At 38.6% G+C, this 72,089-nt stretch overlaps 3 protein-coding genes across 9 annotated transcripts; 2 read left to right on the top strand and 1 right to left on the bottom strand.

Annotated features, from left to right (window-relative positions):
- The first annotated feature begins 24,179 nt into the window (after positions 1 to 24,179).
- Positions 24,180 to 25,763, top strand: LOC136230437 (11-beta-hydroxysteroid dehydrogenase A-like). Its single transcript, XM_066019531.1, has 5 exons — positions 24,180 to 24,649; positions 24,823 to 24,908; positions 25,009 to 25,140; positions 25,240 to 25,368; positions 25,485 to 25,763. The coding sequence occupies exons 1-5, from the start codon at positions 24,274 to 24,276 to the stop codon at positions 25,692 to 25,694; spliced, it is 933 nt and encodes a 310-aa protein (XP_065875603.1). The 5' UTR covers positions 24,180 to 24,273; the 3' UTR covers positions 25,695 to 25,763.
- Positions 25,764 to 29,095: 3,332 nt separating this feature from the next.
- Positions 29,096 to 30,680, bottom strand: LOC136230514 (11-beta-hydroxysteroid dehydrogenase A-like). The gene is made up of 6 exons (XM_066019626.1): positions 30,418 to 30,680; positions 30,147 to 30,339; positions 29,981 to 30,066; positions 29,779 to 29,904; positions 29,534 to 29,698; positions 29,096 to 29,450 (listed from the first exon to the last, which is right to left on the bottom strand). Exons 1-6 carry the CDS (start codon positions 30,598 to 30,600, stop codon positions 29,205 to 29,207), a joined length of 999 nt encoding a protein of 332 aa, XP_065875698.1. The 5' UTR covers positions 30,601 to 30,680; the 3' UTR covers positions 29,096 to 29,204.
- Positions 30,681 to 36,470: 5,790 nt separating this feature from the next.
- Positions 36,471 to 41,673, top strand: LOC136228057 (uncharacterized). Of its 7 annotated transcripts, XM_066016887.1 has the most exons (6): positions 36,471 to 36,835; positions 38,913 to 39,100; positions 39,822 to 40,182; positions 40,412 to 40,530; positions 40,735 to 40,849; positions 40,941 to 41,673. In XM_066016887.1, the coding sequence occupies exons 3-6, from the start codon at positions 40,071 to 40,073 to the stop codon at positions 40,982 to 40,984; spliced, it is 390 nt and encodes a 129-aa protein (XP_065872959.1). In that variant the 5' UTR covers positions 36,471 to 36,835; positions 38,913 to 39,100; positions 39,822 to 40,070; the 3' UTR covers positions 40,985 to 41,673. The 7 variants fall into 7 exon arrangements, 1 of the variants encoding a protein (XP_065872959.1); XR_010688405.1 differs by having other exon boundaries at positions 39,822 to 39,920; positions 40,735 to 41,673; XR_010688402.1 differs by having other exon boundaries at positions 36,471 to 36,605; positions 36,688 to 36,835; positions 39,822 to 40,530; positions 40,735 to 41,673.
- The last annotated feature ends 30,416 nt before the right edge of the window (positions 41,674 to 72,089 follow it).

Consider the following 72,089-nt stretch of genomic DNA (forward strand, 5'->3'; position numbering starts at 1 on the left):
CCAATCGTAGGAAGGCGCTGCATCCAAATCGCTGAGCGCCTGAATGAGGCCCGCATGTACCTTCCCGCCCTTCGTGCGGAAAATCATCTCACTCAGATCATATACCAAGAAGCTACGAACCGCCAAGTCAGTATCGTCAATCTCGCAAAAATCTCGTCTACTCAAGAGGCTCGCAGTGGAAACAAACTTCGCCGAAGTAGACTTGGCGCATAGACGAACTCCCGGTCCAATCAAGGCAGCAAGCCTAGCAGGGTCGACCCGCGGTCGCATCATACCAAAATGGAAAGGGACGGGAGTGTTGCTCCCTCGCAATCCGGTCAATAGCGAAAAATCTCGAGGCGAGATAGTCATCTCCCCAAAGAAAAGGTGGAAGGTGTGGGTCGAATCAACCCACCGCTCACACAAGGCCCGTAGGCCAAAAGGATCGCATACCCCGTTGGTGCGGGGCAGCGCTGCAATAAAGGGCTCGAAGCCCAACTCACGCACGCGGGCTCTCGCCGCGGCACCTAGCCTATCATACCACGAGTGAACCTCGGCGGTGGTCCCCGAAATCTCAATGAACTAAAAAGGAACAAGATAAGAAAATTTAAATACAGCTCCTAAAGCATGCAATTGATAAGAACGCGTTAAGACTAGATATTCTTTCATTTTCTAACCTAGAGACATCCGGTCAGTTAGGACCAATTTTCTGTAAAAATCTCTCATGTAGGGTCATTCACGTAAGGTTTAGTCAATTCTTTAATCCACCCTCGTCTGCGGTGACGAGGAGCATAGATTAGGCTTTACTATTCACGTGCATTAGTTAAGTTCTTACTATTCACGTTTTCACTATTCACGTGCACTATTCACGTGCATTAGCTAATTTTTTACTATTCACGTTTTCACTATTCACGTGCACTATTCACGTGCATTAGCTAAGTCTTTACTATTCACGTTTTTACTATTCATTGCGCTATTCACGTTTTCACTATTCACGTCTTCACTATTCACGTCGTTTTTACTGTTAGCATGCATAAATTCGTAGTGTCACTATTCACATGCATATAGCGCGCATTCTTACAAAAATAAACAGGTGTTACTTGTAAATAAAGGAATTCACGTTTTCTAGCTAAAGTCCTCTAAGGCAGTCTAAGGGTTAGCATGCAAATCATGTTCGTATAGGAATGCTAAAGCCTAGAGTTCGAATCGAATAAAAGTGAGAAATTACTTACCTCGTTGCAGCGTGTCCTGCTCAAATGCGTCGTAGGGTCGTGAAAGGTATCCACTCTATCCAGGTTTACGTAAACCTCGTCTATGCCTCTAGTGCCATCCCATTCATCTAAATCCATCCCGAGAATAATCCAAATTGAAGTCTAGTGAGAGAAAGAGGAGAGAGAAGGTGTGGGGTTGAAATGAAACCCCACCACCTTATATAGGAAAAGGGAATGGCATTCCCGTAAATAGTGAAAAAAGTACGATTTGACATAAAGGTAAAAAGTAAATAATTAATTACTAGGTGCACAGACCTCCGATTTGCAGTCCGTTTCAGCCTGCATTTCTCCCAGACAGCGACCAACGTTGTCAAGATATGAACTCCAGACCACAGTCATTTTTTACAGAACAGCGACACCAGTCAAAATACAGACGACAGTCAACAGAAGAACAACCATTAGTCTATATCATTTCAGACTAAAACACGTTCCCATTGAACCTCCGAGATGAAAGCTCTAGTGAGAAAATACAGACAACAGTGTTGTAAGAAAATCCAGAAACAATCCCTGCTTTTGAGCCATCTGACTCACGGTCGCAGACCGGAGTTGCTTTTGAGCCATCTGACTCGCGGTCGCAGACCGGAGTTGCTTTTGAGCCATCTGACTCACGGTCGCAGACCGAAGTTGCTTTTGAGCCATCTGACTCGCGGTCGTTGACCGGAGTTGCTTTTGAGCCATCTAACTCGCGGTCGCAGACCGGAGTTGCTTTTGAGCCATCTGACTCGCGGTCGCAGACCGAAGTTGCTTTTGAGCCATCTGACTCGCGGTCGCAGACCGGAGTTGCTTTTGAGCCATCTAACTCGCGGTCGCAGACCGGAGTTGCTTTTGAGCCATCTGACTCGCGGTCGCAGACCGGAGTTGCTTTTGAGCCATCTGACTCGCGGTCGCAGACCGGAGTTGCTTTTGAGCCATCTGACTCACGGTCGCAGACCGGAGTTGCTTTTGAGCCATCTGACTCGCGGTCGCAGACCGAAGTTGCTGTTGAGCCATCTGACTCGCGGTCACAGACCGGAGTTGCTTTTGAGCCATCTGACTCGCGGTCGCAGACCGGAGTTGCTTTTGAGCCATCTGACTCGCGGTCGCAGACCGGAGTTGCTTTTGAGCCATCTGACTCGCGGTCGCAGATCGGAGTTGCTTTTGAGCCATCTGACTCGCGGTCGCAGACCGGAGTTGCTTTTGAGCCATCTGACTCGCGGTCGTAGACCAGAGTTGCTTTTGAGCCATCTGACTCGCGGTCGCAGACCGGAGTTGCTTTTGAGCCATCTGACTCGCGGTCGCAGACCGGAGTTGCTTTTGAGCCATCTGACTCACGGTCGCAGACCAGAGTTGCTTTTGGGCCATCTGACTCATGGTCGCAGACCGGAGTTGCTTTTCAGCCATATTTATCTAAGATCGTAGACTAGGGTAGCTATTGAGCCATCATCCTCGCAGTCGCAGACTAGGGTAGCTTTTGAGCCATTTTTACCGAAGATTGTAGACTAAGGTAGCTATTGCGCCATCATCCTCATAGTCACAGACTAGGGTAGCTTTTGAGCCGTTTTTACCGAAGATTGTAGACTAAGGTAGCTATTGAGCCATCATCCTCGCAGTCGCATATTAGGGTAGCTTTTGAGCCGTTTTTACCGAAGATTGTAGACTAGGGTAGCTATTGAGCCATCATCCCCACCGCCGTAGACCAAATCGCTTTAGAGCCGTTCTCATCGCAGTCAGCCAACGTAGGCCGGAGTCGAAAAGGGGGGACATTCACCAGCAGCCGATTCAGAGGCAGCACGGTGCAACCCAAAGCAGAGTCTGAAGAAATCAGAGAACAACGCCGGAGCGCGCAGCGCAAAGGTCAGGCATGCTCCCTCCTACTCTTTACGTGTCTTTTACTTTTATATGTTTTACATTGCATGTGTTGCGTTAGCAAAAAAACGTTTTCGAAACACACACATCACTGTTAAAATAGAAAAGTAGGGGCAACTGTAGACACCGAGTCGGAGGACCTGTGACGAAAACCTGAAAACAAGACGGTTGAAGCGATTGATTCCGGAAGTTTTGAAAAATATATAAAGAATAATAAGCGAAGGAAAATTAGCGGCACGACGCGGGTGCTTAGCGGCATCCGACACGCGGACGACAATGGTCGAACGCCCGCTCGGCGGTACGGGACGTGCGCTCGGCGTCCGTCGGACGCACCGCAAGTGGCACGCTCTCCACGTCCGAGCAATGCCCGGGTCCGGTGGCACGGGGCACGCTCTCGTGGGCCGCTGAGCGCACGTGCCCGGTAGCGCGAAGCGCGCGTTCGGCGGCCGCGATGTGTGAGCGTCCGGCGGTGCGGGACGCGCGCTCGGCGGCCGCGGGGTGCGCACGCCCGATGGCTCGAGGCACGCCTCGAGGGTCGTCGGGCGGGCGCCCAACCTAGCGTTGGGCGATCGCCCAACCTAGCGTTGGGCGATCGCCCAACTCTTGTTGGGCGGCCGCCCAACAAGGTTGGGCGGTAGCCCAACACTAGGTTGGGCGGCCGCCCAACCCCAATGGGCGACGCCCAATTTCTTTTGGGCGTCGCCCATTGGTTTGGGGACCCGTTTGCCTATAAAAGGCACGGATCCCCATGCAAAAAAAAGGGGGGAGAGAGGAGGAATCCTTAGAGAGCTTCTCACACTAGATATTTTTCTAGAGAGAGGAAGTTGATTTTTTTTAGGAAAAAACATTTTTTTTCCTAAAAATTGAAAATCTCTAAATTTCCTAAGTTCAATTTTTACTAAATTTTTTATAAAAAACGGGAGCTCGTGGTTCGTGGAATCAATCGGCTTCAACTGTCAGATACCGAATTCAAGGTATTATCCGAGGACTAGACTCTTTATTTTATTTAATTTATTCTCTTCTTCTATTTTTATGCTATAGTTTTTATTCATTTAGTCATTTATTTATTTTGTCACATTTTATTTAATTAGCGTATTTATTTAATTTTCGTTTTGTGTTAAATAAAATTCGGTTTTGTTTTAAAATAAGAAACCTCGTTTTGATGTCCCAATACGAATCGTGATCCGATAAAAGGTAGTTCGGGTATCGAAAACGTTGTAATTACAAGTTTTTAATTTAAAAGGAATTTCCAAATAATGTTTTGAAATAAAAAACGTCGTTTAGGAATTTCCGTTTTCGACTATGATCCATCTTTGGTAGTTCGGAAACCCAAAACGATTGAATTAGATTTAATTTAAAGCTTTTGAATAAATCTGGAAACATTTAGGAGTGCTGCTGTAATTTACCTATTCTGTCACTAAATGCTGTTTACCGACGGATTTTCCGTCGGTAAATCTGCAAAAATGTAAAAAATGCCATTTCAGTCCCTTTTTCTTAACTTTTAAACTTTTAATCCTTAGTACATATATATAAATATGTAATATATGTTTTTCAAATTATTTTAGAACTTTTGCATATATAATCATTTTAGAATATTTGTATATTATTATTTATTCCATTTTACAATATAAGTATAAGTATATATATGTATTCCTTTTTATTAATTTGGATTATGTTTTAAATGTTAGTTATTTGGTATTTTGAGAAATAATTAATATATATTAGCATATGGTATTTTTGGTATTTAAAATTACATATATAGTAGTTATGTATATGTATAGTTTTTGGAACATTTAGGTTATTTTAGTGATTATTGAATAAAATTATCTTTGGATAAGAATTATTTTCTTAGTTATAGGATTTACTTATTATTTTCACATTTTCAAAGTATAGATATATTGTACCTATTATTTATATATATACATATAGCTTCTTTTGTATTAACTCTTATTTTATATTCTATTTTTGATTTAAATGTATATACGTATGTACAAATTATTTTCTTTACCCTTTGAGCCCATTCATGGGTCCATATTTCAAATGGACTTTATTTGAGTGTAAATATTAGTTAAAATAAGTTTATTGTTATAATTATAACAATTAGAGAGTCCATTAAATAAGTGGGGAAAATAAATCACAAAAAGAGAGTTTTCAATTGAATTATTTAAACTAATGAGTTTTTTTTTCTAATGTAAATAAATAGAGTCATTCTTGTTAATATTCCAAATCGTCTTCAAAACACCACGTTTTAAAACCTTAATCCGTTCCAAAGGCGGATTAAAGGATCATTGTAATTAAAATCGTTTTCTTTGCAAATAATAGATTTTTGAATCATTTTCTTAAAGGATTTGTACAAAATGAAATTGACTTGTATGTTTAACCACGTTTTCTTATTAAAAGGTTCTTTATCTCAAACGTTTTCAAATACTCGAGTCGTTCCAACGGCGATTCGGGTAAGCTTCATCAAACGAGGTTTTAAAACGCTCCTAAATCGTTCCAACGGCGATTAAGGTGCGAACCATGTAAATAAAACTCGTTTTGGGGAAATAAGTTAGTGTAGAATAGACACACAACATAACATTTAAATACGGTTGTAAATAAATCATTTCTTTCTTCCCTCTCTGTGTATGTATAAACATATATGGGTGATTCTTTACTGAGGTGGCTTTTCAATATCATATGCTCAAAATGGTTTCTAAAAAGAGAAAGAAAAGGGTTTCAAATGAATTTTAAACTTAAAGAAGTATACGATTAGTCCGTTATCGCCTAACATGCTGAGTAGGAGGCCGGTGGTTCATAACCGGGCGATGTCGGGGTGCCTAGTAGCCTTTCTCCGGAAAGGAGCTAGCCTTCTCGGCTCGTACCTAAGTTTCCCGAACCCACACCGGTCTCCCGCAAGGGATCGGTGTTCATTTTCCCATTCGTGGGTGGCGACTCTTCCATATCTCCGAGCTCCGGTCCTGCCGAGCAGCTTGATTCCACGATTGGTTGCTTTCGGCGCCAATCACTGCTTACGTCGCCATGAGGTGTCCACCCCCCGGTACGCCCGGGAGATTAGGCCGCGGCACCTCGTCTAACACCAGTCCAAATTCTAAAGCATGGCTCGAGGCTATGGATTTTGAGATGGATTCCATGTACACCAACCAAGTGTGGACTTTGGTTGATCCTCTCGAAGGGATAAAACCCATTGGGTGCAGGTGGATCTTCAAAAAGAAGACTGACATGGATGGAAAGGTTAGCACCTACAAAGCTAGGTTAGTAGCGAAAGGATATCGTCACAAACAAGGAATTGATTATGACGAAACTTTCTCTCCTGTGGCTATGTCCAAATCAATCAGAATAATGGTCGCTATTGCCGCTCACTACGATTACGAGATTTGGCAAATGGATGTGAAAACAGCTTTCCTAAACGAAAACCTGCTTGAGGATGTATATATGATTCAACCTGAAGGTTTCATATCAAAGGATGCAAACAAGGTTTGCAAACTTCAGAGATCCATTTATGGACTCAAGCAAGCATCAAGAAGCTGGAACAAACGTTTTGACGAAACCATAAAACAATTTGGTTTCGAACAAAATTGCGAAGAAGCTTGCATTTACAAGAAAGTAAGTGGGAGCTCAGTTGCATTTCTGATATTATATGTGGATGATATATTATTAATGGGAAATGACATAGCTCTACTACAGTCGGTAAAAGTATGGTTATCTGGTAACTTCTCCATGAAAGACCTTGGTGAAGCAGCTTATATACTTGGTATAAAGATCTATAGAGATAAATCAAGAAGACTGCTTGGTCTTTCACAGGATACATACATCGAAAAGGTGCTAAAGCGGTTTAGCATGCTTGAATCGAAACGAGGTAACTTACCCATGATACATGGAGTAAAATTAAACAATCATCAATGTCCTAAAACCGAAGATGATAAGAAGCGCATGGCTATAATCTCGTACGCCAGCGCAATCGGTTCGATTATGTATGCTATGCTTTGCACTAGACCTGACGTATCGTTCGCGTTAAGTATAACGAGTCGTTACCAAGGTAATCCGGGAGACGAGCACTGGAATGCCGTCAAGAACATTCTTAAGTACTTGAGAAGGACTAAAGACATGTTCCTAGTGTACGGAGAAGGGGATCTGAAAATAGAAGGATTTTCAGATGCCAGTCATCTCACAGATGAGAACGATTTTAAATCCCAATCAGGATACCTGTTTATCTTGAATGGGGGCGCGGTCAGCTGGAAGAGTTCCAAGCAAGGAAGCGTAGCTTTCTCTACGACCGAGTCAGAGTATATCGCTGCTGCGGAAGCAGCAAAGGAAGCGGTTTGGATTAAGAAGTTCATTACTGAACTTGGTATGGTGCCTGACATTGTAAATCCCATTACACTGTACTGTGATAACAATGGAGCCATTGCGCAAGCAAAGGAACCACGGTCTCATAATGCATCCAAGCATTACCTGAAGCGATACCACATTGTAAGAGAAATTGTGGCAAGAGGAGATGTGAGAATAGAAAGAGTACCTACTGAGGACAACGTTGCAGATCCGTTGACAAAGCCCTTAACCCAGAAAGTACATGATCGTCATCTAACTTCTACTGGGATAAGTTGTAGAAACAATTGGCTTTAGTCCAAGTGGGAGTATGTTGGGGTTTAGTGTCCTATAGACAATTGTTCTAGGATACAAACTTAATGTAAATGAAGTGTTCTTTATATCGTTTGTTTTAATAAGATATGGTTTCATAACTATATAAAGGCAACCCCTTTTTAAGAACTAAATAAAGTCTAATAAAAGGAAATCCATAAGTTTGTTTAAAGTGATTATAAAGTGTTCATACAAGCATGAAGTGAGACGAAACTTTATAATAAACTAATAAACTTAAAATCACCCCAAGTCAAGTAATATGTTTAGGATTGACATATCACTGCTGAGACTTGCATGTAACAATGTCTTCTATCGAGACAGAAAGCTGATCTCACAAGTTTCATATATACAGATATCTGGACAGTTACGTGGATCCAATGAAAAGGAGTTCATTAGCATTATGGACCCGACTTGAGATAATAGGATGGGTAGATTCATCATTGTCACCTGTTCATCTCATTGGTATTAATAGGTATAAGTAATCCTCAGACTCAAAGGAATGTTAATTAGTAATTCTGGATTACGGAATGTGACGCTTTGATCCTGTTGTAACACGATCCATAACAGAGATGACTCTGGGGTGTGAATGGCAGACGTTGGGTATCACAGGGAAGTAATTACAGGATAGTTATACATTGGATTGAGCATTTATCACTCCTGATAAATGGGAGATACGTCCATGGATCGCTTGTGGAAGAATTGACTCTAAATCCTTGCAAGGTGATAGCTTAAGACTTGAAATACAGATTTCACTTAACCTATCTAATTGGAGTTGACTCGGCTTGTACAAGTAAAATGAACGTCTCGCTATATGTGACTTGAAATTATCCATAGTCATAAGATTCAGTTCAAGGATGTAGTTGATAAAGGATCGAATTATACTGTAACTAATACAGAAAGGTCAATGACAGAATCAACCTGTCTTCTTATAGCTCTGGGGGAATGTTTCGGATTTGCTAATCACATTTTACGTACTCATTCCATTATGCAAAGATTAAATATAATTCTGTGAAAATTAATTTAATAGTTGCATACGGCTAGAAGCAATAAGAACCTAATGGGTCACACATAAGACTTGGAACCCAAAAGAGAAACGGATGTTAATTAATTGATGGAAGCCCAACTGAGTCCGCTAAGGCCCAGTGGGTGGGGCAATTTTATATATATAAAATACATAAACATTTAATTTGATTTTAAACAATTCTAATTAGATTATAATTGTGAATTAAATTAATTAAAGGATAAATAAGTTAAGAGTTTTAATGAGATTAAATTGCACCTATTATTATCCTATCAGGTTACTGTTATTATCTTTATATTTAAGATATAATTATAGATAATAAATAAGAATTATATTCTGAATTAAATTCTTATTCAGTAACCTAATTCTATCTAACTAGGGTTTAGATACAAGAGAATATAAATACCCTCCTAGTGTAATTTTCGAAACACATATACTAGGCTGGGAGAGAGAATTTCGACCCACACCATAAGGACGAGATTATCCACCGTTTCCTTCCATTCAATTGATTACATCTCTTTTCTCTTTATCCTTGATCTTGTGTTGATTAATTAGAGACAATCTATTTTGGTTGTTATATACGGTTGAATTCTAACTTGATCTTCAATTGTTTGTTTTGTACTTGGGAACTCGAAGTAAGAGTTGTGGGCACTTCGTTTGCAACGATAGATAGAACTTCTAAAAGGTATTTCTTTCTATTCCTCTTTATATGAAATAACGATTAACGGATCTTGGGTTAATGGAAATAGGTTAAAATTTTTATATTTCCGCTGCCAAACGTTAGCCTATTTTCCTTCACGACCCCGAATCATTTCGGGACTAAGGCTTTGTTGTTGTTGTTGTTAAATTTTATGTTCATAGCTGTGAGCTTTAGTTGTAAAATCTTTATTTCAGAAATTCAATTTCTCTTTTTAGCATATACATAAAAAGTGCATCTTGTATTCCAATTAATATTAGCCTTAACAATAAGAATGGTAGGCTGGACAACCGCTCAATGAACGAAATTTTAGCACCCCACCGGCACCACAACTTGGCTTGAATTGTAGCTCCTTATATTCCAGTCAACTCTTATGAAATCAAGTCGGGGATGATTGAATTGATCCAATAAGCATGTTTGTTTGGAGGTGAGGTGAATCAGAATCCTAATGATCACCTAGACAAATTTCTGATGTGTGCATATACATCCAAGATGAACAGAGTCCCCCAAGACACCATTCGTTTAAAGTTGTTCCCTTTCTCATTGATGGGGCAAGCGTTAGAGTGGCTGAGGTCATTAGAGCCCGGATCCATTACCATATGGGCAGGTATGGAAAAGGAGTTTTTGGCCTACTACTTCCCACCTTCCAAGACCGTGATGCTAAAGAGCGAGATCACTTTGTTCCACCAACCCGAGCATGAAGCTCTTCACACCTCATAGACCCAATTCAAAAAAATGCTCCATATATGCCCGCACCATAACATACCTAAACACACATTGGTAAGCATTTTTTATATCATGGTTTAATGCCTACGAACCGTGCTACTGTGGACTCCGCTGCAGGTGGAGATTTGTTTAGGAAGTCAGACAATACGTGACATAATCAATGACCTGGCTAGGAAGAGTGTACAGTGGCATGATGAGAAACTTGCTGGTCCATCATGGCAACCTGTGTTTTTCGTGAAGAAGGAAGATCTTAATCCTTATGTGGTAGGATTGAGCAAGAAGATGGATGTCCTGATGGCTAAGACGAGCCTCAATCAGCCCAAGCCTGCACTTTTCTGTGTACATTATGGTGGTGATCACCATGGAAAAGACTACTAAGCCAATAGTCCCTTTTCCAGAGATGACATGGAAAGTGTAAGTTATGTTGGTGGTCAACAAAGGTATAATTCTAACCCCAACTCTTATAATTCTTACAATAATAATTAGAGGAGACCTCAACACTGAACCTTTCATATGGTAATTCTAACTAAAAGCAGATGGAAGCGAGAGGTCATGGGAAAGAATAGGTTGTTGACAAAAGGGAAACAAATTTGAATATGATCATGGAGAAGAAGAGCTCGAAGAGGAGGTTAATAAAGAGGAGAACCAATCCGAGAATGATCTAGAAAGGAATGATGAACTTGGCTATTATGAGAGTGAATTCGAGGATGGGGTTGAAGAGAGAGAGAACGATTCCGAGGATGAGTTATGTGAGGATGGTGAATTTTATCATAATGTAAATGAATTTTATTATGATGAAGATGATGGAGTTTACCATGATGAGAATGAGCATCTGAACATCGAGTGGAATCAACACGGGGCTACTTATGAAGATGATGAAGATAGATTCCATTATTATGATAACTTTGAGGATGTTGAGTGGAGCGAAAATGAAGATACCTATGAAGGTGATGATGATGACGATGAGCATAATGTGTATTTGGTGACAAGGGTGCTAATGTCTAGTGAAGAGGAGCATGACCCACGACATCAATTATTTAGAACTCGGTACTTAGTTCTTGGGAAGAAATGTGAGGTGATTATCGACGGAAGAAGCCAAGTGAATGTCATTACTCGAGTCGTCTTGAGAAAGTTTGGTTTGGTTCTCGAGCCACATCCTAGACCTTATCACATTGGTTGGGTCAATGAGGTGGAGAAGCTTCAAGTTACTCACCAGTGTAAGGTTCCTTTCGTCATTGGGGCTTATCGAGATTAAGCTATATGTGATGTTGTAGAGATAGATGCTTGCCATGTGCTCTTAGGAAGGCCATGACAATTTGATTGTGATGCCTGACATGCGAGAAGAAGCAACACCTACACCATACATAAAGACAGAATCAAGTACATCCTTACACCCTTGAAGAGTTTGTATATGGAGAAAAGGAAGGCAACCTTGAGTGCTTGTCCAACTCGGGAGTTGGAGGTGAATGTGTGCATTGGTAGAACAAGAGAGACTAACCCAAAGGGAGTTACACCAATGTTTGAATGTGTCAAGGAAGCTACTTTACGAGAGAAACCTCAAGAGCTTCCACCTTGGGGAAAGACATTGCGTCACATTGACTTGGATCAGGGAAATCACTTATCTAGCCTCTCTCATGATAGAGTAGGATTTAAAAACAATAATGAAGTTGAGAAGGAAAAGAGCCATTTTGAAAATGAGAAAGTCAAACCAATGACAAGTATGTGTCCTTTAAAGAGCAACCTCGAGGGCTTCCACCATTGGAAAAGAAACCGTGAGATATTGCATGGGATCCCAGAGATAGTACACCTATTCTTACACATGGTAAATTGAGCTCTAAGGAGGAGGATGAAGGGTACCTTATGATGCCTCTTAGCACATGCATGATGTAAACGACTCAAGTCGCCCACTTGGTAAAATATGAACTTATTCTTTTGTGCTTTGTTGAAATATATGTGTTAGGAGTTATGTTGTGTTTGTTGAGGAAGAATCCACCCTATGAGGGGCATATGAGATGTAACATTGTGATTAAGAGTGCGATCTTCATGAAGCACTTTATGAATGGGAATGGCATCCCGGGTGATGTTGAGACAATGAGAGATATTCAAGAGTTGTGGGATAGTGCCCAAGTTAATGAAGAGGCAAATCTAGAAATCCCGAGATTGTTAACTCAAGAAAAGGGAGAAGCTAATCTGAGTGTTCTTGGGGTCACTATGACGCGGGTTGACAAGTGTCGTTGGGATATTCCATTTGATGTTGGCCATGGGCGAGTAGAGGTTGAACATATCATCGGGGGTGATGACGTGAGGTATAGAGAAGTCAAGGAATATTCAACTCAAAGTCATGTTGGGTTTTTGAAGAGTGCTCAAGGGATCGCTCTGAATTGGGTTGATATATTTTGCCGAGACATTCCTTTTGAGGTTGGCTATGAACGGAGAAAATTGGTGGCTAAACTTCAAGCTAGTGGAGTGGAGATCGAGAAGGTCCGGGGCTGGTCTGTTCAACATGCTGTGGGAATTTGGAAGAGAATGCAAGATCTTATTGGGGAGTGGTTCGACAAGCTTCGCCGAGATATCCGATTTGATGCCGGTAGAAAGTGGAAGACAAATGTCAAGAGAAACTAGGGCAAGCCACAAGTTGAAATATGGGATGAAGTTCATGTGAAGAAGGTGAATCCAAAAATTTATGGAAGGGGCTTCTTAAATTCATTTTGCGCAATACCTTGGATCGATTTGAGAGTTTTGAGCCTGCTCAAGATTCACGAGTTTCTTCCATACTCAACAAATAACTTTAGGTCAAGTTCTTTTTCAAGAAAGAGTGTATGATGCATGTATCTAGTCGACTAGACGAGAGGAGAGGAGTGATGGAAGAAGCTGGGTCAAAGTGGCAACACATCGGAGCAAAGAGAAGACCCTTTGCTGAAAAACAGGTCCACACGCCATGTGGATCTATTGGAAAAGCTCCTGATCCTTACTTGCAATTCACACGCTGTGTGGAATGCCAAATTCAACATCTACTTTTCAGACCAAAAGCCCACACACCGTGTGGACTTTTAAAATAATGTAAAAGATCAATCTTGCCCCTCACTCCAGCTTTCCTCTAATTACAACTTTGTCATTCCTTATTTACAACCCATGCCACCCTTTTATCCTTATTTCATTTTACCCTTAACTTTATCCTTTTAATTAGTTATGTAATTTTCCCTTTTATATAGTTTCATTTTTAGGTTTAGAGATGATATAAATTCATCTTTTTCATTTGTAACGTCTAACTTTTTATCATCAAACTATATTATCTCTTTGAAAGCTTGTTTAGGGTTCATTCATTTACCAATGGAGATTTTACAATTCCTACGGTTTAGCCCGTGAAATTAGAATTCACTTCTTTTAATTTAGTTAGAGAAGAAATCTCTATATTAATTTATGATAATTATAATATAAAACAAAATATAATATCTAAGTTGAAACTATGGAAGGAATCAACTTGAAAAGAAATGATGTTGTCACGTATAACACTTCTTTTAATTTAGTTAGAGAAGAAATCTCTATATTAATTTATGATAATTATAATATAAAACAAAATATAATATCTAAGTTGAAACTATGAAAGGAATCAACTTGAAAATTCAAAATCTTTTATATTCACATGATTCAGTAAATCAAACAACAGAATATGTAACTAAGTAGAGCCACCAAAACCCCACCCCCACCCCAAGCATAGCTGAATTATGATTGATTTGGATGGCAATGACTTAAGTGGTGTAAATTAGAATATCGAATTCGATTCATCTTATAAATTTTAATTAGCAAAGAAACTACCTAACATATCCGAGCAACCTCAAACGGAGTAATCATATATATCTTATAATAATAATAATAATAAATAAATAGGAATCTCTAATGTTATTGAATTTTACTTTGAATATATAAAATGGATCAATTGAGCGTCTAACTCTTGACTAATAAATTTGTTATGAGAATTAAAAAAAAATAGCTTTAGGCTTTGATTGGATGAGAGGTTTTGAAGGGTAAAGGATGGTAGAGAAGAGTTAGTGAAACCTTTGTTTGGAAGATTAAAAAATATGAGGATAAGGATTTGAAAGGGTTAATGAAGGGTTCAAAATCAATAAGTTTTTAATAAATTTTCAACCCACCAAATCGGTAGGTTTGGAAGGGTTTTGATGAACCCTTCCCTTTCTCCCAAATAGCCTAGGATCCTCTAGGGTAAGGGTAATACCCTCTCTCCCACTCCTTCCCCTTCCATATCCTCCCTTTAATTACCCTTCAAAATCTCTCATCCAATCAAAGCCTTAAAAATCCGTCAGATCAATGAATCTGTCAAGTAGTATAACGCAAACTTTCTGGTCTCTACAGTTTCAACATGGATTCACATGCATTCAATTTCAATGCAATGGTGGATTTGTGATGAGTTTTTGGAATCAAAATGCATATAAAACATATATGATATAACTAAAATTATAAAACTCTGGGTATTTTCGTGGGGATTTATTCAGAAGCGGAGTGTAGATCCCACCAATGGTGAATACAAGATTGATCTGTTGGAGCCAATTTTATACGTGCATGGATAATTTTTCTTTTGAATGCATACGTTTTATCATGTGTATGGTCTAACACCAATTTTCACGTACCACAATAAAACTTCTCAAAATGAAGTTAGATCTTGATTATAAAAGTAAAATTGAGTCGTTTTGAACAAACTTAGAAAAATTTATACTCTATCATATATTAATCAAATTGAATTTTTGTAATTAAATACAAATTCAATAAGTTAAATAACCACCACAAACTTTCTAATTTATCCTCTTCTATTACTATCTTTATTTATTTATTTATTTTTTATAGTATTACTATCTTTATTTATTACCCTTGTTATTGTTGAATGTGTTTCGGATTGAGAGAGAGAGAGAGCCGAAATACTTAGAGAGGGAGAGATGATTGAATGATTTCCCTTAATTAGGGTTCGTATTAATCTCGTGTATTTATATTACAGACATATAAATCTATAGTAATTAGGTTTCTGCTAAACCCTAATTAGTTGTATAGTTTAGATACAACTCTAAGACCTAATTCTAGATAGACTAGAATCTTATCTCTGCACACTTAATAGACTTGTGAATAGACTACAATTCTATTTAGTGAGCAGATAATTATCTGTAGAGATAATACTGATATTATCTCTAACAGCCCCCTTCAAGCCGATGCCGTGGAGAAACCAACAGTCTAGAGCGTAGCTGCGTGAAGCGTAGACTAGGTAGCGGCTTGGTTAACACGTCTGCTACTTGGTCATCAGTAGGAATGAATCTGACATTTAGAAAGCCATTTTGTGACTTGTTCTCGTACAAAGTGATAATCCAGCTCAATGTGTTTTGTACGAGCATGAAATACAGGATTTGAAGTGAGATAAATGGCACCTACATTGTCACACCATAGTTGAACGGGGGGCGGGATGTGAAATCCCAGATCTTTCAGCAATGACTTTAGCCAGAGTAATTCCGCTGCTGCATTTGCAATTGCTTTGTACTCACTTTCAGTGGACGATCTTGCAATAGTGGGTTGCTTTCTTGTTTGCCACGACACAATGCTATTCCCAATGTAGACACAGAACGCTCCCGTTGATCGTTTGTCATCCGGACATCCTCCCCAATCACTATCCGAGTAGCAATGCATATGCGAAATATGTTTGGGTGACATAAGTATGCCATATTCAAGAGTTCCTTGAAGGTACCGGAGCACCCGCTTTACACTCTTCCAGTGTTCATCCGTGGGACAGTGAAGAAACTGACAGAGCTTATTGACTGCGAATGCAATGTCAGGGCGAGTGAGAAGAAGGTATTGAAGAGCTCCCACAATGCTCTGATATTCATCTCCTGATGCAAGCGGAGTGCCAAGGCTTTTTGATAATGTAGGAGTGGTGCTTATGGGTGTCGTGATTGGTTTGGCGTCAGCCATGTTGACACGATCAAGAATGTCAGCTGCATATTTTGCTTGACACAAGTGAATTCCATCTTTTGAATACTGAATCTCAATACCCAAGAAATATTCCGCACGTCCCAGATTGCGAATGGGAAATTCAGTTTCAATGGAAGAGATTACACGGACAATGTGAGCTGGCGAATTACCTGTGATAAGGATATCATCCACATAACATAAGATGTATGTTTGAATTTGTCCATTTGTGTGAACAAAGAGGGAGTTGTCAGCCAATGACATTTTGAATCCAAGAGAGACAAGGAAGTTTCGTAGACGAGTGAACCATTCTCGCGGAGCCTGTTTTAGCCCATATAAGCTCTTCTGCAGCAAGCACACATGATCAGCTTGATCCGGATCACGAAACCCTTGCGGTTGTTCCATATAGATTGTTTCAGTGAGATTTCCGTGAAAAAACGCATTCGACACATCAAGCTGATTAATGAACCACCGTTTGGACGCAGCAATGGCCAAAACTGTGCGTATGGTGGTTGCTTTTACCACCGGACTAAATGTTTCTTTGTAATCAATGCCCGATTGTTGAGTGAATCCTCTTGCCACTAGTCGCGCTTTGTATCTGTCAATGGATCCATCCGACTTTCTCTTTGTGCGGAAGAGCCAGCGAGATGTAATGATATGTCTTCCTTAGGGCCGTGGGACCAATTTCCAAGTGTCGTTGTCAAGAAGTGCTTTTATTTCTTCGGACATAGCTTGTCTCCATTCAGGTAATTTGTTCACTTTGCTAAAACACGTAGGATCGATCACTCCATTTTCATGTGTTGCTAGTAGTGCCGCGAATTTACCGCGAGAGTGCAGCGTTGTTTACCGAAGTTGCATTGTGTGATGTCGTGCAGCGTCAGATTCAATGTTTGCAGACGATGCTTGCGATGATGGCGTTTGCACAGGAACCATTGGGGCAGTTGCGATGTTCTCTTGGTCGATGAGTTGTGAATTTTCTGCTCTTGGAGCCGCGCACTGCTCTTGTGCCGTATCATGACAATTTTCGGCTGTCGAAACGCCAGACGGCGAGGCATGTCGGATGGTGCTGGTTGGATCAGCCCGCGAGACCCCCATCACATCGTCGCGGTGATGTGTTGCCGCACTGATAGTTGCCTGACTGTCTGATGCGGTAGCGCCGTTGTTTTCAGCTTGCGGTTCCAATGCCGCATACTGCTGATCTTCAAAAGACAAATTGGCAACGGACGGAGCCAGATTTGTATGGTCATTCTGGACAATAGAGTTTGTGTGGCCAACCATGGGTTCCACAGGAATATGCGAGGGTAATGAATGAGGGACAGAGCTAGTGGATCGAGGAATACCTGGATACGGTCCGAGGAGTGAAGGTAGTTCTAGTGTTGTTGCTTCCAACCCTGCGCTAGTAGAGAGAGGCGGATTGACCGATTGAGCTGCCGGGAAGACCCCTTCATCATGCTTGACAAATTTACAGATGTAAATTCTTCCTGTGGATATGTCTAAACATAACTCGCCCGAGTGATTGGATGACGGTCCAAGATAAACACAGAGTTTGGAACGAAAATCAAATTTGTTTTTGTTATAAGGTCGTAGAAGTGGATAAATGCCACTACCAAATATTCGAAGGAACGAGTAAGCAGGTTGCTTGCGAAACAACATAAAGAAAGGAGAGCGATTCCTAAGTGTTTTGGTAGGAAGAATATTGATCATGCGTACACTATGAACCATGGCATAATTCCAGAATTTAAGGGGTAAGTTAGCATTGGCTAACATGGTGAGACATGTGTCTACTACATGTCGAATTTTTCGTTCAGCGATGCCATTTTGAGCATGTGTGTGAGGACATGCAATCTTGTGTACAATTCCATGTTCATGGAGAAACGGCTGGAGTTTTTGAAACTCACCCCCAAAATCTGAGTAGAAGTTTTTAACTTTGGCATCATACTGATTTCTAATCATTGCAAGAAAGTTTTGAAATATTTGAGCTACTTCACTTTTATTTTTAAGACAAAATAACCAACTAAAGCGAGTAAATTCATCAATGATAATCAAAAAATAACGATGTCCATTAAAGGAGAGAATAGGGGCAGGGCCCCAAACATCCAAATGTAAATTTTCAAATCGAAAAGTACTAGAACGAACAATTGAAGGTAAAGAAGTTTGAGATAATTTTCCTAAAGGACAAAAGGAGCAATTATTGGTAGGTGCAGAAGAAGATAAATTATTGTCTTTCAGAATTCTACTGACTGTCTGATTCTGATAATGACCAAGCCGTGCATGCCACCGCTCGAAGGAAACCTTCTCTCCGACTAGCGCCTCTTTCAAGTTGGGTGGAAGCACATAGAGCCCATCCTTACTCGGACCGCGCAACAGGATTGCCCCAGTAGTTTGATCCTTCACAAGAAAATGGTTAGGCCAAAATTCAAAGAAACATGCATTATCACGAGTGAATTTCTGAACCGACAATAATGATTTAGTAAGCTTGGGTACCAATAAAATATCAGAGATTTTAAGATGTTTGATATGAGATTGACCAAGATGAGAAATTTGCAAACCTTGCCCATTTCCAAATTGAACCGTATCATTGCCCGGGTAAGGGTGCATTTGTTGTAGTTGACTTGGCTGAGCCGTCATGTGATTGGTGGCACCCGTGTCCGGATACCAGGGTTGCGGCGGCCCACTGAATGGGTCTACAGGGTTGTGCCATGCCATATAAGCCTGAGCATTGGGTTGCGATTGACGTGTTGCAAATCCTTTTGGCCTCTTGCATTTATCCGCCCAATGATCAAGATCACCACAGTTAAAACATTTGCCGCTTCTCCTCTTTTTCGTTTTGGATTTTGCATTCGTGGAAGAGGAGACAGATGACACATTTGCTTCATGCGAACTCAATTGTGATGCCGAAAGTGTGAAAGCAGATTTTTTTGTGGAGTTAATCATCCCTTCAACGGTTTTCAACTTGCTCAACAATTGATAGTAATCAATATGGATCCCCTTCTGAGTCACTAAATTCTGAATGCATGATTTGAAAGGATCCCCAACATTCTTGTAAAGTAATGACGATAGAAGATGCATGGGATATGGATTGCCAGATGCAGCCAGATCATCAAGTATAGCTTTAAGTTTTTGCATATATTCACCAATCGGTAACTCATTTTGTTCAAACTCATGTAACTGAATGCTTAATTGGAACTGTTTATCATCAGTAATGACGCCATACGCGTTTTCAAGTGCAACCCAGATGTCATGTGAATAATGAAAGCAGGTAATAATTTCATAAACTTCCTCTGTAATTTAATGTAATAGCAGGGACATCACAGCATTTTCTAATTCATCCCACACAGTGTAGGCTGGATTGAGTATAACATCATTGTTGTTTGACAGAAAACCTCCCCTAGATAGAAATTTGGGTGGTGGTGGTGTATTGCTTGTGATGTGGTCAAAATAGTGATGATGTTTGAGGGTAGACACAATGGCCATCCTCCATGCTTTATAATTATTTGGTGTTAGTTTTATGTGAGTCTGTGTATGCATGGATTGAGGACGGGGTTGATTAACAGACTCACTGCTCGGTGTGGAATAGGTTTGGTAATTGGAGGTACCAATGTGATTTGAGGGGCGGGTTAGAGGTGGATGCACATAGAATTGATCATTAGATTGAGTGCAAAAGGTAGAGGGCAATTGAGAACTATGATAGGACGGGGGAGGTCCAAAGCCAGGCCTTGTAACGGGTTGCGAAAAATTACCTGGAGGATGAAACAATGGTGGAGATGGCTGCTGTACAGTAACCCGCGGTATCTGTTCTTGCTGCCGCGGCCGAGGAAAACTTCCTCCATCATGATTTTCGAACAGGTACGTGGAGGTAACTATCGATATTGGTGCGGCGGTGAACGGAGAGTCGAACCTCCAGCCAGACGACGGCTGAAGCGACGATGCAGACGCCGTATCCACGGTGTATTCCGTGGCAAAGCTTCGGTTAGAGTTCGACCGAGCTGCTGCTGTAACTGGTGGCGGAGTAACGAAGCTCGCGGCTTCTCCTGTTTCCGCAATTGACATGATCGCGGCCGGGGATACCACCGTATGCTGATTATTTGCCGATAGTGGTTCTGAATCGGACAGAACAATCGACGACATCGGTTGAGACAGTGATGTCGATTGATTAAGGGAATTAAACGGGATTGATGCGGAAGCCGAGCCAGGCGGAGTGGAACCGTTTCCTGCTCGTGATACCATGTTGAATGTGTTTCGGATTGAGAGAGAGAGAGAGAGCCGAAATACTTAGAGAGGGAGAGATGATTGAATGATTTCCCTTAATTAGGGTTCGTATTAATCTCGTGTATTTATATTACAGACATATAAATCTATAGTAATTAGGTTTCTGCTAAACCCTAATTAGTTGTATAGTTTAGATACAACTCTAAGACCTAATTCTAGATAGACTAGAATCTTATCTCTGCACACTTAATAGACTTGTGAATAGACTACAATTCTATTTAGTGAGCAGATAATTATCTGTAGAGATAATACTGATATTATCTCTAACAGTTATATCATTGCTTTTGGAGACGTACAATTTGTATTCAAATATTTATTTTATTTGGCTTGTGGGTAGAAAAAAATAAATCTAAATTTACCTTTTTATATTTATGAGAAACTGTAAATATATTTTTAGTGTTAAAATTTTATTGTTATTATTTTTATAAGGGTTAATTACAAAAATGGGTCAAATGGAAGACCATTTACATATTTAACCCATTTACTCAACCTACTACATATCTAGACTGATTTTGTGTGACTTTCCCATAATACCCTCAATATTTACACGCGTATGTCTTCCTCCCGTCTGACTTCGCAGAGGTTAGCATAATGCGAACCCTGCGAAGCTAAATATGCGAAGCCTGCGAAATCTGCGAAGCTAATGTTTGGTTTAGTTGATGATTTTAGTTAGCATATGCGAAGTCTGCGAAGCTAATGTTTGGTTTAGTTGATGATTTTAGTTAGCATATGCGAAGCTAATGTTTGGTTTAGTTGATGATTTTAATTAGCATAAGCGAAGCTTGCGAAACTAATGTTTGGTTTAGTTGATGATTTTAGTTAGCATATGCGAAGTCTGTATGTGTTTTTAACAAAATTCGCTAAGTGGTATATAACAAAAAATGGCAAACAACAACAGATTCTAACATTATTTAACAACAAAATCAGAACATAAATGAATTAGGCATTTTCTCTGCGTTTCCCAATCTTCCGCCTCACGGAACGAGGTTGCTGTTCGCTCTAAAATCGCCATCTTTCTTCCCTTTTCTCTGTTGTTCGCCTTCTTCCTCGTCTTTTCTCTCACTGTTCACATTCTTCTACCGTCTGTTCGCATTCTTCCTCTTCTTTGCTCTCGCTGTTCACCTTTTTCTACCGCCGTTCACATTCTCTCACCGTTGTTCGCCCTAAAATCACCCACCTTCTCTCACCGTCGTTCGGCCTAAAATCGTCCTCTCGTTTTTTCTCTACCGCCGTTCGCTTCCCTTTTCTCTCACCGGAGTAGGAGTTTTGAAGAACGTCGTCAAACAACAACGGATTTTGCAGGTTAGATCCTTGTGGAAGGAGGAGGAGCCATTTTTGGTGAAGAGAAAACCGTAAGGAAGATGAAGAGGAAGATGAAGATGAAAGATTGGGGGTATTATGGGAAAGTCACACAAAACAGTCTAGATATGTAATAGGTTGAGTAAATGGATTAAATATGTAAATGGGCTTCCCATTTGACCTAGTTTTGTAATTTTCCCTTTTTATAATAATATATGAAGTAATTTTGGGTTGAAGTAGGAGAACTCATAAAATCTAGTGGTGGAGGGAGAGGGGTATTTTTTTAATGTATAAGTTGAAAATTGAGTTATGTATATTTAAGGCAGTAAACGAGCCGAGCCGAGCCGAGCTTTGGTCTGTTCAAGCTCTGTTCGCTATTAAATTAACGAGCTCGAGCCCGAGCCGAGCTTGCTATAAAATTAACGAGTCGAGCTCGAGCCGAGTTTTGGATTGCTCAACGAGCTTGAGCCGAGCTTCGAGCCCAAAATCCTCTTTAGACTTTGTTCATTAAGAAAATTATCTAACCATGAATTGTTTGTGAGTAAATCGTTAATTATATTTGTGAAGTTTGCTCGCAAATAACTCTTTAATTGTGTACATAAACAAGCTAACAAGCAAAGTTCGTGAATAAATAAATAAGATGCTTACAAATAGTTCGCCTATTACTTACTTATTATGTTTGTGAACGAACTCATCTAATAGCAAATACAATAATATTAAGTTTAGATATTTGTGAACTAACACAAAACTATATAGTTTTCTACAAAACTAAAATTTGTTCATAAATGTTCTAATCGAGCCTGCTCACGAGCTTTCGAGCCGAGCTTTGGCATGTTCAAGCTCGGTTCGTTTACGAACCGAGCCAGTAAATCATGTTCACGAACGGTTCGTTTACAAATCGAACCGAGTCGAGCCGAGCGGAGCTTTTATCGAACCGATCACCGAGCCGTTCATGAGCGGCTCTGCTCATTTACAGCCCTATGTATATTAGCTGTAAGTAAATGCATTAACTTGTAAATAAGAACAGAATGAGACACATAGTGGATTAAACTATATTTTAGTAGCAAATATTGGATTTGGCTTTTGTTAACTACTCTACTGACTCTACTTTACTGTAATTTAGCTTGAAGAAAAATACCAGGCGGCAGCAGCAGTGCATCTTGGTTTTGGCATCTCGGTCGGCTCCACATTTCAGAGAAATTTAAATAACCAAGAAATATATTTTATAACTTTTAATTATTTTAATTTTATAACATTAACCTTTTACTTGTCAGATTAATTAGTTATAAAAATAGTCTAATTCAATTAAAAAAAAAGTGCCACTCATATTTTATATATATTTGAAATTATATTTTTTTAAAGATTTTTTTTCTATTGACACATTATACATATAAAATAATAACATTTTAAACAGTTAGAATGTAAATTTTGAACAGAAATTAAATAGTAATATTTGTTAACCGGATTAAGTTTAAAATTGATTTTTAGACTAATCAAGAATTTAAGCTTTATTTCTTGACATAAAAAATGACTGAACTTTATGTTGCTATAATATTAATGTACAAATCATCCATTACAAAAATAATGAAATAATGAGATTAGAATAAGAGTAGAGACTATGCTTATTTTGTATTTAAAATAAGCATTTGATCGGATGATACTGATAAAAAAAGTAGTCAAAATTATCTAAATAATCATTCCATTTTTTTTAATACAACGGAGGGCTAAGAAGCCACAAAACAGAACCACGACAACCGAAATAAAGAAAACTAGACATGGTTGACAACTCTAGGCCATGATATATCCATGGCATCCTGCCAAGAGGCTCGCCCAAGAAGGACAGTTAGGAAGCAAGTGAAGGCCTTTGGGCTCCGAGAGGGCCTTATTAGCAAGCTTGTCGGCAGTCATGTTCGCTTCTCTATAGATGTGGGCAAACTGGACTTTCCACTCTTTGTTGATGAGGTCAATGCAAGCCCCAAAAAGATTAGAGCACAAACCATTATTAGTATCCCTATTCTTCATCCAGTTAATGGCCGTCATAGAGTCACTCTCAACAATCAAATGTTTAATCCCCATCTCCCATGGTAACTCGAGACCTTTAAGGATAGCCCACATCTCAGAGTGGATGGGCAGGCAGTTCCCAATGTTGAACGTGAATCCCGCCTTCCAGGTACCATACTCCATTACGTTATTATTAATATTAATTTGCACATTAAGATTACAATAATGAAGTTTAATTATTTTTTATGTCAATAAATGAAATCTAGGTGCCATTAATGTCATTAATGTATTTTATGAAATTCCTTTAAGTATCAAAAAAAGGAGAAATTATACTATAGGTTGAGGTTGAAAGGATCTAATTGACGTAGCTACCAATAAGATATTTCCTAATAATAAGCAGAAGGAAGAGGGGATAAATATACCCTCATTGAAGACTAGTTCTAATCTGCAATTATAGGCCCGGGCCGTCACCATATTTTCATATATCCATACATACCTCACTTTTCTACTTGATTCCATTTTACCAATTTTCTTTCAGTTAATCTTCCTTCACTTCAATCATGAGTTTGGTTGCTAAGTTGATGATTTATGCACTCCCTTTTTCAACACTTGCTTTATTCCCACTTATCTTACCCCTTTATTTTGGTTTCAAACTCCTAAGGCGTATTAAATCTACTCTTTTCACTGAAAACTTACATGCTAAGGTCGTACTTATCACTGGCGCATCTTCTGGCATTGGCGAGCATTTAGCTTATGAATATGGGAAGAGAGGGGCACGTCTAGCGCTTGCTGCCAGAAGAGAGGATCGTCTTCAAGCTGTAGCAGAGAAAGCTAAGAAGCTGGGTTCTCCAGATGTTGCTGTCTTTCGCGCAGATGTTTCCAATCCTCAAGATTGCAAAACTTTGGTTGATCAAACCGTCCTCCATTTTGGCCAATGTAAATCAAAACATCTATCATTGAGAAATTCTATTATGGACCGGTTTATCTTTCCACTCAGATGATGTCATATCACCAGTTAGAATAACGTGATATTATCTTAGTGGAAAGCACTCATTGCTATTATTTTCCTTTATAAAACCTAACTACTTTTTATTCATCTTTTGAAACAGTGGACCATCTAGTTAATAACGCTGGAATCCTCCGAACCGCAACGTTCCAAGGCTGCGATGATGTTTCTAATTTTGCCCCCATCATGGTAATTATATATATTAATGGCTAAAATTATTTCTTCAATATTAACGGTTCATACTAAATCATGCATCTGGGTAATTAATTATTTGTGTAAATATATATAGGATACAAATTTCTGGGGTTCAGTACATTGTACTCACTCGGCTATACCACATTTAAGGAAAAGCAAAGGCAAAATTGTGGTGATTTCGTCAATTGCTAGTTGGCTACCAACCCCAAAATTGAGCTTCTACAATGTATATATGGATATTCTAATTTCTCTATAATATATTATATTGTGAGTAATTTTATTTTTTATATATTATAATTGTTGATTTGATTTGCAATGAGTTCAGGCAAGCAAGGCAGCCTTGACAACCTTTTTCGAGACTTTGAGGGTTGAGTTTGGTTCTGAAATCGGAATAACAATTGTCACTCCTGGGGCTATTCATTCTGAAATGACTTCAAACGAGTTTCTTTCCGAGGTAATTACTTTGTAACCCCTAAATTACAATTTTTTTTATTATACGACCAACACACCACATCAGGTGATCTAATTTTCGTTAAGAACTAACGGATTGATCGATTATGTTTTGGGTAGTTTGGGCTTGATAGAACGGGAGTTGAATCGACAGAAGTGTGTGCAAAGGCAATTGTGGAGAGTGCATGCCGTGGAGATAGGTCTTTGATAGTGCCATCACATGATATAGTAAGCTTTATTCTTAAGATTGTTTCTCCAGAATTGTTAGAATGGTTGTTGCGTTACCATATTCTTCAGAAGAAATCGACCACTACGAAAAAGGAAGCCTAGGAAGAGAACAACTTCCAACATACATGTGTGTGCGTCCATGATGTCAGATGGTGGTTGAGTTGTGATTATTTTTCAACATGTTACCAAATAATAAGAGCATAAGTAATTGTATTTGTTTACTGATTAATATATGATGTCTTATATATAAACTGTAAATACTTGGTATGATTTAAATTGTTATTATTTCTTTTGTATGTTTGTGTCACAGTTGAATTCAAGTTAGTTATGAATTCAAGTGAATCAACAAATAAGAAGTTATCATTAATTTCTAAAGAAAACGTCTCTTTTCTCAGTTGAATAAACTGTAAGGCTCCGTTTGGTACGTTGTAATGAGCGTCGTAATGGAATGATCATTACGATTGAGGTTCATTACCATGTTTGGTTAGTCATATCATTTTTTTCGTAATGGAATCACAAATACATATTTCAATTTTTCTTTCCAAATTTATGTAATGATCATTACAAACAAAATAAGTAAGAATCTTCATTACGATTGGTCCTTGTATTTTTTATTACTAATAGCAAAATAAAAACATGAAAACATATATAAAAACCAAAAAAATACGAAAACGAGAAAAAATGCAAAAAAATGAAAACGGAAAACGATACAAAATGTGAAAAACACGAAAAAAGGAAAAGGAGAAAAAACACAAAAATGAGAAAATAAGAAAAACAGAAAAGAGAAAATGAGAAAAAACGGAAAATCTGAAAAATGAAAAAAAAAGAAAAACATGAAAACAAAAAAAGTAAACGGAAACATGCGAAAAATGAAAAAACCAAAAATGAGAAACACACAAAAAAAAACACATGAAAACGGGAAAAGGCGAAAACCATGAAAATGGTAAAAAATGTGAAAAACATGAAAAAAGGAAAAGGAGAAAAAACACAAATAAGAAAAACAGAAAAGAGAAAAAATGAGAAAAACAACAAAAACAGGAAAACCCCGAAAAATGAAAAAAAAAAACAGGAAAAACATGAAAATAAAAAGAAAAAAGTAAACGAAAAAATGTGAAAAATGAAAAAAAAAAACGAGAAACATGCAAAAAAACACTTGAAAATTGCATTTAACTAATATAAACATACGTATTGTAACGATAAGTTCATTTTATCAATTTTATTAAAATTTCCCAACCAAACATGATAATGGAATCATTATTCCATTCCATTCCATTACACATTTGATTACATTACATTGCATTACAATGTACCAAACGGACGCTAATAATATTTATTTTGTATGTTTTGGATAAAATGAGTACAAGGGTATAAATTCAGTGAGTTAGAGACTATAGAAGCGGTGGGTAGGGACCCTGGTGAGGTCAAATGTTTATGCTTTTGGTTCATTCGGTTCATTTTCTCTCTCCATGGACATGGCCGTTCCTGACCTTTTAGAGGTCCGGGGCGAGATGATAAATTTGGGCTCCCTATATATACATTTTACTTTTTTTTTTTTTTTTAAAAAATGGAGGTTGAATGATTTTTTTTATTACAAGGAATAAGGTACTAATTTAGTCATATGGTTATTAGGAGAGAGCAATAAGCACTCATACATAAAATAATGCAATTTTAAGCCTAACGTTTATCAATTTGTACATTTTCAAGTTTAATTGACGAAAATGAGGTCTTTTATGTGTAATTTCTTGTTCTATCCTAACTTCAACCTCCACCGTTCTAGTCACTCAATATGGAAATAACTCATTTTTAATCAACTAGGTTTGAAATTGCACCAACTCGTAAACGTTATGTTTAAGATTACAATATTTTCTATATGGAAGCTAAATTAGTAGTGCAGAGTATACTAATTAGAATTATTTATGTACTAAAATAACAAGTATATATGTCATGTAAAATTGCAAGAAATAAATAAGTATATTATTTTTTATATTGAATATATATATATATATATATATATATAGACATTTTTTTTTTGGAAATGAATTGACATTTAAATTTTAGAAAAAAATGAAATTGGATAACAATAATAATGAGGAAAAAAATTAAATGGTTATTTTTTTATTCAATATATAAATTGATAATTTAGATTTAAGAAAATATGGAAATTATAATAACAATTCATTACAGAAAATAAATGGAAAAAATATATTTGATAGTGATAAAATAAGATGAGGGGAGGAAAAAATATTTGAAAGTAATTAAAAAATAGGAAGAAAGATGTTCAAATCCTCAATCTCAATAAATGGAAAAAATATATATTTTATAGTGATAAAATAAAATGATGAAGGAAAAATATATTTGAAAGTAATTAAAAAATGAGGAGAATGAGGTTCGAACCCTCAACCCTCATACCATCTGAACCAATTAATTCTAATGTTTAATATTCATCTCTGTGTTTATATATATACTATAAAAATATTTTATAAATACATCATAAAAATATTTTTTTTGGGCCCCTTATCGTTATGGGCCCTGGACGGGCGCCCCGCATTTCATAGCCCAGGGCCGGCCCTGTCCATGGAATGGAATAGAAATTTAATTTAACATCCATAACTAATATTTTATTTAATTCTAAAATTACGTCTTTTATATTTATCGATAGTCTATTTTACATTTCGTGTGAAAAATGATAAAAATGGAAAAAAAATACAAAAAAAGAAGTAAAAATACGAATAAGAGAGGAGTACGCATACAAGGGGCTAAGTCGAAGCCAGACTAAAACCCTACGTAACGCCGAGATTTTCCCGAGTTTCGACCATCCAACTTCTACCGAAGAGATCTATCCTTTTTAAACCTCAAGCATTCCATCAATTCGTCTGTCGGTATTCCATCTCGAAAAGACTCCCTGAGATTAAACCTTGCTTCACAAACGACCCACATAAAATTAACTCTTGAACCCAAAATGTCTATAGAAGTTTCACTCTACGAAGACATCTGTCTCCTTTTCTAAAGGCGTGATGTCCGACTCTCCTAGTCCCTAGTGAACTAGGATGAATCGCTTTGACAACTGACTCAATCTTGTCTCCCTTTCCAAAGGCGGGATGTCCGACTCTCCTAGTCCCTAGTGAACTAGGATGAATCGCTTTGACAACTGACTCAATCCTGTCTCCCTTTCCAAAGGCGGGATGTCCGACTCTCCTAGTCCCTAGTGAACTAGGATGAATCCCTTTGACAAGGTATAATTATTTTGTAGTATAGCATATAAGGACTAATAAAGTATGATTCAACCTTTTTTCTTTTAACCTAACTTCTTTAAAATTAATAATGTGATGAATGAGTATTTTTAATCCAAAAGATGTTCTTTCTTCTTCTTTTTGAAATAGCAGGTGTATTCCATAAGTCTAAATTCTCATGCTCATCATAAACTTTGATGTGCCAACTATTCATTCTTGTTTTGTCAAGATATATCCATCCCAATTTCAATTTGTCTACTTCATTTTTCTAACTTAAAAAAAAAGAAACAAACTAATTTCAATATATAATACTGTTGAATATATAAAATACAGATTATTCGGCACTTGTTTAAGGGCTCTGTATCTGAATTTTCATTCGGTCTTAAGTTGTGGGGTTTGAGAGATCCAGAAGAGTCTTGCTAGGAGCTTCAATGGCAGGCTCATCAGGTCCAGAAAGATAAAACACCCGATAACACCACTCCACAATATCAGGTGCAAAAGCCTTCCATGTCATGAAGCTACTGAACCATTGTGGCTCTATCAGGTACTTATCTCCCCTGCAAGCACTCCTTACTATAGATTTTGCACACTCACTTGCTGTTACAACTGGGACAATACTCAATTCAACCTACTCAATTCAATTTAACAAATTTATATATGTAATCTAGCACAGCGCCATAAATACAATAAGATCATATAAGGCTTACGTACATCTCTCAAGTCTTGATCCACATCCATTCTGCCGTCTGGTAACTGAACTTTGCATTTGGACATTTCAGATTCAACGAATCCAGGGATTGCTATTAAAACATGAACATTAGACCCTAATTCCACCCTTAATGTCTCGAAAAATATCATCATCGCTGCTTTGCTTGCCTGCATTTCGTTTTATTAACTAACCACTTCAATATATATAACTTGTAAAATCAAGCCACTTCCAAATTCACATAACGTACATTGTAGACACTCATTCTTGGCAACGGCAAGGCAGAGGAAGCAACTGCTACCATCTTTCCTCTGCTCTCTCGTAGATATGGAACTGCATAATAGCTTGTATAAACTGATCCCCAAAAATTTGTATCCTGCATTCAATATCAATTCAAAGCTAAGTTCAGAAGCCTGACATCTATAAATAGTTGAGATTAGATTAAATTTCACCATTATAGTCCTTAAATTGGTGACATCAGTTGCTTCTTCGAACAAGGAGATTAAACCAATCCCAGCATTATTAACAAGATGATCCACTGCACCAGAAATGAAATTTATGAAAAACAAAATTACTAATTGGGGAAACATGAAATCAATCTCAAACAAAGTAACTAACATCTGCCAAAATGAGAAATGGTTTCCTGAATGATTCGACTGCAATCATTAGGGTTTTGAACATCAGCAAGGATAACGAGGACATCAGGAGAGCCCAATTCTTGTGCTACATAAGCAACTTCTCTTAGTGATTTCTCTCTGCGTGCTACAAGGGCTAAACATGCGCCCTTTCTTGCATATTCATATGCAAGATGCTACAACAAACAAAGAGAGAATTAAGCTCAAGTAGTCCTTTTAATTCAGTGTACAAAATTGAGAAATGTTGGAAGTACCTCTCCTATACCAGAAGATGCACCAGTGATAAGGACAACTTTGAATGAAACATCTTCGATGAAAATGGAGTGGAAAAGCGAGAGAAAAGACTTGAAACGATTATAAGGAGACAAGAAATGGGCAAGGGAGAAGAGGGTGATGGGAGGGGCCACTAAATTGAGGAAAGTATGAATGAGATCCATGTTTGTCTTTGAGGAAGCAGAATCAAACTGAATGATCAAAGGGAAAGCTTGAGAAAGGGAGAGGATAGGTGGAACCTTGCATGCCTTTCACATGACACGTATAGTACCTCGCCCAATTCAACCATTTCTCGCATTAACTTATACCTAACCCAACAATTATTACCTCTCTTAATTCGTCTTACATGGGCTAGAAAATTTATTGAACACTTGACATAGGAAATTCACACGTTATCTAAATTTTAATAAAATTGATACATTTTATTATATCGAACAAATATGATAAAGGCTTAATATATAAATAACTGCCTGAATTTGTCTAAATGTTGCAACTGCCTCCCTGAACTTTCAATTGTAACAACTTATCCCTTAAACTTGTTCAATTGTAAAATATAACCCCTCAAATTTATCCAATTGTAAAACAAAACCTCAAATTGCTGACATGGACTGCAATTGAAGAAACACATGAAATACAAAAGCTGCAACGCTCGTGGAGTGTGATAATCAGATTTTTGACGTGATACGAATCCGGAAAAACGTTTTTACGGTTGCTTTAAGTACAGGGTAAAAAAAATTCCCAATTTGAGGTTATGTTTTACAATTGGACAAGTTTAAGGGGTAAGTTGTTACAATTGAAAGTTGGAGGGGGCAGTTGCAATATTTAGATAAGTTCAGGGGGTTATTTATGTATTAGGCCTATGATAAATAATGAACGGATTTGTTAATGGCTTGAAAAACCGAATGGGTTGAACTACCACATTACTTCTATCTGACAATTTCATCCACGATAGTGCTTCCCGAATCGTTATTGACTCTACTATAACTGCTTCAGTACAAACTATAATCTTGTTATTTAAATATTCCTGCATCCACATTGCAGTACAGGGAATCCAGTGGAGGCTTCTACCACTTATAAAAAACGAGGTCGAAAGCATAAGGAGGTTTCGAGTGGGACTTTTGTACAGACTGCCATTCCTGGAAACTGTGACTATTTGGGCTGGTTGTAGCCGATCCGAACTTGACTAGTTCGATAAACGTTGTGTGAACCGGAGTTGAACCGACGACCGAAGGTCGAACCGGGAATAGGTGCAACTCCGGTTTAGTGGAATTAAGTTAACTCCATTGCCCCAAAATAATTTTAAAAGCCCAAATAACTTATTACTCATATTCATTATATCTCATTCCACTAAATAGAAATGAGTTTTAAATTAAGGGTAATTAATATATTAGTCCCTGTATTTTCAAAAACACATAATAAAGTCCTCAATCTTTTTCTCAATGAACCGTTTAGTCCCTAACGTTTTTCTCGGTGAACTGTTTAGTCCATACCGTTAGACTCTCATGAAGATTTTGTTAGTCAATTTGGATTTGCGTTCTTCTTTTCCTTTATTTTCCTTTCCTTTAAACTCTAATGCATTTGAAATCAACTTTGAGTGCTCTTCTTCTTGATTTTCTTCTTAATCGTTCAAATTCGCAAGCATTGGATCTGTTCTTTTTCTTGTTCTCCATACAAATAGCTTCTTCTTCTAAATTGGATTTCCTCTTCTAAAGTTTGAAGGTAAATAATAAAGGGTAATTTAGTCATTTTCGAAGTCATAAACGGTAAAAAATCTAACAAACAGACGGAATGACTAAACAGTTCACTGAGAAAAAGGTTAGGGACCTTACCATGTGTTTTTAAAAATACAAGGACTAAACAGTGTGTTTTGTCAAAATATAAGGACTAACAAATTAATTACCCTTAAATTAATTATATATAAATATTATTTATTTATTTATTACGTTATCTGTCTGAACCACCCGATCCGACCAAGTGACCCAATTATAAATCTGATTTAATATCCGGTCCGATTCTGATAACATTGTTTTGGATATGAGTTTTACACAACCCTTAAGTTTGGGGTCTAAAGGGCTTTGATATGTTCCAACAACGGTCACATATGGGCTTGCATTATGAAAGGGGCAGAGCTCTTGTGCCAAGGACTAGTTACCCTTTGAATACATGTTTACGCAACACTTACGCTTGAAGTCTAAAAGGCTCGGTAGCAGTCATAGGGCTTGCTTAGGGAAAATGGTCCGAGATGGGCGTAAGACTCGCTTTTAGTTGAAAATTTAGATATGGGAAGCACGTTTAGCCTTTGATGCTCTACTCGGTAATCCATCAATTCGAGATCACCAAGTATGTTTCATCATACTGGATGTTGGGGTTTAGTGTCCTATAGACAATTGTTCTAGGATATGAACTAAATGTAAATGAAGTGTTCTTTATATCATTTGTTTTAATAAGATATGGTTTCATAACTATATAAAGGCAACCTCCTTTAAGAACTAAATAAGTCTAATAAAAGGAAATCCCTAAGTTTGTTTAAAGTGATTATAAGGTGTTCATACAAGCATGAAGTGAGACACAACTTTATAATAAACTAATAAACTTAAAATCACCCCAAGTCAAGTAATATGTTTAGAAATAGGATTGACATATCACTGCTGAGACTTGCATGTAACAATGTCTTCTGTCGAGACAGAGAGCTGATCTCACAAGCTTCAGATATGCAGATATCTGGACAGTTGCATGGATCCAATGAAAGAGAGTTCATTAGGATTGGGGACCCGACTTGAGATAACATGATGGGTAGATTTATCATTGTCACATGTTCATCTCATTGGTATTAATAGGTATAAGTAATCCTAAGACTCAAAGGAATGTTAATTAGTGATTCTGGATTATAGAATGTGATGTTTTGATCCTGTTGTAACACGATCCATAACAGAGATGACTCTGGGGTGTGAACGGCAGACGTTGGGTATCACAGGAAGTAATTGCAGGATAGTTATACATTGGATTGAGCATTTGTCACTCCCGATAAATGGGAGATACGTCCAAGGATCGCTTGTGGAAGACTTGACTCTAAATCTTTGCAAGGTGATAGCTTAAGACTTGAAATGCAGATTTCACTTAACCTATCTAGTTGGAGTTAACTCGGCCTGTACAAGTAAAACGAACGTCTCGCTATATGTGACTTGACATTATCCATAGTCATAAGATTCAGTTCAAGGATGTAGTTGATGAATGATCGAATTATACTGTAACTAATACGGAAAGGTCAACGACAGAATCAACCTGTCTTCTTATAGCTCTAGGGGAATGTTTCGGATCTGCCAATCACATTTCGCGTACTCATTCCGTTATGCAAAGATTAAATATAATTCTTAGAAAAATAATTTAATGGTTGCATACGGCTATAAGCAATAAGAACCTAATGGGTCACACATAAGACTTGGAGCCCAAAAGAGAAACAGATATTAATTAATTGATGGAAGCCCAACTGAGTCCACTAAGGTCCAGTACATAAGGGGGGCGATTTTATGTATATAAAATACATAAATAATTAATTTGATTTTTTAACAATTCTAATTAGATTATGATTGTGAATTAAATTAATTAAATGATAAATAAGTTATGAGGTTTAATGAGATTAAATTGCTTCTATTATTATCCTGTCAGGTTATTATTATTATCTTTATATTTAGATATAATTATAGATAATAACTAATAAGAATTTTATTCCGAATTAAATTCTTATTCAGTAACCTAATTCCATCTAACTAGGGTTTAGATACAAGAGAGTATATATACCCTCCTTATAGTAGAATTCGGCCAAAACCCTAGCCAACTGGAGAGAGAGAATTTCGACCCCCTTGTTGAGGACGAGATCATCTACCGCTTCCTTCCGTTTTGCAATTGATTATTAATCTCTTTCTCTTTATCCTTGATCTTGTGTTGATTTATTAGAGGCAATCTACTTTGGTTGCTTTCATACGGTTGAGTTCTAATCATATTTTGAATTATGTTTTAATCTTGTGCTCGGGAACTCGAAGTAAGAGTTGTGGGCACTACGATTGCAACGGTAGATAGTTCATCGAAAGGTATTTACTTCTATCCATCTTTATATGAAATAACGATTAACAGATCTTGGGTTAATGGAAAAAGATTAAAATTTTATATTTCTGCTGCCAAACGATAGCATATTTTCCTTCAGTGGTATCAGAGCCTGCGTTAAATCCGTTATTTCATATATGAAAATTAAAAGGATTTTTAATCAGATTGAATAAATATTTATAGTTAGATTAATTAACGAAACCGTTTTGATTAATTAATTCTAAAGATAAATAAGTTTTAATTAAAATAGATTATGCATATGTTCCGGATGATATTTTGGTTGATAATCATTATAATAAAACTATTGGTTTGATAGTTAGATTGATAAAAGTTAGTTTTGTTAATTCTAAAGATAAAACAAAATCTTCAATAGATTTTTCTTATTTTCTGAAAATCTTTTTGAAACCGTTTTGAAATTTATATATATATATATATATATATATATATTTGTTATATTTTAAAAAAAAATTGGAACAACAGTCCGGGTTGCGCCGCGAGGCAGCAACCCAAACTGCTGTTCGCGGTTGCTGCCTCGCGGCAGCAACCGTGTGCGGCTGGACGTCGCTGCTGCCAGACGGCGCGACGCCACTGTCTCGGGCCTCCCCTTTTTGTGGACCCGACACGAGCCCACTCCTATTTGTTTTAAAATTGTTTTAAAATAAAATTGAGTTTTAAATATATATATATATATGTTTCAGAAATTACTAATAGTTTTCTGTTTTTGATTATCGGATAAAAGAATTTATTAAAAGTTTGTTTTACCTATTTGTAAATCAAAAGTATTAAATGAATTAAATCAAAATAACAGGGATATGCATAGATAAGGTTTCATATAGTTGTATTAATCTAATGTGATTAAATATAGAAGATACGAAACTGATAGAATTAAAATTGGATGAAAGTTAATTTGATAAGTTAATGCGATTAACCTAAATATTACATAAATATTTTATGTAATCAACCAATTAAATTTATTTAATTGAGTCTATGTATGTTTGGAGTTATGGACATATTTGGACCCTCTATTTAGTCTTTTGGTATTTTTGAAATAGGGCCTGCGAGTCCTGCCTATCTACTATCTATTGTAATTTCTCCTCTCATCTAATTCCCTTCAAGATAATTGAAGTTTTCTTTAGTAGTATAAAAATTAATATGTAATTTCAAGGCGCCATGGAGAAGACGGAGGACCTAAAGAGAAATATGTAATAGTTAGTATTTCCCTAGGTTTGGCCTTTTATTCCGTTTCTGGCTCAACGGAATAATTTAGATAATATGTCCATAAAACCAATGTATGTGTCTGATGTATGCTAAAGCAAATCAAGACTAGGTTAGATTATGAGACTTAAAATAAAAATCTCTCACTAATTAAAAGTTAAGTAAATAAGCAAGTTATTAAAATCGGTTGCCCCTCCCTAATATTATAATTCAGCCGGCAGTACTGGGGCCTTTGGGTTGTTGAGTAAACTCAAGCTCGAGGTCTTATGGTAACACCTGAATTATTGAAAAATCGTTTTTCATGAATATGAGGTAATACTTAAATTAGATTATGATAATTGGATGGGTAAACTCACACTACAACAAATCATTATTTACGCACGAATCATGCCACGGGAATTCAAAATTCGTGGCATATTTTCATTTAGCCACGAAAAAAAGAGATCATACTAGAAACTTAACATTTATGCCACAAGTATTTCTTTTCCGTGACAAACATACATCTATGCCACGAATTTTTTCACGGTTAAATTTTTTATTGTGCTAAATCTATAAATTTACCACGTGGAAAGAAAATTACATCCTGCTCTATAGTAAAGTTTTTTTTATGGTCCCTATGTAGCAAAGTTGAGTAGCGGGAAACCAAAAATTTCTTTTGCCAAAAAGTAACATATTAATTTCAATTTTTTTTTTTTAATGTTGGGAGCCAAAAGAAAATTGGTTTACCCCTACAGGCATCGCCCCTTAAAGACTAATCGCCACTCTCCCTACCGAACTGCCCGACCCTAACCCTGCTAGCAAATCACGTCGGCCTGCGAGGACCGCCTTATTTTCCAGCATCGTGCAATTCCTGGTAAGTCATTCTTATTGTTGGGCGCTCCCTTCACCGACTCACCCCCTTTATTCTCCTTCCTAGCTTCTTTTACTGTTCTTAGGTCACTCACTGGATTAGAGGGGGACTGCTCTGTTAGCGCCGTGCAATCCAAAAATCTAAAGATAGCCTGTCTAAAACCGCCTAACCTCTTAGAAAAGAAGATAAAAACCAAATCAGATAGGCGCTGGGACTGTATGGCTTAACAAGAGGTTCGTCGCTCCTCTTTTTTGTTGGGACCTTTCTTAATCAAAGCAGTTATTCACGAATTACTAATAGAAAATCTGTGACATTTAGCTTGTAATATGCCATATAGTAGGCGAACTGGTTATTCCCTCTTTTTAGGGTACAAGTTTCCTCTAGGAAAAGAGCAAAAAGCTACCAACACATCAGGTCTCTTGTCTTTCTTTAACCTTGGTTTCTAGGAACTTAGCTCGTTGCTCTACTTTATTTCCCTCGGAAAATCTCTTTCAACTTTTATTTTAGATCCAATGGAAGCAGCTTTTCCACAAGCAGAGTCAGAACCTGAGGAGGAGAAGGTTCAATTATCCATTCAAGAGAAAGAAGGATAGCTGATATGCAATATTCAGTTTGAAATTCCTTGTATCGAGAATTTGAATTTTTTGCAGGTGCTACCTTCTGCATCTCAGAGATGAAACTTGTTGCAAACCTTGTTTGTTAATGTAGCTTTGGAGGTTGATGACCACTTAGATATGTTTTAAGTCTGTGAAGTGGTTTTTTCTTTGTTTTCCTATTGCTAGTCATTGTTTGGATTAATGGTATAACATTAGGATCCAGATTCTTCCAAAAAAATTAGTAATGTCGTATGTGGGTTTCAAAAGTGCAAATGGTAGATGCCGGCGCTGCCCCTAGAAACATATAGACCTAAAAAGATTAGCCCCCCCTTAAAAAAGTTGCAGACAGCATCAGCCATGGCTGCTGCTGTGTATTCCTTCTCGACAAAGAAGGAAACCTAATCTCCTTCTCTGTCGAGAAGGAGATGGCCTAGGTGCCCAGGCCATGGGCTGGGCAATTTTTTTTAAATTAGGCCCTTAACCAAAACGACGTCGTTTTGGTAAGGGCCTAATTTAAAAAAAAGTAAAATATGTTATATAGCTAAGCCGCAACTTTCCTTCTCTTCTCCTTTTCTTTTTATCACAATTATTTTTCTAATCCTTTTTTTCCTATTATTTTGTTCTCCTTCCCGTTTTATTTTCTTCTTCTCATTCTCTCTTCTTATTATAAGATTTATTGTAGTTTAAATTAATTTAGAAGTTTTGTTTGATGTGTTTAAATACAGAGGATTTTAATTTAAGAGTTTTTTTGCTTGAGATTTTAATTTAGGGGTTTTAATGTACGAAATTTTGGTTTGGAGATTTAATTTAGCTAGTATTGTTTCAATATTTTAGAGTAATTGAATTGGTTTAAAATGTATGTTTTGAGGCTAAAATGGTACAAAAAAAAAACAAACTTTTAAGGTACTAGGAGCTGAAAAAAATTTGCCAGCCTTTACAGGCTGGATTTACCGTCAACCATAAGCCTAAATTAGCCCCCAGGAACGAATTCCTGGATCCGCCACTGCCATTGACTAACCTTGAACTATAAATACATAAATGCCTTTTCAGTTATTTAGCTTTCATCTTATTGAGTTTTAGTGTGAGATTATGGGCTATGAAGGCTCCTTTATGAGCTAGTCTATCATGCATTAATAAAGTATTTTTTTAGAAGTTCTTATACCAGATGTTTGTTGCCTAATTAAAGTAATTGATAGAAGTCCTTTCTATTTGTTTATTTCATGCATGTGTATGGTTCTTTCAATTGTTCAATTTTAAGTTATCCTATATGCTTTTCATTTGTTATTTTAAGTTATCCTATATGCTTTTCATTTTAGGTTATCCTATATGCTTTTCTTTCAATTGTTCAATTTTAAGTTATCCTATACGCTTTTCATTTGTTATCCTATATACTTATGAATATAATTACATTTTTCATCTTTCTTGTTCTCTCTTCCTATATTTACTTTCCTGATGTGATAATATTTGGTTGATCAGTGAGGGTACTGATTATGAAATTTTGTTATCTTCAAATGAGCATTGTGTTGATTTCGTATCAAATGCCACCTTTCTCGGATATGATTGCTTATCAGTTTTAATTGATTTTTTTTGTTCATAATTTGTGCACTTGTTAATTGAGTTATAAAACTATGTAGTTGGGTTTGTGGCTTGTAACTTTTCAAACCTTTGTGCTTGTTCATTTTCTTAGGTACTAATTAGTCCAATTCTCTAGCAGGTCCCTTTGTCCCATATTTCTGATGCTGTTTATAGAGCATCAATAGATTGGATTAGTCAACAACCCATTGAGGCACTCAGTTCATTTGTTCTATGGCCAATAGACTGCTTTTTTGCAGACTTACAGGCCAGCAAGCTAAACCTGAGAATGCGAAAAAGGTTGCACAACATGTATTATCAAAATCTCAGGTAACTGCATTCAAAACTGTTGATCTTCTTTTCCTTTATTTATTAAGATCATGTGCCTGTGATCTTAGTTTTGGTGGATGATTGATTGGTATAATTGTGAGTTTGCGCATTTAACATGGACCAATTTCTTCTTGATTGAATTTGGTGAATGTGTTGTCCGTGTAGGCTATATCACTTTAGTCGAACAACGGACTTCTACCATAACATAATATATTATTGAAAAATTGTTTCTCGGAAAGGATAAACTTGGACATGGGATAACAAAGATATGACAGAAGGCCAACAGTGGTAGTTTGCAGTTCTCTTACATGAAATATAAATAAGTGATTTGCATTCTCAATTTGTACCATTAAGCAGATTCATATTTTCTTTTGACATAATCTTTCAAGAATGAGGATATGAACTGATAGACCGACATTTACTAGTTTCAAATTAATGATGTTGAAAAGCCATTTCGATAAATTTAGTAAATGTTGAGCTTGGGGGTTAAATTGGATTAGGAGACTATCCTAAATAAAAATGACCTAGCATTTTATAGAACTTAGGCTTCTATATTATAAGTTAATAACTCTTACTTCTCTTTTGAAAAGGATGTGGCTTTAATGGCACTGCTTTAATAGTTGTAACTGCTTATGCTCGTATTCACATGTACCCATACATTAACAAAGATGACTGTTTTTATAAAGACCTCTAACTTTAGAATTTTTCTTTTGTGTTTTAGAAGAAGTGAAGAAATTTTAGGGAGCACACGGTGAGGAAGTCTCTTAGGCCATACTCTTGAGAGGTGAGCCAGCGAAGAGGATAGATAAGCTAAAGAGAGGTTAGCTAGCAGTCTAACCCAGTTGCTTCCCTGTTAGTCGCTTCCTTAATTTCTAGTCTGTGATAACCAATACGCCATTTCGTGCTCTTCCTACGGCCAATCAACTAATAAGAAAAGTAAAGGAACTCAGGCAAGCATTATTACAACTCAATGAAGAAAATGGCCAGAGTGAGAATTCTTGTATGGAATCAGTGCCCAACCGTAAACATTCTTCGAGTGGCAACAAAATTTCTTCTGGGAAAGTTATTAGAACTAAATCAGGGTGCTCACATCTTATTGCTGTCTCTCTCTCTATCACTCTGTTCTCATACAATGATATTTATGCTTGCAGTTATGAGCATTCAACTAGAAGAGAATCTGTTCTCGAATGCTTTATGCAATCATAATCAAATCTAGCCAAAGTTCTCTAGACAAACATGCACATGTACTATTTATCCGCTTGGTGCATTGTTTGGTTAATGATAGTGATAGCAAAATTCGTTCAATGACAGGTATAGTTATAAAACTTCTGATAGAACGTGTCAGTTTGCATTTAAAGAAGTCCATGCTTGACTTTTGCTTATCTTGGTACATTGATGAGAAGCGTCGAGTGCAAAGTACTGGTGCGCAGGTAAAAGTTCCGAAACATGCAACATGTCATATTTTGTAAATGCATGAAATACGAGCAGCTAGAATTTCTGTGCTTTTGTGTTTACTGATTTATGATATAGTCCATGTTTTCTGTGTCTTGAAGTTATAAAATGATGTGATAATAATTAAAATTTTGTTATTATCTCCTTGTGTTCTGTTTTCTTAACGGAATTTTTGTGTACAGGCCATGAGTTTGCTGGTTGAGGCCATGAATAAAAAATTTAAAAACCAGTCAACACTATATTGCCAGCAAGCAAAACCATTTTGCAAGTGGTTGCCGATGTTGCCACTAATAGGAAGTCTCTAGATATTTCTGATGCTTATTTCATAATTTTCTTGTCAAATTAATTAAATTCTCCTCTTACATGTTTTTTCTTGTTCTTGTGGCAGAGCTTACGCTATTAGGATTTGTTTCGTTGCTTTTAACAGCATGACAAGGTCCAATTTCAAACATTTCTCAATTTTCCTTTTTTCCCTTACATTTCACCAATATTTTTTAATTTTCCTTTTATCGTTACAGCTCGTGGATTCATTTTGTTTAAGATGTTTGTAAGTTGAGAAATAAGCTTTCACGTATCTAGTAAGTAATTATTTTTCTGATGTTCTCCAATAATTCTGCTTCTTAGTTTGTGCATGACCACAAAATTCCCTTGTCTTTGTGTCTATCAGTAATGATTGGTAATGGGCGAATGATAACATAATATCAGTGGCTCTAGTAATGATTGGCCACAAAACTTATCTATGAATAAGCAACTTCCCATTTTGCTAGTTCATATGCTACTGCATTTGCTTCTCTATTCTCATATTTAAAATAAACTACAAGAAAAGATTGGGACATAGTTTTGATGGTTTGGGCAACTACATCCTTATAGTTATCATAATTGACATTTATGGTGTCAACTGCCGCCTTGCAATCAGACGTCACCAGCAAACAGAGAAAACAACACTTTTTGGCGAAGTGAATATCTTTCAATATAGCTATGAGTTCGGTGTGTATTACATACCAGCAGGTTCAAGCTCCAGACATCAAGCTCCAGTTGATTTTCGATGAAGGATGCATCACAGTTGATTTTCATCGTCTGTTCCTCACAGTACTTTAAAGACTTGCACCGATTTCTAGCTTTTGGTCTTTATTTAATAATTGATGTTAGAATGATTGATTTTTAATTAATAAAAACTTATTTTTCCGTTAAGAATGGTTAAAATTTTAGACTTTGCTTATTGTTTATACTTTTGTTGTTATTGATTTTCACATAGCTTCCTTCAATCCAAAAGTTCATAATAATATAATAATAATAAAACAAATTAAAAATTAATTAAAAAAATTACTCAAATTTGATAAAGTTTGTCACGATTATTCTCGTGGCTTGGTAAGATTTTTAGCCACGAATAAGCTCGTGGCTTAGAAAAGGAGGTTGAGAGATTTGTTCTATTTAAATGGGGTTGATTGCCACATGTATTTTACTTTTGCCACGGTTTTAACTGTGGCAAAGAAATATGCTTAGCCACGAATTTTCTCGTGGCATGAAAACTAATTTATGCCACAACCCTTATTTTCCCGTGGCAACTTTCTAGCCACGCTCACTTGCGCCACGGGAGTATCAAACTTGAATTTCTGTGGCTAAACAGTATAGCCACAGAAATGTTATACTTGTGCCATGATTTTAACCGTGGCACAAGTGATGATTTGTTGTAGTGTCATGTTATCATAAACTGATGGGCAATATGGTTGGGATTAATATGAATAGCATATTAGTTACTAATGTGGTTAGTAACCCAATAACCTAGGAATCACATTAAAGATGTGATTGATTGCATGAATCTACCTAACAAATGAGACTAGCTTGTTGAGTAAACTCAAGGTGAAATCTCAAGAGTTAGGATCCTAGCTCACTAAAGGATTTGTGAAATTCTTCGAATTAATATGGAGGGCTATTAATTTGGCAAAATAGTGGGAGCAATTTAAAATAAATTAAAAGACCTATAATTTTAGATTGATGTACTTTAAAGCAAATGAATAACATATGTTTACTCTTTCTCACTCTCAGGTTAAATTAAAACACTCATAAAATCATGACTAAAACTAATATGCAAAATATACTTACCGATAACAAGTTGAACGGTTCAAACTTCACCGACTGGTATCGCAACCTCAAAATCGTTTTGAAGTTCGATAAAATAGGGTATGTACTTGATACATTGATACCCCCTACCCCGGCTTGTGATGCTCCCATCGAAGAGATCAATGCTTACCAGAAGTATATGGCTGATGACGATCACGCGGGATGCATCATACTTGCATCAATGACACCAGAATTGAAAAGGCAACATGAGCAGATGGATGCCTATTCCATGGTCGCGCACCTGAAAGAGTTGTTTGGGAATCAAACTCGGTGTGAACGCTACGAGATAACGAAATAGTTATATAGATGCAAGATGCAGGAGGGCACATCTGTAATGACACATTGTGTCAAGATGATTGGCCTTATTACCAAGTTTTCTAGTATTGGAGATGCGATGGATCATGAACTAAGTGTAGACTTACTTCTTCAATCCCTCCCCAAGAGTTATTCACAGTTCATCATGAACTACCAGGTGAATGGCTTCCAAACCTCTCTTGAAGAGCTTGCAAATATGCTCGAGACAGTCGAGCCCAATATGAAAGAAAACGAGGGAATACCGGCCCTTGCTGTTGAAGGATCAAAGAAGAGGAAAGGGAACACTCCCAATCCTAACTATCCTAAGAAAGGCAAGGGGGCCACGCTCACCGAAACAAATGGGATGGAAGTGAAGAAGCCCAAAGGAGAGTGCCACTTTTGTGATGAAGACGGGCATTGGAAAAGAAATTGTTTGGTGTACCTAGCTACCCTCAAGAAGGGAAAAGCCGGGACTTCAACATCTGGTATGTTTTATATTGAAATAAATACAATTTCACAATCTGAATCTTGGGTATTAGATACCGGATGTGGATCTCATATTTGTATGAATATTCAGGGACTCAGACGGACTAAAGAATTGAAGAAAAGAAGCATAAACTTGCGAGTGGGAAATGGAGCAAGAGTTGCCGCCCTCGCTGTTGGAGATTATGCTTTGAGTTTGCCCTCTGGGCTTGTAATATAACTAAGGAACTGTTTGTATGTTCCAGAAATGTCAAGAAACATTATTTCTATTAGCCGTCTTGTTGACGACGGTTTTCATATTTCAATAAAAGACAAACATTGCGAGTTTTATAGAGATGAGATTTTCTATTTTTCAGGAATATCACAAAATGGGATTTATGTGCTAGATGACAAAATTTCTGTATTCGCGATTGATACCAAAAGACATAAGCTAGATAATTCGACTTACTTGTGGCATTGTCGTTTAGGCCATATAAACAAAAGATGCATGCTTAAGCTACATCAAGATGGGCTTATAAATTCAATTGATTCTGAATCATTGGAAACATGCGAAGCATGTTTAAAAGGTAAAATGATAAAGACACCCTTTAGCAATAAAGGTGAGCGTGTATCAGACACTCTAGGATTAATACATTCGGATGTATACGGTCCTATGTCAGTCCAAGCAAGAGGAGGATTCAGATACTTCATAAGCTTCATAGACGACCATACCAGATATGGTTATGTTTACTTGATGAAGCACAAATCCGAAGCTTTTGAGAAATTCAAATGCTTCAAGAATGAAGTAGAAAATCAATTAGGAAAGAAAATAAAGATACTTCGATCCGATCGAGGTGGTGAATATCTTTCGGATGATTTCCTGAATTATCTAACTGAATGTGGGATATGCTCACAATGGACACCTCCCTATACACCACAACACAATGGTGTATCCGATAGGAGGAACCGTACCTTACTAGATATGGTACGATCTATGATGAGCATAGCATTACTTCCAAAGACATTCTGGGGCTATGCCTTAGAAACTGCCCTCTTCACCCTAAATCGAGTACCAACTAAATCCGCCAGTTCCACACCATATGAATTGTTCGTTGGTAGGAAACCCACATTCTCATTCATGAGAGTATGGGGTTGTTCAGCGTTTGTCAAACGCGTAGCGTTAGACAAACTAGATTCTAAATCTGATAAATGTTTCTTCATTGGATACCCTAAGGAAACTATGGGGTATTACTTCTATCATCCAGATGATCAGAAAGTAATAGTATCCAAGCACGCAACCTTCTTGGAGAAAGAGTTTCTCGAAGAAATAGAAAAGGGAAGCATGATTGAACTTGATGAAGTTCAAGAAGAAGAAACATCGACTGAAACAACAGAGGCGGTTTAGGAACCCGAAGCAGTCCCATTGGTTGAGACTCAAGTGCCACCTACTCGTAGATCACAAAGAGTTCGTGAACTCCCAGTTAGATATGGTTTTCTAGTGGGAGATGATGATGAGGTTTCCGTGTTAGACGACGACCCGAAAACTACGAAGAGGCTCTTACCAGTCCAGATTCTAAAGCATGGCTCGAGGCCATGGATTCTGAAATGGATTCCATGTACACCAACCAAGTGTGGACTTTGGTTGATCCACCCGAAGGGATAAAACCCATTGGGTGCAGGTGGATCTTCAAGAAGAAGACTGACATGGATGGAAAGGTTAGTACCTACAAAGCTAGGTTAGTAGCGAAAGGATATCGTCAGAAGCAAGGAATTGATTATGACGAAACTTTTCCTCCCGTAGCCATGTCCAAATCAATCAGAATAATGCTTGCTATTGCCGCTCACTACGATTACGAGATTTGGCAAATGGATGTGAAAACAGCTTTCCTAAACGGAAACCTGCTTGAGGATGTATATATGATGCAACCTGAAGGTTTCATATCAAAGGATGCAAACAAGGTTTGCAAACTACAGAGATCCATTTATGGACTCAAGCAAGCATCGAGAAGCTAGAACAAGCGTTTTGACGAAACCATAAAACAATTTGGTTTCGAACAAAATTGCGAAGAAGTTTGCATTTACAAGAAGGCAAGTGGGAGCTCAGTTGCATTTCTCATATTATATGTGGACGATATATTACTAATGGGAAATGATATAGCTCTACTACAGTCGGTGAAAGTATGGTTATCCAGTAACTTCTCCATGAAAGACCTTGGTGAAGCAGCTTATATACTTGGTATATAGATCTACAGAGATAGATCAAGAAGACTGCTTGGTCTTTCACAGGCTACATACATTGAAAAGGTGTTAAAGCGGTTTAGCATGCTTGAATCGAAGCGAGGTAACTTACCCATGGTACATGGAGTAAAGTTAAGCAATCATCAATGTCCTAAAACCGAAGATGATAAGAAACGCATGGCTGTGATCCCGTACGCCAGCGCAATCGGTTCGATTATGTATGCTATGCTTTGCACTAGACCTGACGTAGCGTTCGCGTTAAGCATAACGAGTCGTTATCAAGGTAATCCGGGAGACGAGCATTGGAATGCTGTCAAGAATATTCTTAAGTGTTGAAACACCTTTTCACATGATTTTGATTTGACAAAATTATTTATGTGAATGATAAAAATATTCCAACACATTAAATTTAAATGCTTTGATTTATTCATACTAATGTGTTTGTTCAATATTGAGTTATTTGATTAATAAGCCAATTAGCTAAATGGACCCAAGGCCCATAAAAGAGAGTCAAAGCCTCACGGCCCAAGTAGACTCAAAACGCCGTCGTACTGAGTAAGACATATGTTGAAACACCTTTCCACATGATTTTGATTTGACAAAATTATTTAAAGAATATTCTAAAACACACTAAGTTTAAATGCTTTGATTTATTACACTAATGTGTTTGTTCAATGTTGAGTTAAATTGTTTATAAGACATAAAGACTAAAAGGCTAAAGGCCCAAAGGAAAGTCAAAGGCCCAAGACAACTCGGCCCTTGTAAACAAAACACTGTCATTATGGACAAAACGCAGCTCAGCATGAAGAAGGATCTGGAAGACTTTCTTTGTCTACTTCGGAACGAAGCTGCTGAGTTGGACGACAAAGAGTACAAGACAGCAGCTGAGCAAGGAACAACTTCAAGACAAAGTATTTCTACTTTGGATAAAGTTCAGAAGACACAGAAAGCTGTCTGGAAGACTTTGCCATAAAAGGCGAAACATTCTGCCTGTCTGTCTAAAAGCTGCTCAGCACTGACCGAAGACAGAAGATACAACAATCTGATTGGCTAACGGCACTGAGCGTGTACTGAGTGACAATGACATCAAGCCGTTTCCCTCCAACGGTTATTTCGAAATTTTAAATAACCGATACCTCAAGTGTCACTATAAATAGGCCTTTCAGTTGCTTCATTCGATGCAGATCTTCAACTAGCCATTACGCTGACCAAATTCACACTCGAAGAATCTGTGAGAAAAAGCAAAGCAAATACTTACACCAATTTCCATATTACTGTGTAAAAGTCTATAATGATTATCCAATCATCTAAAGTGTTTTAGCAATTGTTGTTTAGGACAATCTCATTATCAATTCTAGAAATAGAAAGGAGAGGCTGAGTACTCGGTTATAGTACTCAGGAATAGAATAGGAGTGAGTAGAGGTATAGAGGAAGGTACTCTTGTTATACTCAGCTTCTTGTTGTAAAAGGTTTGATGCTCTACCGTTAAAGAGCTCAGTAGAGAATTCGAAAGCTCGGAACGTGTTCCGGGGACAGGACGTAGGCGTAGAGGCCGAACTTGGATAAATCTGCTGAGTAACATCGTTCTAACCTTAAACTCCTTTAATCTATATATTGCTTGCTTAAACAAAACTGACCAAGTAAAGAGGTCACGCTGAGTTGTGTGCATTGAGTATCTGAGTTCAGGAATAGACTTAAGTGATATCTCCTGACTCAAAGAAAGAAGCTGACTTAGTCACCAGTTGACTAAGCTAGTGTCTTACTTCATTCAGCGCGCTGTATAATTCCTTTTCAAAGAAAAAGAAGTCAGCCTCAATATACAAAATTTTAAATAGTTCCTAACCCCCCTGGAACTAACTTGTTACGTTATAAGGGACCAACAAGTGGTATCAGAGCCTAAAAGCTCACTGTGCAAGGTTTAACTACCTTGAGCTGATCCCCACTATGGCTGAAAACAGCACTCGGTTTCTCCCAGGAAATCTGACAACTCAGATTCTACCTGAGGGTCTGTCCATAACTCGGCCTCCCCTATTCTTTGGGTCTAACTATACCGTCTGGAAGAATAGGATGAAAAATTTCATTCAGGCTACAAATATGAGTGCCTGGATATCTATAGTCCAAGGCCCATTTGTTCCTGTTGATGGCCAAATGGTTGTCAAATCTGAGACCAAATGGATAGAGGATGATCTCAAGAAGCTACAAAATCATGCTTCGGCTATAAACATGCTTCATTGTGCGCTCGATGCTGCAGAATATAACAAGATTTCAGGTTGTGAGTCAGCGCAGGAGATCTGGAAGAAGCTGGAGGTCACCTATGAAGGAACCAACAAGGTGAAAGAATCCAAAGTGAACCAGCATATGAGATTGTACGAGCTGTTCGAAATGAACGATGATGAAGGGATCTCAGACATGAATGCAAGATTCACAAACATCATCAACGAGCTCAAGAGACTTGGGAAGATCTTCACTGAGGAAGAACAAGTCAAGAAGATTATTAGGAGTCTTCCTAAAAGCTAGAAAGCAAAGAAGACCGTTGTTGAGGAAGCTTAAGACTTAACCACCTATAAGTATGATGAACTCATCGGCTCACTGCTGACCCATGAGATCTCGATGAAGAATTTCGAGGTGAAGGAAAAGTCTGAAGACAAGAAGCAAAAGTCTCTTGTCATGAAAGCTGGCTCCACTGATGGGAGCTCAACAGACGATGAAGAGATGGCTATGTTTACCAGAAAGATGAAAAGGCTGTTCAAAAAGAATGACAAATATTCTAAGAAGCCTTATAAGAAGTTTGATAAGTACAAAGCTGACTCCAGCGACAACAAGTACAAGAAGGACAGCTCAAAGCCCATAACTTGCTTTAAATGTCATCAAACTGGCCATATCAAGTCAAGCTGTCCCTCGCTGAGGAAAGAAAGAAAGAACGGCAAGAAGGCAATGGTGGCAACCTGGAGTGATAGTGATGATTCATCATCATCTGAAGCTAATGCCAGTGAGTCAGTGAAGATTTGTTTCATGGCTGATGAACTTACTGAGCCATGTGTTTCTGAGCATGCTGACCCTTCCATTGCATCTGACGATGAGGAACATTCAACCGAGGTAAGCCTGAGGTGTGCTGAGAAGTAAAAAATGTGGTATATTGACAGCGCATGCTCGAGGCATATGACTGGTGATGAAACTCAGTTCATCACATTTGAGCGTAAATGAGAAGGAAGCGTAAGTTTTGGAGACAACAAAAAGGGTAAGATAGTAGGGTCAGGAACCGTTGGAGGTAATCCTACTATTGAGTCTGTCTCCCTAGTCAGCGGACTCAAATATAACTTACTCAGCGTAGCTCAGCTATGTGACAATGGGAGAAAAGTTATATTTGATGACACTGGATGTAAAATATTCGAGGGTAAGACTAATGAGTTAATTTTAACCGCCCCTCGCATTGATAATGTCTTCATGCTGAACTTAGAGAAAAAGTTTTCAAAAACTGTATGCTTAGTATCAAAGGAAGAAAATTCCTGGCTATGGCACAGGAGACTTGGTCATGTAAGCATGGACCTCCTGGCCAAATTAGCAAGAAAGCAATTGGTTGAGGGACTGCCAGAACTTAAATTTGAAAAAGATTAACTATGCCACGCTTGCCAAGCTGGAAAACAAACCAAACAATCTTTTCATAGCAAAAACATTGTCTCAACTAAGCGTCCATTAGAGTTACTACACTTGGATCTCTCCGATCCAATCCAGCCGCTGAGTCTGGGTGGAAGAAGATTTTCCTTGGTCATTGTAGATGACTTTTCTCGGTACACTTGGATCATCTTGCTGAGTAGCAAGGATGAGACCTTTGAGACATTTTCAAATTTGGTTAGAAAACTTGAAAATGATAAAGACCTAAAATTGGCTCACATCCGAAGTGATAATGGTGGAGAATTCAAAAACCAACAGTTTGTTGAATTCTGTGAAGCCAGCGACATTGACCATAATTTTTCTGCTCCCAGAACGCCTCAACAAAATGGGGTTGTTGAAAGGAAGAACAGAACCTTGGTTGAAATAGCTAGGACAATGCTGAGTGAGCATAGGCTTCCAAAGTACTTTTGGGGAGAAGCTGTCAACACAGCGTGCTATATTCTTAATAGGGCTCTTGTTAGACCTATACTAAAGAAAACCCCCTACGAACTTTGGAAAGGACGAAAGCCCAACATTGGATACTTTCGAGCCTTTGGCTGTAAATGTTTTATTTTAAACACCAAAGATAGCTTAGCTAAGTTTGACTCAAAAGCTGATGAGGCTATCTTTTAGGCTACTCAACAAACAGCAAAGCATACAGAGTTTTCAATAAACGAACTCAAGTTTTAGAAGAGTCAGTACATATTGAGTTCGACGAAACTAACCCTGCAGGAAGATATCAGCCGCTGACCGAGGATGATCCACACTCAGTACCCGCTGATCAACATACAGCCGCTGAGTCATTCCCTCAAGGGCTGACCAAAGGTAAAAGTGAACCTCAAATTGTTTTCACTAACCAATCTACACCTGCAGAGATTGTTGAAACACAGACAGCACAAGACATCAATCTACCAAAGGAGATAAGGATACCAAGAGGATACTCAGAAAGTGTTATTCTTGATGCCGCTGAGAATACCCTGATGACAAGAAATCAACTCAGGAGATACCTCAGCAACGTAGCCTTCGTCTCAGTTCAGGAACCAAAGAACTTCGCTGATGCTGAGCACGATGAATTCTGGATGAGCGCAATGCAAGAGGAACTTGATCAATTCAGAAGAAATGATGTATGGGAGTTAGTGCCACATCCAAGAATTCAGAAGACCATTGGAACAAGATGGGTCTTCCGCAACAAGCTGGATGAACAAGGAAATGTAGTCAGGAACAAAGCAAGACTTGTAGCTCAGGGCTACAGTCAGCAAGAAGGTATTGACTACGGTGAGACCTTTGCCCCAGTGGCAAGGCTAGAGGCTATTAGAATTTTATGCGCTTATACAAGTTATATGAACTTTAAACTGTTTCAAATGGATGTTCAGAGTGCATTCCTTAATGGAGTTATAAACGAGGAGGTCTATGTTAATCAGCCTCCAGGGTTTGAGGATCCTAAATTCCCAAACCACGTTTATAAACTCAAAAAGGCTCTGTACGGCCTCAAGCAAGCACTACGTGCTTGGTATGAGAGGCTGACCAGTTTCCTGCTGACTAGAAATTATGTCAGAGGTAAAGTTGATACAACCTTATTCATTAAGAGAAAGGGTAAAGACACCCTGCTGGCTCAAATATATGTTGATGATATTATTTTCGGTGCTACTAATGAGTCAATGTGCAAGGAATTTAGCTAGCAAATGCAGACTGAGTTTGAAATGTCAATGATGGGAGAACTCAACTTCTTCCTTGGACTTCAAATCAAACAAGGGAAAAATGGCATCTTCATCAGTCAAGCTAAATATGCCAAGGAGATATTGAAGAAATATGATCTTGAAAATTGCAAGCCAATATCTACTCCTATGGGCACTGACACTGTCCTTTGTGCTGACGAGAATGGTAAGTCGGTAGACAGCAAATTGTATCGAGGTATGATAGGCTCTCTACTTTACTTAACAGCAAGTAGACCAGACTTTCAGTTCTCAGTATGCTACTGTGCTAGATATCAATCTAACCCTAAGGAATCTCATTACATAGCTGTAAAAAGAATCCTTAGATATTTGCAAAGCTCAGTGAACGCAGGTTTATGGTATCCCAACACTCATGATTTTACACTCGTTGGATACACTGACGCTGACTATGGACGAGACAAGCTTGAACGAAAAAGCACCTCTGGAGGATGCCACTTCCTAGGAAGCTGTCTTGTATCCTGGTTCAGTAAGAAGCAGGCGTCTGTAGCCTTGTCTACCACTGAAGCTGAGTACATTGATGCTGGACACTGTGTTGCTTAAGTCCTATGGATTAAGCAACAGCTCGAAGACTATGGTGTTCAAACAAAGACAATTAAGGTCAAATGTGACAACAAAAGTGCAATTGATCTATCAAAGAACCCAATTCAGCATAGCAGGATGAAGCATGTCAGCATCAGACATCACTTCATTAGAGACCATGTACTCAAAGGTGAGATCAAGCTGACCTATGTCCCAACGGATGAGCAGCTTGCGAATATCTTCACGAAGCCATTGGCTCGTGAGCAGTACAGCATACTGAGAGAAGCCATTGGTATGTTTAATCCTCTTTAGTAAATTCCAGTTCTAAATATAGATTCATGCTGAGTAGATTAACATGTTGAATGATCTATGCTATTATTTGCTGAGTGAATAGATGCATGCTGAGTGTTTAATGTTAATTGATTATCTCAAACTGAGCAACCAATTACTTAAATCATCCGTTTATATAAAACTGACTACTCAGAATATAGAACAATTAGGATTCTCACACTGAGTAAATTGATCCGTTGCACTTAATGCTAAAGCACGCGAATAGCCACCTAGGATGACGTACGCGCCGAATGTGTCATAAATGCCAGGATCCTTGTCGGTTGACAATCCCAAAGACAAACTGACACATGGATTCGATAAGATCCACCTCTCACCTCTATAAATAATGGGCAAATCCCCATTTTTATCTCTTTACGCTTACAGAATTTTCTGGCATAAATATTTTCTCTCTCAAAAACTTCAAATCATTCATATCTTCTCTCCGAAAATGACGAACGATTCTGTCAACATCTCCGATGCCGGTCACCAATCTGCTGGAAACCCTAAGTCTCCTACCCAGCATGATCAAACCAAAGCAACCACACCGAGCAAGAAAACCCAAACTGAGCAAGGTACCTCCTCCAAGGGAAAGAAACCTAAGCAACGAACCTACACCAAGGTCTATGAGAACGTCAGGGAATACAAAATTGACTACTCAAGGTGGTTCTCAAAAGATTTTGTTGAAAAAGAGCAACCATTCTGTGAGTGGATTTCAAAGAATGGCTGGACCGAGCTGTTCTCAATAAGCTACAATACCTACCCTGACTTGGTAAGGGAATTCTACCACTACCTGTGTGTCGCTGATGACAACCAGGACCACTTAGCCACCAAGGTGAAGGGCAAAACCATCTTCATCAATCCCACCTACCTAGCCAGCCTTCTAAAACTCGAGAACTCAGGAGCCATTCTTAGAAAGTCTGGAGATCAGGATGTTACTGGGTACTCCACCACGTTCTGTAAACCGACTGGACATGCTGGTGAAATCTCCAGCACTTCAATGGGACAACACCAAAAGATGGCGCACTACCTGTTGACCAATTACATCTTCCCAAAGATAAATTGCATCAGCTCAGCAACAAACTTCGAGCAATGCTTCATATGGCATATGCTGACCTACAAGCCCAGCAACATGCCAGTATTCTTGATAGCCGGTTTTCAAAGGAGCACTGGAACTCTTAGACTGGGTTCACTCATTAGCAAAATTCTCCTTGACCACTGAGTAGATCTCACGGGGGAAACTAAGGGCCGAGGATCAGAAATAACTGATGCTGCTCTGTTCGCCCTAAAGTTTGATCAGCCAATCAAGAAAGGAAAAGGTGCTGCTGACCCAAAAGGTGCTGTTGACCCAAACGTTGAGGGGACAGTAATCAAAAAGGGCAAAAGAACTAAGGCCCCGGCTGACAGGGAGAGGAAAGCTGTGCATGGCACCTCTAAGGATGTTGTTCCTGCTCCTAAAAAGATAAAGATTGTGTCCAAAGGAACGACTGCACAAGCTGAGCCCAAGTCAGTTGAGAAAAGACCCAGGGAAGATGAGCCTGAGGCAGATGAAAGGGAAAACCTTGATGAAGAACCTCTGAGTAAGAAGCAGAAGAACTCTTCGGAGTTAAGTCCACTCGATGCCATTCCTGCTGGCTTCTTTGTTCTAGACGACTCACACTATGCTCAGAGTCAAGGTGTTGCCACTGAGCAACATAACGATGAAGTTGAACTAGATGATCAGTTTATTGAACAGTTGGAAGATGAATTAGATGAGGAAGATCAGGATGATGAGCAAGAAGTAGAAGGAGAAGAGAGTGGTCAGGATGACACTGAGGAGACAGCTAGTGAAGAAGATGCTGAGCCAACTCACACTGAGTTGACTGCAGAAGAAGAAGCTGAGCAAACTGAACAGCACGATGCTGATCAAGGAGTAAATTCTCCATCCCATTCAATTCAATCAATTCACGCTGATCCCACTCCTCCAAGGACTCAGGGAAAGAGAAGAAGACTTGTCAAGGCACACCAAACAACTGTGCTTGACGTCATGGATAACTTAACACAGAAAAGACCAACCACTGATCCATCGACTATAAAGCTGAAATTTTGCAAGAAATCTTCCACTACTCTGCCAGAGCACACTGAAAAGCAAGCCTCTGTTTCTCTTCCACAGGAACAAACCGACTTAGATGCTTCTGTGAACCCAACCAATACCGAGCCAATTCTAAATGCAGATGCTGAACCTAGCCCTCTGCCGGAAAAGGATATTCCTGCTCCAGTCAGCACTGAACCTATCCAACCTTCAACAGAAAGTCAGCTTCAGCCTGACTCTGAACCTGCATCCCATGCTGCTACTCAATCACCTCTCCATCCTCAAGAACAAGTGCAAGTTGACACACCAAGACTAGTCACTGACCCAAAGGGGACTACAAATGATGCACTGAATCTCACTCCTCCACCAGCTGGTCAAAGTAATAAAGACTCCTTCAACTACCTCACTGAAACTGAGTCTGGTCGAAGGATAATTAACTCGGCTCAGGCCTTGATCCAAAACCTTCATCAAAATTCAGACACTGCTGCTGGGTCTGCCGATAATGAATCCACTCAGCTTCCACAAGTCACTCAACTTCTCAATGAGGTTCGAGGTCTAAAAGACTTGCTGAGTGTAATGATCAATCCCAAGCCCAACAACCAAAGCAGGCGTCCATAACTAAGCTGGCTGAACTCCAGCTGACTATGGTTCAACATATCAACTCCCTTCAGGGACAATTTCAAGCCTTGTCAGCTGCGAACTCAGGGGATGCAACTTCTGCCGAAGTTCATCAGTTATTCACCCAGCTTCAAACTGAGCAAGAGAAGACAAACCATCAGCTTTCCTCTTACTCCCAATGCTCAGTAGAACAGATCGACGAAGCTGTTCGTCTTCTGAATCTAAACAAGGCAGAGATAGACACTGACCAGATGAAGCAGAATGAGATTCTCCAGTATACACATCAAATCTTCACCCATGTGCGTCACTCCAACATTCAGCGTCAGTACTATGACTCATCTTTGCTCAAGATGTTTCATCAGGCTTATGCTGCGCTGACTGATACACTTACTTGGATGGGTAAATCTCAAGCCTACGCACTGAGCATCCTCAGCGCTGCTGAAATTGGTGTGCCTCAAGAGGTATTCGACGATGGGGTTGCTATCTTTGATGGCATAAATGAAAGCACCAGCAAGCTGAAGGACTTCTCAGCTCGCATATCTGAAGCTGCTCAAAACAACACCTTCAGGCCTCCTCCTCCTCCTGATGCTGCCAAAACGGGGGAGAAAGAACAAACAGGAAGAACTCAGCATGAGGCTGCTGGAAGTAGTCAGCCTAAGGGAAAGGGAAAACTGATATATAAGAAGAAATAGCTTAGTCAGGATAGCTAGTTTCTAAGTCTTAAGTATCCCTGTTGTGTATAATGCTGACTACTTATTAATACTATGCTTGCATCAAATTTCTCAACTTGATTAAAATCTTATGTGATGCTGAGCTATTATGTGTTGCATACATCAACTGTGTTTATCATTCTTAATGTCTTCTGATTGTATGCTATTAACATTGTCTTGTATGATTAAAACATTGTCTTATAAGACTCATTGAACAACGAAATACTCAGCGCTCTCTGATAGTTAAATCTTCCACTTAAAACTGAGTCAATAAAATATGTTTCATGAGCTGACCTTTATTTGAAAACTGACCTAGGACTTACTCGATTAAACCTTAAAATGTTTAGAGTAAAACTGTGTCAGTAGCTCAACCCTTACGGGGGAGTTTATTAAGTTATAAAAGGTCAACTATCATGGGGGAGCTCAAAACTGAGTTCTTCACTGAATAGTTTTGCCAACATCAAAATGGGGGAGTTTGTTGAAACACCTTTCCACATGATTTTGATTTGACAAAATTATTTAAAGAATATTCTAAAACATACTAAGTTTAAATGCTTTGATTTATTATACTAATGTGTTTGTTCAATGTTGAGTTAAATTGTTTATAAGACATAAAGACTAAAAGGCTAAAGGCCCAAAGGAAAGTCAAAGGCCCAAGACAACTCGGCCCTTGTAAACAAAACGCTGTCGTTATGGACAAAACGCAGCTCAGCATGAAGAAGGATCTGGAAGACTTTCTTTGTCTACTTCGGAACGAAGCTGCTGAGTTGGACGACAAAGAGTACAAGACAGCAGCTGAGCAAGGAACAACTTCAAGACAAAGTATTTCTACTTTGGGTAAAGTTCAGAAGACACAGAAAGCTGTCTGGAAGACTTTGCCATAAAAGGCGAAACATTCTGCATGTCTGTCTAAAAGCTGCTCAGCACTGACCGAAGACAGAAGATACAACAATCTGATTGGCTAACGACACTGAGCGTGTACTGAGTGACAACGACATCAAGCCGTTTCCCTCCAACGGTTATTTCGAAATTTGAAATAACCGATACCTCAAGTGTCACTATAAATAGGCCTTTCAGTTGCTTCATTCGATGCAGATCTTCAACTAGCCATTACGCTGACCAAATTCACACTCGAAGAATCTGTGAGAAAAAGCAAAGCAAATACTTACACCAATTTCCATATTACTGTGTAAAAGTCTAGAGTGATTATCCAATCATCTAAAGTGTCTTAGCAATTGTTGTTTAGGACAATCTCATTATCAATTCTAGAAATAGAAAGGAGAGGCTGAGTACTCGGTTATAGTACTCAGCAATAGAATAGGAGTGAGTAGAGGTATAGAGGAAGATACTCTTGTTATACTCAGCTTCTTGTTGTAAAAGGTTTGATGCTCTACCGTTAAAGAGCTCAGTAGAGAATTCGAAAGCTCGGAACGTGTTCCGGGGACAGGACGTAGGCATAGAGGCCGAACCTGGATAAATCTGCTGAGTAACATCGTTCTAACCTTAAACTCCTTTAATCTATATATTGCTTGCTTAAACAAAACTGACCAAGTAAAGAGGTCACGCTGAGTTGTGTGCATTGAGTATCTGAGTTCAGGAATAGACTTAAGTGCTATCTCCTGACTCAAAGAAAGAAGCTGACTTAGTAACCAGTTGACTAAGCTAGTGTCTTACTTCACTCAGCGCGCTGTATAATTCCTTTTCAAAGAAAAAGAAGTCAGCCTCAACGTACAAAATTTTAAATAGTTCCTAACCCCCCCTGGAACTAACTTGTTACGTTATAAGGGACCAACAACATAAGCCCAACAACTAGAAGGATCGAGAAGCCTTCTACCAATAGATTCAAGATGAAGCTGCTGAGTTGAACGACAAGAAGTACAAGTCAGCGATAGAACAGAATAAACTTGGAGACAAAGTATTTCTACTTTGGGTAAAGCTCAGAAGGCGCAGGAAGCTGTCTGGAAGACTTTGCCATAAATGTGGGAACATTCTGTTTCATCTGACGAAAAGCTGCTGAGTACTGGCGAAGACAGAAGATACACGAATATGATTGGCCAAGGACGCTGAGCACGTATTGAGTGAAAGCGACAGGAAGCCGTTTTACTCCAACGGTTATTTCGAAATTAGAAATCACCGGTGCCTCAAGTGTCACTATAAATAGGCCACTCAAATGCTTCATTCGACGCAGATCTTCAATCAAGTCGAAATGCTAACCAAATTGATACTTGAAGTTCTGTGAGAAAAGCAAAGCAAATCTTACACCAATTCCAATCTTGTGTAAAAGTCTAGAGTGATCTTATTCATCTAAAGTGTCTTAGCAATTGTTGTTTAGGACAAACACTTATCATTTCTAGAAGTATAGAAAGGAGAAGCTGAGTACTCGGTTATAGTACTCAGCGGTAGTGATAGGAGTGAGTAGAGGAATAGAGGAAGGTACTCTTGTATAGTCAGCTTCTGTTGTAAAAGGTTTCGTGCTCTACCTTTAAAGAGCTCAGTAGAGGATTCAAAAAGCTCGGAACGAGTTCTGGGGACTGGACGTAGGCGGAAAGGCCGAACCAGGATATGTCTGCTGAGTAACATATTTCTAACCCTCAACTCCTTTATATATTGGTTGCTATAAAACTGACTAAGTAACGAACTCACGCTGAGTTAAGTGCATTGAGAAGCTGAGTTCAGGAATAGACTCAAGTGCTATCTCCTGACTCAAGAAAAGAAACAGACTTAGTCACCAGTTGACTAAGCTTGTGTCTTAAACTACTCAGCACTGTTGTGTAAACCTTTTCTTAAAGAAAAGAAGTCAACCTTAACGGACAAATTTTTTGAATAGTTCCTGCCCCCCCCCTTGGAACTAATCTTGTCACGTTACACGGGACCAACAAGTGGTATCAGAGCTTCAAAACTCACTGAGCAAGATATAACTATCTTGAGCTGATCCCCACAATGGCTGAAAACAACACTCGTTTTCTCCCAGGAAATCAGACAACTCAGATTCTTCCTGAGGGACTGTCCATTACTCGGCCTCCTCTGTTCTTCGGGTCTAACTACACCTTTTGGAAGAACAGAATGAAAAACTTCATTCAGGCAACAAATATGAGTGCATGGCTTTCTATAGTCCAAGGCCCATTTGTTCCTGTTGAAAATGTTGACGGCCAAATGGTTGTTAAAGCTGAGACTAAGTGGACAGAAGATGACCTCAAAAAGCTACAAAATCATGCTTCGTCTATAAACATGCTTCACTGTGCGTTAGATGCTGCAGAGTACAACAAAATTTCAGGTTGTGAGTCAGCACAGGAAATATGGAAGAAACTGGAGGTCACCTATGAAGGAACCAACAAAGTTAAGGAGTCCAAGGTGAACCAGCACATGAGGTTGTACGAGCTGTTTGAAATGAATGATGATGAAGGAATCTCTGAAATGAACTCAAGATTCACAAACATAATCAACGAGCTCAAAAGACTTGGCAAGATCTTTACTGAGGAAGAGCAAGTCAAGAAGATACTGAGGAGTCTTCCCAAAAGCTGGCAAGCCAAGAAAACTGCTATTGAGGAAGCTCAAGACTTGACCACCTACAAGTATGATGAACTCATTGGATCTCTGCTGACCCATGAGATCTCAATGAAGAACTTTGAGGTGAAGGAGAAGTCTGAGTACAAGAAGCAAAAGTCTCTTGTCATGAAAGCTGACTCCACTGATGGGAGCTCAACAGACGATGAAGAAATGGCCATGTTCACTAGAAAAATGAAAAGGATGTTCAGAAAGAATGATAAATATTCCAAGAAGCCTTACAAGAAGTTTGACAAGTACAAAGCTGAGTCCAGCGACAGCAAGTACAAGAAGGACAACTCAAAGCCCATCACATGCTTTGAATGTTATCAAACTGACCATATTAAATCAAGCTGTCCTACCTTGAGGAAGGAAAAGAAGAACAACAAGAAGGCAATGGTGGCAACCTGGAGTGACAGTGATGAGTCATCATCATCAGAAGCTGATGCCACTGAGTCAGCAAAGATTTGCTTCATGGCTGATGAGCTTGCTGAGCCTTGTGTTTCTGAGCATGCTGACCCCTCCATTGCATCTGACAATGAGGCACACTCAACTGAGGTAATATCACTACCCCTGCTCAGAAATGAAATGATAAATGCCCTGAGTGACCTCTACACACTTATCAAAAAGTGTAACAAGAAGGTTAGAGCACTCAGCAGGCGATGTGACGAGATTGAAGAGGTCAAACTCAGTGACCTTCGATATCTTCTCCAAGACAACTCAACTTTGCATAGCAACATAGAAACTATGCACAAGTTTGTCTCTGAGGTCCAATTAGACTCTAAGAAACTGAGAAAGGACATCACATCTATTCAGAACCAATTCAAGGTTCCGAATAAAAGAAATATTCCTCTGAACACTCAGTACCGAAGTACTAGTCAGCAGAGATGGAATCCTCATCGGAATGTCCAGTGTGACTTCTGTGGAAAGAAAGGACACACCACAAAGGTGTGCTGGCATGCTCAGCATTGGGGTGCTGACCAGTCAGTGAGATATCCCCAACGGAAGGTCAGCTATGACTTCTGTGGGAAAAATGGGCACACTATCCAAGTGTGTCGTCATAAGATTAAATATGATGTTTCACCTGCTGAGCCTAACAAACAAGGACCCAAAAAGACTTGGGTACCTAAAGTTAACTAGCTATATTGCAGGTAGGCCTGAGGTGTGCTGAGAAGTCAAAGATGTGGTACATTGACAGCGCATGCTCGAGGCATATGACTGGTGATGAAACTCAGTTCATCACACTTGTGCGTAAACGAGGTGGAAGCGTAAGTTTCGGAGACAACAAAAAGGGTAAGATAGTAGGGTCAGGAACCGTTGGTGGTAATCCTACTATTGAGTCAGTCTCCCTAGTCAGTGGACTTAAATATAACTTACTGAGCATAGCTCAGCTATGTGACAACGGCAGAAAAGTTATATTTGATAACACTGGATGTAAAATACTCGAGGGAAAAACAAATGAATTAATTTTAACTGCCCCTCGTGTTGATAATGTCTTTATGCTGAATTTGGAACAGAAATTTTCAAAAAATGTATGCTTAGTGTCAAAGGAAGAAAATTCCTGGCTATGGCACAAGAGACTTGGTCATGTAAGCATGGACCTCCTGGCCAAATTAGCAAGAAAGCAATTAGTTGAGGGATTGCCAGAACTTAAGTTCGAAAAGGATCAATTATGCAATGCTTGGCAGTATGGAAAACAAACTAAAAAATCTTTTCACAGTAAAAACATTGTCTCAACTAAGCGTCCGCTCGAGTTGCTACACTTGGATCTCTTCGGACCAATCCAGCCGCTGAGCTTGGGTGGTAGGAGATTTTCCTTGGTCATTGTAGATGACTTTTCTCGGTACACTTGGATCATCTTGCTGAGTAGCAAGTATGAAACCTTTGAGACGTTTTCAACATTAGTAAGAAAACTTGAAAATGATAAAGACCTAAAGTTAGCTCACATCCGAAGTGATAATGGTGGAGAATTCAAAAATCAACAGTTTGTTGAATTCTGTGAAGCCAGCGGCATTGACCATAATTTTTCTGCTCCTAGAACGGCTCAACAGAATGGGGTTGTTGAGAGGAAAAACAGAACCTTGGTTGAAATAGCCAGGACAATGCTGAGTGAGAATAGGCTTCCGAAGTACTTTTGGGGAGAAGCTGTCAACACAGCTTGCTACATACTTAATAGGGCTCTAGTCAGACCCATATTAAAGAAGACTCCCTACGAACTTTGGAAAGGACGAAAACCCAACATTGGATACTTTCGTGCCTTCGGCTGTAAATGTTTCATTTTAAATACTAAAGACAGCCTTGCTAAGTTTGATTCAAAAGCTGATGAAGCTATCTTTTTAGGCTACTCAACAAACAGCAAAGCATACAGAGTTTTCAATAAACGAACTCAGGTCTTAGAAGAGTCCGTACATGTTGAGTTCGATGAAACTAACCCTGCAGGAAAAGACAAGCAGCTGACTGAGGATGATCCATACTCAGCACCTGTTGACCAAGAAACAGCAGCTGAGTCACTACCTCAAGGGCTGACTAAAGGTAAAAGCGAAACTCAAATTATCTTCACTGACCAATCTATACCTGCAGAGATTGTTGAAACACAACCAGCTCAAGACATCACTCTACCAAAGGAGATCAGAATACCAAGAGGACACTCAGAGAGTGCTATTCTTGATGCTGCTAAAAACACCCTGATGACCAGAAATCAACTCAGGAGATACCTCAGCAATGTAGCATTCGTCTCAGTTCTGGAACCAAAGAACTTCTCTGAAGCTGAGCACGATGAGTTCTGGATGGGTGCAATGCAAGAAGAACTTGATCAGTTCAAGAGAAATGAAGTATGGGACTTAGTGCCAAACCCAAGAAGCCAGAAGACCATAGGAACAAGATGGGTCTTCCGCAACAAGCTAGATGAACAAGGGAACGTAGTCAGGAACAAAGCAAGACTTGTAGCTCAGGGCTACAGTCAGCAAGAAGGTATTGACTACGGTGAGACCTTCGTCCCAGTGGCAAGGCTAGAGGCTATAAGAATTTTATGTGCATATGCTAGTTACATGAACTTTAAGTTATTTCAAATGGATGTTAAGAGTGTATTCCTTAGTGGAGTTATAAACGAGGAAGTCTATATTAATCAGCCTCCAGGGTTTGAGGATCCCAAGTTCCCAAACCACGTTTATAAGCTCAAAAAGGCTCTGTATGGTCTCAAGCAAGCACCACGTGCTTAGTATGAGAGGCTGACCAGTTTCCTGCTGACTAGAAATTATGTCAGGGGTAAAGCTGATACAACCTTATTCATTAAAAGGAAGGGTAAAGATACCCTACTGGCTCAGATATACGTTGATGACATTATTTTTGGTGCCACTAATGAGTCCATATGCAAGGAATTTAGTAAGCAGATGCAGACTGAGTTTGAAATGTCAATGATGGGAGAACTCAACTTCTTCCTTGGACTTCAAATCAAACAACGGGAAAAATGGCATCTTCATCAGTCAAACTAAGTATGCTAAGGAGATATTGAAGAAGTATGAACTCGAGAACTGCAAGTCAATATCTACCCCAATAGGCACTGACACTGTCCTCTGCGCTGACGAAAATGGTAAGTCAGTAGACAGCAAATTGTACCGAGGTATGATTGGCTCTCTACTCTACTTAACTGCCATGAGGCCGGACATTCAGTTCTCAGTATGTTATTGCGCTAGATATCAATCTAACCCTAAGGAATCTCATTACATAGTTGTAAAAAGAATCCTTAGATATTTGCAAGGCTCAGTGAATGCAGGTTTATGGTATCCCAATACTTATGATTTCACACTCATTGGATACATTGACGCTGACTATGGACGAGACAAGCTTGAACGAAAAATCACCTCAGGAGGATGTCATTTCCTTGGAAGCTGTCTTGTGTCTTGGTTCAGTAAGAAGCAGTCGTCAGTAGCCCTGTCAACCACTGAAGCTGAGTACATTGCTGCTGGAAGCTGTGTTGCTCAAGTCCTCTAGATTAAGCAACAGTTAGAAGATTATGGTGTTCAGACTAAAATGATTGAAGTCAAATGTGACAACAAAAGTGTCATTGACCTGTCAAAGAACCCAATCCAGCACAGCAGGATGAAGCATGTTAGCATAAGACATCACTTCATCAGAGACCATGTACTCAAGGGAGAGATCAAGCTGACCTATGTCCCAACGGATGAGCAGCTTGCTGATATCTTCACCAAGCCACTGGCTCGTGAGCAATTCAACATACTTAGAGAAGCTATCGGTATGTTCAATCCACTTCAATAAAATCTAAGTACAATTCATGCTGAGTAATGCATTACATGCTGAGTTGCTATACATGCTGAGTTGCTATACATACTGAGTTTCTATGCATACTGAGTACTCATTACCACACAATGAACTAAAACTGCTTTATACACTCAGAACTTGAACGGATGAGTAACTATGTCGTTGAGTAATGCAGCTTGCACAATTAGGGTTTGCACGCGTATTTACGTAGTCTCTAGGATGACGTAAGCGTCATCATTAGTAAAAGCATGCGCCGTTTCTCGTAATTAATGTTAGTGGTAACTGACCTTCGACGGTTCAAATTCCAACCATTCCATCCAACCTATCAAGTCACCATCCATCGTCTATAAATAGTGAATATTTTCTCACTATTCACTCTCTACACTTGAAATTCGCACTCGAACCTTCTCTCTCTCTAAACTTCTGAACTTCAAATCTTCTCAAAGAAACTCTCAAGAACACCATGTCTGATTCCCAGAATGTCTCTGGTGACCAATATGAAGATAATCGCTCAGACATCAACCCCGGTTCTCCAGCTGAGCAAGAGTACATTGATACTCCAGAAGATGAGGCTCATACTGGACATGGTCAGCATGACCAACCCATGGACGAGGTCAGCATTCTCGGTGTTGATCCTCACACTGAGCACTCAACTCCTTCTAAGAAAAAGAAGAAGGATAAGGGTAAGAAAACTGAGGAACCTAAGGAGAGAACCTTTCAATCCGTATACTCCGACGTTGAAGGCTTAGACATTGTAGCGTCACGATGGTTCTCAAAAAGCTTCGTAGAAACTGTGAAATCTTACAGTGACTGGATATCCAAGAATGGATGGACCAAACTATTCTCCTTAAACGGGCTGACCTACCCAAGGCTTGTAACTGAGTTCTACTCCAATCTGCTGGTTTCCACGGACGATATTGATTTTATGGTCACTTACATCAACAAGAAGCAAATCATCATCAACCGTTCATATCTAGCCATCCTTCTAAACTTGAAGGACGAGGGAGCTGAGCTGAGGAGAACAAATGACTATAAGAAGGTTAAGTACACTGCTACTTTTTGTAAACCTGAAGGGCATGTAGGGGAAGTCTCTTGCACTTCGCTTACTCAGCATCAGAGGCACGCCCACTACCTACTGACCAACTACATCTATCCAAAGGTCAACGCCACTTCCTCTGCCTCTAACTTCGAGCAATGCTTCTTATGGAATATGCTCAACTACAAACCCCTGAACATGCCTGTGTTCCTGATCGGGACTATGCAACGAAGCACTGGAGCACTTCGAATGGGCTCACTCATTACCAAAATTTTTAGGGATCACAAAATCAGCTTTAAGAATGAGGAAAGCATATTAGGTACGGAAATCACCATTGAAGATCTCACTAAACTTGCACACAGTCTTCCCTTTAAATCAAAGAAAGGAAAGGATGCGGTGATTGAAGCTGAAGAGGAAGCTGAGCCGACCGGTAAAGGAAAGAAGAGAAAAGCAGAACCCACACTCCAAACTATCAAACGCCTAAAAGTTGTTATGCATAACTCATCTCCCGCTGAGTCAATAAAAAAGAAACCTCAACCTACCAAAGCTGCCCAAAAATGACCTGCCATTGTTCAAGAAACTGAAGATGAACAAGAGAAAACTGAGTCACCCCTAAAGAGGAAGAGGGTTTCTGGAGATACACCGTTGGATGCAATTCCTCTAGATGTATCCGTTCCAAAGGATTCCTTCTTTCTGCGAACTCAGGAATCTGCTGAAAGAACTCAACCTTCAAACAATCAACAAAAACAATCTGTCTCCGCTGAGCAGATGAAGAATCCAGCTACTGAGCCACGAGATGAGTCAACTATTGACACCACTACTAATGACGCTGAGCAAGTCCATCCTGTGTCACCAAGCACCACTGACCAACTCCTTTCTTCAAACCTTTCTAAAGATGGCAGTGACAAACGATATAAGAAGAAGGCACACAAACCTCCAGTGTTTGATATACTGGATGACTCACCTCTCCATGAACCTATCATAAATTTGACTGACTTGGACTTCAACTTTTTCTCTAAGCCTATTACCAAGCCCTCACCAGTCAAGGAAAAACAAGCCTCTGTTTCTCGTGGTCAGGAACATGCCAAGTCTTCGACACCGCTGCTACCAGCTCATCAAAGCAAGTGATCGATGAACCCGCTGTTCAAGAGAATGAACATACACTAGAGAAATCTCCTGCTCAAGACAATCTCAAGCTGACTCCTCCTCAAGTCAATGTTCAGCTCCTGACTGACACTGAGCAGGTAGACAATGCTACGTCACCACTCAACTCTCTTCTAGAACAGTCAGACAATGTATCAATTCCTGCAGCGGATCACACCACTCAGTTTGCAACTCAAGTTGCTCAAACCTCACCTGATCCAAAGGGCAACTCTAATTCTGGTGTGCATTCAGATGAACAACCACCTGCCGCCAACCAAAACTCAGTTCCTGAAACTTCTCAAACTGACCCTCTGCAGTTCTTGACTTCTTCCCAGTCTGGGAAACGAATCTTACAAGCTGCCCAAGAACTCATCGCAGAAATACAAAGCACTAATGGAACTAATACTGAGCGCAGTTTAGCGGAGCCTACACAACTGAGCGCCATCACTTAACTCCTCACTGAACTAAAAGGTCTCAAGGAGCTCTTATGTGTGCTGACTGAAATGGTAGCTCAGCAGCCAAAGCAAGAGTTTGCTACCAAAATGGCAAACCTTCACTTGCACATGGTGCAACATATGGACACAATTGAAGGGAAACTCAACGCCTTAACTGTCGCCAACTCTGATGTGGCTAAGTCAGCTCAACTTACTCAAGTCTTAACTGAGTTGACCACAACTGGAGAATTAGTTGCCTCTTCCTCTCAATGCACAATCAAGCAAATTGCTGAATCCATTCACATGCTCAATTTATCAAGAGAAGAGATGCAAACTGAACAGGCCAAGACATCTGAGATTTTTCAACTTGCCAAGGCAACTTATAACCATGTCACACATCAATCTAACCAGCGACACCATTATGACGCTGGTCTGCTCAAAATGTACCATCAGTCTTACGCCATGATGATCGACACCATGAGCTGGATGGGCAAGTCCCTTCAATTTATACTCAGCGTCATCAGTTCTCATATGGACATTCCGGCGTCCAACATGGCTGGTGGGATCAAGGTCTTTGACAGGCTCAAGCACAGTACGACTCAACTCCAGCAGTATTCCGCCCTACTAACTCGTGCTGTTGAACAAGGGAAGTTTTATGCAGCTGTCCCTCAGCCCGTTGATGGTGGCAAAAAGGGGGAGAAAGATAAACATCCAGCTGGAACTTAACAAAAGAAACAACATTCTGGTTCCACTTCTTTAGTTGTCCCTCCTAGCACTCAACCCCAGCAACAACCCAAGACCAAGTCTAACCAAGTGTCTGTCAACATTAGGCGATAGATATTTGTAACCTTGTGTACTTGCTTATGTTATGTTGCGTGCTAAATACTAACGTATCTTCATTAAATTATCTGTGTTATCTGATTATCACTTTATGCATATCTGCTGTGTTGATCTAAATTCATGACATGTCTCTTATTTGAATTGAACAAAGTAACTAAAGCTTGACAACATTGAATTAATCATGTACTTGGCCACTGAGTAAAACTACTCAGCCTCAATTAACTCACTCAGCTAACTCTAATATTTGAACTTAATCTTCCGCTTAACTTTATATCGAAACTGAGTGAAATAAGCCTGGTCCAAGAACTTACCTAACTCTGAACACTGACTTTAGACTTACTTGATTAAACCTTAAAATGTTTAAAGTAAAACTAAGTCAGCGGCTCAACCCTTACGGGGGAGAATCTTAAGACGTTAAGAATAGGTCAATCATCATGGGGGAGCTCAACACTGAGTTCCTTATTGAATATTTTTGCCAACATCAAAATGGGGGAGTTTGTTGAAACACCTTTCCACATGATTTTCATTTGACAAAATTATTTATGTGAATGATAAAAATATTCCAACACATTAAATTTAACTGCTTTGATTTATTCATACTAATGTGTTTGTTCAATGTTGAGTTATTTGATTAATAAGCCAATTAGCTAAATGGACCCAAGGCCCATAAAAGAGAGTCAAAGCCTCATGGCCCAAATAGACTCAAAACGCCGTCGTACTGAGTAAGACATAAGCCCAGCAACTAGAAGGATCGAGAAGCCTTCTACCAATAGCTTCAAGATGAAGCTGCTGAGTTGAACGACAAGAAGTACAAGTCAGCGACAGAACATAATAAACTTGGAGACAAAGTATTTCTACTTTGGGTAAAGCTCAGAAGGCGCAGGAAGCTGTCTAGAAGACTTTGCCATAAATGTGGGAACATTCTGTTTCATCTGACGAAAAGCTGTTGAGTACTGGCGAAGACAGAAGATACACGAATATGATTGGCTGAGGACGCTGAGCACGTACTGAGTGAAAGCGACAGGAAGCCGTTTTACTCCAACGGTTATTCCGAAATTCGAAATCACCGGTGCCTCAAGTGTCACTATAAATAGGCCACTCAAATGCTTCATTCGACGCAGATCTTCAATCAAGTTGAAACGCTGACCAAATTGATACTTGAAGTTGTGTGAGAAAAGCAAAGCAAATCTTACACCAATTCCAATCTTGTGTAAAAGTCTAGAGTGATCTTATTCATCTAAAGTGTCTTAGCAATTGTTGTTTAGGACAAACACTTATCATTTCTAGAAGTATAGAAAGGAGAAGCTGAGTACTCAGTTATAGTACTCAGCGGTAGTGATAGGAGTGAGTAGAGGAATAGAGGAAGGTACTCTTGTATACTCAGCTTCTGTTGTAAAAGGTTTCGTGCTCTACCTTTAAAGAGCTCAATAGAGGATTCAAAAAGCTCAGAACGAGTTCCGGGGACTGGACGTAGGCGGAGAGGCCGAACCAGGATATGTCTGCTGAGTAACATATTTCTAACCCTCAACTCCTTTATATATTGCTTGCTATAAAACTGACTAAGTAACGAACTCATGCTGAGTTAAGTGCATTGAGAAGCTGAGTTCAGGAATAGACTCAGGTGCTATCTCCTGACTCAAGAAAAGAAACAGACTTAGTCACCAGTTGACTAAGCTTGTGTCTTAAACTACTCAGCACTGCTGTGTAAATATTTTCTTAAAGAAAAGAAGTCAGCCTTAACAGATAATTTTTTTGAATAGTTCCTATCCCCCCCCTTGGAACTAATCTTGTCACGTTACACGGGACCAACATTAAGTAATTGAGAAGGACTAAAGACATGTTCCTAGTGTACGGAGAAGGGGATATGAAAATAGAAGGATTTTCAGATGCCAGTCATCTCACAGATGAGAACGATTTTAGATCCCAATCAGGATACCTGTTTATCTTGAATGGGGCGCGGTCAGTTGGAAGAGTTCCAAGCAGGGAAGCGTAGCTTTATCTACGACCGAGTGAGAGTACATCGCTACTGCGGAAGCAGCAAAGGAAGCGGTTTGGATTAAGAAGTTCATTACAGAACTTGGTGTGGTGCCTGACATTGTAAATCCCATTACTCTGTACTGTGATAACAATGGAGCCATTGCACAAGCAAAGGAACCACGGTCTCATAATGCATTCAAGCATTACCTAAAGCGATACCACATTGTAAGAGAGATTGTGGCAAGAGGAGATGTGAGAATAGAAAGAGTACTTAATGAGGACAACGTTGCAGATCCGTTGACAAAGCCCTTAGCCTAGAAAGTACATGATCGTCATCTAAGTTCTACTGGGATAAGTTGTAGAAACAATTGGCTTTAGTCCAAGTGGGAGTATGTTGGGGTTTAGTGTCCTATAGACAATTATTCTAGGATATGAACTAAATGTAAATGAAGTGTTCTTTATATCATTTGTTTTAATAAGATATGGTTTCATAACTATATGAAGGCAACCTCCTTTAAGAACTAAATAAGTCTAATAAAAGGAAATCCCTAAATTTGTTTAAAGTGATTATAAGGTGTTCATACAAGCATGAAGTGAGATAAAACTTTATAATAAACTAATAAACTTAAAACCACCCCAAGTCAAGTAATATGTTTAGAAATAGGATTGACATATCACTGCTGAGACTTGCATGTAACAATGTCTTCTGTCGAGACAGAGAGCTGATCTTACAAGCTTCAGATATGCAAATATCTAGACAGTTGCATGGATCCAATGAAAGAGAGTTCATTAGGATTGGGGACCCGACTTGAGATAACAGGATGGGTAGATTTATCCTTGTCACCTGTTCATCTCATTGGTATTAATAGGTATAAGTAATCCTAAGACTCAAAGGAATGTTAATTAGTGATTCTGGATTATGAAATGTGATGCTTTGATCCTGTTGTAACACGATCCATAACAGAGATGACTCTAGGGTGTGAACGGCAGACGTTGGGTATCACAGGAAGTAATTGCAGGATAGTTATACATTGGATTGAGCATTTGTCACTCCCGATAAATGGGAGATACGTCCAAGGATCGCTTGTGGAAGACTTGACTCTAAATCCTTGCAAGGTGATGGCTTAAGACTTGAAATGTAGATTTCACTTAACCTATCTAATTGGAGTTAACTCGGTCTGTACAAGTAAAACGAACGTCTCGCTATATGTGACTTGACATTATCCATAGTCATAAGATTTAGTTCAAGGATGTAGTTGATGAAGGATCGAATTATACTGTAACTAATACGGAAAGGTCAACGACAGAATCAACCTTTCTTCTTATAGCTCTAGGGGAATGTTTCAGATCTGTCAATCACATTTCACGTACTCATTCCGTTATGCAAAAGATTAAATATAATTCTGAGAAAATTAATTTAATGGTTGCATACGGCTAGAAGCAATAAGAACCTAATGGGTCACACATAAGACTTGGAGCCCAAAAGAGAAACGGATATTAATTAATTGATGGAAGCCCAACTGAGTCCACTAAGGCCCAGTACATAAGGGGGGGGGGGGCGATTTTATGAATATAAAATACATAAATAATTAATTTGATTTTTAACAATTCTAATTAGATTATGATTGTGAATTAAATTAATTAAAGGACAAATAAGTTAAGAGATTTAATGAGATTAAATTGCTTCTATTATTATCCTGTCAGGTTATTATTATCTTTATATTTAGATATAATTATAGATAATAACTAATAAGAATTTTATTCCGAATTAAATTCTTATTCAGTAACCCAATTCTATCTAACTAGGGTTTAGATACAAGAGAGTATATATACCCCCTTATAGTAGAATTCGACCAAAACCCTAGCCAACTGGAGAGAGAGAATTTCGACCCCCTTGTTGAGGACGAGATCATCTACCGCTTCCTTCCGTTTCAATTGATTATTAATCTCTTTCTCTTATTCCTTGATCTTGTGTTGATTTATTAGAGGCAATCTACTTTGGTTGCTTTCATACGGTTGAGTTCTAACCATATTTTGAATTGTGTTTTTGTCTTGTGCTCGGGAACTCGGAGTAAGAGTTGTGGGCACTACGATTGCAACGGTAGATAGTTCATCGAAAGGTATTTCCTTCTATCCCTCTTTATATGAAATAACGATTAACGGATCTTGGGTTAATGGAAAAAGGTTAAAGTTTTATATTTCCGCTGCCAAACGATAGCCTATTTTCCTTCACTGGAAAGGGAATGAAGGTTGGCGTTGGAATAGTTTGGCTTCGATTCTACCTACCTCTAAGCAGAATTTTCCAAATCGCATTAATGGTGCTCTTCCCAAACTGGTATTGGCGAGCAGGAAATTTTTGTATGTTATCAGCTTATCTTCTTTAGATTAAGACCTCCTTGCACCTCGAAGAGTCGATTGATTTGTCGACTATCTGGCGATGTAGAATACCTGAGCATCTACGTTTCTTCATCTAGTAGGTGAAGTAGAATGGAGCACTGTCAAATGAAGTTCAACATCATTGTCACTTGAGCCTAACATCAGAGTGCTCCAAATGTCTGGAGGTGGAGTCCGTGATTCACATTCTTCCAAAAATACTTATTCGAAACAATGAAAACCGGATTTCGTACCTAAGTTCAAACTCGAAATTACTTAGAAAAATCCTGCGTGACTACTATTATGCCCGTTCAATTTGGAGTATATTTGTCTGTCCAATTTTCACATAGTTTGAGTAAAAATAAACTCGGATGGAGCAAGTAAAAGACAACATAAGATATGTATTCATGAGCAAGTAAAGACAACATAAGATATGCATCGACTATATAAATGTTCAACGATCAGTTCGGTCTGAAAACCAAACCGAAATAATCGAATACCAAATAACACTTAAAATGAAAACTGAACCTAACCGAATAGTATTAACAAACCGAACGGAACCGAATATTTTGATTCGGTTCGGTTTTCAGTTCTATCATTTATTAAATAAATTATTTCTTATTTTATATTATATTATTACAATGCTTGTATTAGAAAAATTATCATAATTTAAGGATTAAAGATAATTTAAAAGATAATTTAATTAAAGATTGAATCTATGGTGATCTCTTATTACTGTTCACTATATAGGGTGACACAATATTTAATTTTTGTAATGTTGAATTTTATAATCATCTAATGTTTAAACCTATAATCAGGACTTCAAAAAAAAAAACCTATAACCAGATGGTAAAGACTATAAAAAAACCTATAATCAGATGGTAGAGACTAATGCTTATTTTAGCATTGGTTAATATTTCAATATTAATAGACCGAACAACCGAAATTCATGGGTTCGATCAGTTATTTCGATCAGGTTCGGTTTTTAAACACCCCTAATCAACTAGGAGTATTAGTAGGCTGGTTGTATGGTTAAAGGTTTTGCTATTAATTTTTGAGATGGAAAGGTAATTTTTTTACTAGACTTTCTTATTGTAACTTGCATAATCGCTAAGTTGAGTAAAAAGATGAAGCAAAAATGAAATCCAATGGAACCAGTAAAGACAATC

This window comes from Euphorbia lathyris, chromosome 1 (assembly GCF_963576675.1).
Source record: "Euphorbia lathyris chromosome 1, ddEupLath1.1, whole genome shotgun sequence".
Classification (NCBI taxonomy): domain Eukaryota; kingdom Viridiplantae; phylum Streptophyta; class Magnoliopsida; order Malpighiales; family Euphorbiaceae; genus Euphorbia; species Euphorbia lathyris.

Coding starts and splice junctions, on each gene's coding strand:
- LOC136228057 (XM_066016887.1), top strand. CDS start 40,071: ATGAAGAAAATGGCCAGAGTGAGAATTCTTGTATGGAATCAGTGCCCA. Junction 40,183..40,411: donor GTTATTAGAACTAAATCAGG/GTGCTCACATCT, acceptor GTTCAATGACAG/GTATAGTTATAAAACTTCTG. Junction 40,531..40,734: donor TGCAAAGTACTGGTGCGCAG/GTAAAAGTTCCG, acceptor TTTTGTGTACAG/GCCATGAGTTTGCTGGTTGA.
- LOC136230514 (XM_066019626.1), bottom strand. CDS start 30,600: ATGGATCTCATTCATACTTTCCTCAATTTAGTGGCCCCTCCCATCACC. Junction 30,067..30,146: donor CATTTCTCATTTTGGCAGAT/GTTAGTTACTTT, acceptor TTTCTGGTGCAG/TGGATCATCTTGTTAATAAT. Junction 29,905..29,980: donor CCAATTTAAGGACTATAATG/GTGAAATTTAAT, acceptor TATTGAATGCAG/GATACAAATTTTTGGGGATC.
- LOC136230437 (XM_066019531.1), top strand. CDS start 24,274: ATGAGTTTGGTTGCTAAGTTGATGATTTATGCACTCCCTTTTTCAACA. Junction 24,650..24,822: donor CGTCCTCCATTTTGGCCAAT/GTAAATCAAAAC, acceptor CTTTTGAAACAG/TGGACCATCTAGTTAATAAC. Junction 25,369..25,484: donor CAAACGAGTTTCTTTCCGAG/GTAATTACTTTG, acceptor TGTTTTGGGTAG/TTTGGGCTTGATAGAACGGG.